At 37.5% G+C, this 72,089-nt stretch overlaps 1 pseudogene across 1 annotated transcript; it reads left to right on the top strand.

Annotated features, from left to right (window-relative positions):
• Positions 1-29,560: 29,560 nt before the first annotated feature.
• Positions 29,561-30,642, top strand: LOC103739348 (annotated as a pseudogene). Its single transcript, XR_001872585.2, has one exon. The product of XR_001872585.2 is annotated as a GMP reductase 2 pseudogene (transcript).
• The last annotated feature ends 41,447 nt before the right edge of the window (positions 30,643-72,089 follow it).

Below are 72,089 nucleotides of genomic sequence, written 5' to 3'. Positions count from 1 at the left end.
TCTCTAGATAGGCTGACTACATTCAGAGGATGGACAAGCACTGGGGAATGGCTGGGAGCACCAACAACACAGTGGACAGTAACAGGGATGACAGAGTATATGGGCTCCAGTAAGGGGGTTGGTATGGGAGGGTATCATTTAGGAAGTCGGTATATAGATGAATAAGATTGTTTCAGATGTTCTGTATGAGATACACACAATAAAAATCAACAAATTAAAAAAATGAGTTATATTTGCAGAGGAAACATAAAAATTTACTTTATGTTAATTAGTAGAGGTGATAAACATTACCACTGAAATCTACCTGATGACTTTATATCCATACACAGGTGCCAAGGATCTGAGTGTAACTGACTTTGACTAGTAATAATCAGATACATAGAGATTAGAGATGCATGTGCAAACACCTAAGTGTTAGTCACATTAAAAATTAGTCTTTCTGGGGGCGCTGGAGAGATGGCTCAGCAGTTAAGAACACTGGCTGTTCTTGCAGAAGACCCAGGTTTGAATCCAGCACCCACATGGCAGCTAACAACTGTCTGTAACTCCAGTTACAGGGGATCCGACAGCCTCTTCTGTCCTCTGTGGGCATTGCATGACAGGGTGCACTTACATGCAGTATAACACTCAAACACATAAAATAAAAATAATAAACAAAAAATTTTTTTAATTAGTCTTTCTGTAGGAAACAATATGTTTTAAAATGAAATGGAGATCTTTTTTAAAGGTTAAAATTCATTCAATTTTATGTCTTATAAGGTTTTTACTGAGGTCAATATTGTATAACTGTAGTAATTCAACTGTGAACCTAAAAATGTACAGCCACTTTTGAAAGAGATGTATCTTTGCTCTGGAAATTGTTATTGAATATGTGAAAGCTGTAATGAAATGATTCTTCTAATCATGTAGTTATTAAATAGATTTTAAAAATATGTGTTTTTAATTCTGTGGCTGTAAATCTAGAACTTCTATTTTATTTCAATTATCTATGTCTGTTTTGTGCTGGTACCATTCTGTATGCATCTGTTTCATCATTTAAGATAGAGCACGATAAAGATGCCAGCCTGGTTCTTTTGCCCTGGGTTGTTTTGGCTCTCAGGGGTCCATTGTGTTTCTATGTGCTTTTTTTTTTTTAAGTTTTATCTGCATTTATTTTATGCTCAATTTATTCCCATGCGATAAGTTTTTGTTTCTTCAGTTTCTTCTGAGATATCTTTTTCTTTTGTGCAACTTCCTCTTCAGGCTTAGGAACAATTTGTCCCTTTTCAGTGAAGATCATTTCGATATTGCAAGGGGTAGCTCACGTATGGGTTAATGTGACTATGAGTTCTGTAAGTTCTGCCAGGCATCTTGGGCGATTTGTTCACCTGGATATGCTCAATGACCAGAGAGTCTACATCTAAACCCTTAAGTTCAGCATTACGTTCTGCATTTTTAAACACGTGCAGCAAAAATTCAGCACTCTTTTTGGGCCACCGACCTTCTGTCTAATCCCACTGGCCTCAGCACACCTACAAACTCCACCGTTATAACACCAGAACGGTATACACTGCTTCTTTAAAGTGACGTCTTTCAGACAGTGGCTTTTCGGGATGCATACCCTTGATGGCCTGGGCAGTTTCACGTGTGTTCTTAAAGTGAACAGGGAGGTTGGAACCTCTTGATTTGCATGATTTTGTAGGGTTTTCTGGGTCAAGAGAGTGGCGAACCATTTTCACAGGTCGTCTCCGGAGCTTACAGGAAGAGAGCTTTTTTTTTTTTATTTTTGAAGAATGTGATTTGATGAGGTTGACTGGAATTGTATTAACTCTAAATCGGCTTTGTTAGGATGGTCATTTTGACAGTATTAATTCTACTAATCCATAAGTATAAGAGTTCTTTCCATATCCTAGTGCCTTCTTCAACGTCTTCCTCTGGAGCTTTAAAGTTTTTGTTTAGAGGTCCTTCACCACTTTAATAATTAGACTTACTCTGGGGTTGTGTCCTTTTGTTCGGGGTTTTGTTTTGTTTCATTTGGTATTGAATCTACTATGAATGGGATTGGTTCCCTGATTTCTTTCTCAGGTTTGACACTGCTGTATAGAAAGGCTAGAGATTTTCATGTGAATTTTGTACTCTGCCACTTTGTTGAGAGTGATAATTTGCCTTGGTAATTTTCTTTTGGGATCTTTAGGGTCTCTTAACAGAATATCTTTATGAAAATTATTGTTTTATATCCATGTGGCAATAATAAAATTACATGCCAAGACTATTTCTATTCAGTGTAGGAAATCAATTCCTCCAATAGATTTAAGACTTATAAGAGTGAAAATTTTTGTCTTTTTGAGACAGGGTCTTTCTGTAGCCCCAGATGGTCTGGAACTCACTGTATAGACCAGGCTGGCCATGAATTCACAGAGATTGTCCTGTCTCATAAGTACTGGGATCAACAGTGTGTGTCACCACGCCCAACCTAGAAGAGTGAATATTTGTAACAGATGCTGATAGAAGTTTTTTTTTTAAAGAAACAATAACAAATTTCTGGAATCTAACATGACCATGTAGAACTTCACATGTATACAGTGCAGTATCATTTTCTCATAAAGATGATTAAAAATAAAATTATAAGTGACAAAATTATCAAAACCCATATCTGGAAAACTAGATATGTAACTGGAGACTTTGGCCACATAGCTTTATTTTCAGAGCTGAAACTTGCTTACCGCTAAGAGGAATTTCACTTATTTGAATTGTTTTTAAACATCAGATTTTACATGCAATTTCTCAATTTTGTAGCAACACATATGACAAAAGATTTAGTAGCTACATTTACAGCTGTGGAAAAGAAGACAACTGAATGAGTTCTGTATTAAATTATTTATTTAATAACCACATAATTAGAAGAAGCATTTCATGACAACAGCATTGACATATTCAATAACAATTTCCAGAGCTAAGATGCATCTGTTTCAAGATTGGCTGTAAATTTTTAGATTTAAATTTGAATTAACACAGTTATACAATATTGTACTGAGCATAAACCCTTTAAGACATAAAATTAAATAAGGTTTTAACCTTTAAAAAAATCTCCATTTCATTATTCAAATACACATTTTAATACAGAAAACTTTGTTTTTAATACAATTGACACTAAGATGCACATGCATTTCTAATCTCCATATATCTGATTATTAGAGCTTTAACATATTCAGTAACACACTCCAGAGCAGGAGCGCATCTCTTTCACAAGTAGCTATAAATCTCTAGGTTCACAGGTGAATTAATACAGTTATGCAATATTGAACTCAGTATAAGCCCTGTAAGATATAAAATTGAATGAGTTTTTACCCTTTAAAGAAGATCTCCATTTCAAGATATGTTGTTTCCTACATTTTTTAATATTACTTTTAATTTTTTTAGAAGAAGCATATCATTAAAGCTTTAACATACCCAATAACAGTTTCCAGAGCAAAGACACAGCTCCTCAAAAGTGGCTATAAAATTTCTAGGTCTGCTGTTGAATCAATATACTTATACAATATCGAACTCAGTATAAGCCCTGTAAGATATAAAACTGAATGTTTTTAACTCTCAAAAAAGATCTCCATTTCATTTAAAAAATTACTGTTTATTACAGAAAGACTCACAGGTTTTGCTAGTAACACTGACATGTTGGCACATGCATCTCTAATCTGTATGTATCTGATTATTACTAGTTATAATCGTTTGCACTCTGATCCTTGGCGCCTGTGTATCTCTATAGTCATTGGGTAGATTTCAATGGTAATGTTCATCACCTCTACTAATTAACATGACATAAACTTTTATGCTTCCTCCTCAAATGTAATACATTTTTTAATTTGATTTTTCTTTCTCTGTGTGTATAGCACACAGAACATCCCAAACCATCTTATTCTACTATACACCCACTTCCCAGATGGCACCCTCCCATACCCTCCCTACCCCCATGAGAGCCCTTATACTCTGTTATCCCTGCTACTGTCCACTGTGTGGTCGACACCCCCAGTCATTCCCCACTACTTGTCCATCTGGTGAATCTAGTCAGCCTAGCTAGAGGTCTTTGTTTTAGGAAGGTCAGCTGTTCCTCATCTAGCAGCAATCACTTGCCACTATTTCTTTAGATAAGATTGGGGTCTGCTGTTTATTTTCCCAGTTCTATGCTGGGTTAATATCTGGGAGTCCCTTGGGCCACCCTGGCCAACAACTCAAAAGAAGGTATCTCCTATCTGGCATTGTTGCTTGTTATGTAGCCTTTAGCTATATATATGGACTCTTAAAAATTATATTAGCCCCTTTAATCTTTGGTTATACTTTTTGGGTGTTTATGGCCATACAGTGGCCCAGATAAACCAATTTATTTTTACTATTAAGGTCGTTTGAGGATTTGTTCCTCAAGGGACACATGGGCTTGGGAGGAGCCCCTGGCTCCTTTCTTTTACCAGTTCTGCCTATGTGAAGATAGGTCAAAGGTCAAAGCCATGTCTGGCTTCACCTGGAAGCATGGAGGAAATGTTTCATCTGTGTTGATGCTCCTCTTTGTAGACTGGGCCAAGACAAGGAATGGGACAGGACCCAGGCTAGGAGGAGAGATGGACGAGGGTGATGGGGAGAATGAGAGTGTGAATGAGGCTTGGGGAGTCAAGGCGCAGAGGGCACGATTGACTTACACCAGAGAGAGGCCGGTGGGTCGTTGAGAATAGTAACTAATATCGTTTAAAGAGATTCAAATGCCAATTACCCTGCTTTGATCTTTATATATTTTACATATTATCAAATTATCATATTACACTCTCTTTGTATATTACATACCAATTAAAACATTTAAAAAGATTACATGAATACTAACACTGTCAGATGTACAGTTGGTAAAGACTTTTTCCCATTCTGTAGGTTACTTCTTCTCTTGAATGATGGTGTGCTTTGATGCACAGAATTTTTTAATGTCGTGAGGTCCCATTTGTCAGTTGTTGGTTCCAATGGCTATGCTATCCAGCTTCCTGTTTAGAAAGTCCTTTCCTGTGCCTCTAAGTCCTTACTTTCTCCTTTATCAGATACATGGTATCAGGGTTTAGAATGAGGTCCTTGATCAACTTGGAATTGGGTTTTGTGCAGGATGAGGGATAGGGATCTAGTTTTACTGTTCTACATGTAGCTATCCAATTTGACCAGCACTATTTGTTGAATATGTTATATTTCTCACTGTGTGTTTTTGACCCCTTTATCAAACATCAGATGCCTATAAGTATATGGATTTAATTCTAATCACAGGGTTTCAAATCTATTCCACTGATCAACTTGTACGATTTCTATGCCAGTATTGTGGTTCTATTATTATTACTATTATTTTTTATATTATTATTTCTATTATTATTATTATTACTCCATAGCATAATTTGAAACAAGGGATGATGATGTCTCCAGCTCTTCTGTACTTCATGATGGTTTTGGCTATTGTGATGGATAACTTTAGTTGTCAACTTGACACACCTGGGTGGAGCAACCCTCAATTGAGTAATTTCTTTTTCTTGATTATTGAGTGATGTTGAAGGGCTCACTCAACTGTAGATGGTGCCACCTTTGGTTGGGCTGTCCTGCTGTCGAAAAGAGAGAAAGCAGGCTGAGCATGGGCCAGGGAAGCAAGCCAGTAAGCAGCATTTTTCCATGGCCTGTGTTTGGGCTCCCGCCTTCAGGTTCCTGCCTTAAGTTCCTACCTCAGGCTCCCTCAGTGACGAACTGTGACCTTGGAAATGTAAGGCAAATAATCCATTTCCTCCCCAAGTTGGTATTGGTCAGAGTGTTTCGTGACATCAATTGAGAGAAAATTAGAACAGCCATCTTTGGTTTTGGGTGTTTCCATGTGAAAATTGAGATCGTCAATTTCTGTGAAGGATTGTGTTGGAATTTTAATGGAATCTATAGGTTGCTTTCCATAGGATGGCTATTTTCACAATATTAATTCTAGAGATCCATGAACACTGAAGATTTTTCCACCTTCTGCTGCCTTCTTCAATTTCTTCAATGTCTTAAAGATTTTTTATTATACAAGGCTTTAATTTTCTTGATTAGATGTATTTCTAGATATTTTTGTCTATCAACTGAAGAGTGGATAATGAAAGTATGGCACATTTATATAGTGACATAATATCTAGCTGTTAAAACTTGTGATATTCATAGGTAAATGAATTGAACTGGAAACTATCATTCTCATTGAGGTAACCTAGACCCGTAAAAATAAATGTCACATGTCTCTTACAAGTAGATGTTATCTTTGTATCTTTAGATATGTATGTTTTCTTTGGAAAATCTATAAATGTCAGGAAGCTAATGAGGATATATTTGGGGTGGTTTAATGGAAGGGAAATAGAATACAGTGATATAAAGTGGGAAAGGGGAATAATGGAAGAGGAAGGTCTAAATTCAGGTCAGAGCAAAAGTAAGAGGAGGGATAACTAACAGTAAAGGCCTTTTAAAAACTTCATGTGGAAATCTACTATTATAGAATCTTCTTAAAATATATACATACACAATATTAAAATATTGTGAACTTAGTTACCATATAATGGGGGTTCAGTACCCCTATCAGATACTACAGGCTGGAAAGTAAAAATCCCAGTGTCAGGAATGGACTTCCTCTTTTTGAGTTGTTGACCAGGGGGATTCCATATACCCTCAAACAATACTGGCTATTGACATTGCTCTTGGTTTCCCACTAGAACTTGATGGTTAAGAGTTTTTGAAGACAGTACCTATATGAGATGCAGAACAAAAACTGAATAATCAACCTAGTATAACCTTGAATTTTTACCTCTACGGGCTAGTTTTCATAGTGGTAGAAAATGCTATGCAAGCTACTTGAAGATAGACGTTATCATCAACCTTTCCCAGCTGTTAACCCTGCTAACTACAATAATGACTTGCCTGGAAAAGTTTGCCTACTGGTACAAAAGTGGCGTGAGTGTTGTTGGAGTAACCAAATACCTCTGATTGGATTCCAGGATCTCGTCACAAAATGAAGCCTGTACCTAACTTTGTTATTAGGGTCAAGAACCTGTGGCTACATGGGTCTCAGACCATAGGAGAGAATCTACTAGCATTATTTTGCTAAACAGAAATAGTATTATACTGACTCCTAAGGATTTATTATTCTACCCACAGGTTTGTGCATCTCTCAGCTCTCGACAGAGATTTGTCTTGTAGCACATGTCAATTAACAGAGAGAACCTTTGAAAAAAGAAAAACAATAATAGATGACATTAATTTTGGGTAGAGATGGGGGAGATGTTCTAAATATGATCAAAATACATTGTATGAAATTCTCAAATAATCAACAAAATATTTTCAAATTTTAAGAATATCAAAAATGTTTTTATGGGCTATCTTGTGTGCCTTAATGGTAACCTCCATTAACATTCCTTACATCTTCCTATAGAAAGGGAGATGAGGAAGGTCCTGTATTTTAGGGAAGAAAATCAAAGTCTCATTTTTGGATCATAGAAGTGTAACATCTCTAACAGTAATATTGGTTTGACATTTTAAAGCACAAATAGGAGAGAAAAGTTAAAAACCTTTGAGACTAAGCAACTCCCCATTCTCTACAGGTTTCTTAAGCCATGCGGGGGTCCTCACAGACTGATTTCTCACTAGGCTGACTTGTACCTAACCCTACTCAAATATATGGCATGCTGATTTCTCTTTTCGTGTTGCTGGCAAAAACATCAAAGATTTTGGAGTCTTATCCCATCAGGAAGACATCTGTGATTCGCTTTGTGAGAGTGAATTCAAATGGGGTCAATTGAAATAGCATCTCGGAACATAGCATGCTAATCAGAATAGTTTGAGTGTAGGGTGTACATCATCCTGGTTTTCAATGAAGGGAAGAATAACCAAATCTGCTTCACTGGGTGACTGCATTCCTTCTTTCTTTTCTTCGGAGCTGAGCTGCTGCAGATCTCTTTGGAATGTGCTGTTCATTTCAGCATGGATGCACTCAATAGTTGGGCCCACTGGGCTGCTTTACTTCATCAGCCCAGTTGTGCTTGCCAGGTTTTGTTGAGAAATAACAGGAGGTCATACACGGTGTCAAGAAAATGTTGGCATAGTTAAAGAAAAAGGTATTGTATTAGTTGCAATGAATTCAGAAGTACTGATGGGGCATTAATGAAATACATGTCTGGCACTCTTCACAGCTCTGTGGAGCTTACAATGAGCAGAGCCCAGGCACTAGAGAGTTGCAATAACACTTTTGGCCCTTGGTCTGCTTGATCAGTGAAGACTTGATCAAGGTCTGGAAAGCAAGTGTTGGCCTCCTAAGAAACCTACCTAGAAATGACGGACGGAGAGAAGTGAAGGAGAGATGATGAAGACAAAGAGGATGAATGATAGAGGAAGTGCCCGAGGAAGAGGGAGAGGCAAAGAAAGACTGAAAGAGTCATGAGGAGGTGAAGTCAATAAAGAATCACACAAGCCCCTTTTTAGCCATTCCTAATTGAATTAAAATAAACGTTAACAGTAGCAAACTTACTGTAGGTGAGTCATAGGTTCAAAAGATGCATATATATATATATAATATAAAATCATTGGTCCCCACTAATATAAATGACCAATATTATATATATATATGAATGTAATATCATAGCCACCCAGTGTGCTACTTAGATCCTTTTACAGTTGAGAAAGTAAGTACACAGAAAAAAAAGTAAATGGCTCTTAGATTTATAATTAGAAGAGGATAAATCCTGGATTGAAACTCAGCAAATCTGACTGTAGTCCATATTCTTAAGTGAGGATGTAATAGTATTTCATTAGCTGGTTGCCAGAGAAAAGAACTGTTATGAATAAGCTCAGAAATACAGAACAGCAAAATTGTAGTAGACCTCAGAGAGCTGCTTCTTTTAGGGTGTTGGAGAAAAAGAATCTATATATTCTCTGCTTTGTTATGGGCAGTTGGCTTTTCTCTCTACTTCTCTCTATTGAAATATCATTTGGTCCATATACTTTGTATTTAATGGTTGTCTATTTTATCTTCTCCTATGCCTCTACTAATATGAAACATTTGTAGAATTAAGTAATCCTCGACCGGTTTGCCTTCAATACCTGTGGAATGGACATAGATCAAAAATATTTTCTTTCCAAAGTCGTGATGACAATCTGAGGTTCCTCTGGTAATTTATCACTACTGAAATTGTTTATCTGATTTACATTTCATTTTTCTGTTTGTCATGTGTGCAATCGAGTAGCATATAATGTCCTAAAAACAGTAGGAGTAGCATCCTACACATTGAGACACACCCAGGAATTGATCATAGCAAAGCCCTATCAGTAGTACTGAAATATCCTTATAAATTTAGATGAAGTTAAAGTTATAAAGTTTTGATGATTACTAAACATTGTGTATAAAACACCTTATTACTTATAACTGTTGGAGACTGAAAGACCCATTCTTCAAAATAGCTCAAAAGGTGATTTTCTTAACAACATAACTAAGCTGATTTTGTTCTCAAAATAAATCACCATGCAGTATCTTTAAAATTCACAAAATGAAGTGTGAAATACTAGCTCAAATATTTAAAAGGAATAATAGGGTAATTAGCATAGAATATTTAATAATATACTTGAGTAAAATTGCTTATAAAATTTAAATATAAAAAACAGAATAATTTGTTAATTTTGTGAAAATATTTATTGAAATTCAGGAGTTAGGTAGTGGGTTTTTCTGGCCTTTTAAATGTATATATTTCCATATTATTTATTCTATTACAGCCAATATTTTGTTTTATTTTTTATTAAACAATATTTTTTATTCTTTGAGAGGTCCATACATTTATACATGCATACTGATCATTGTCATCCATTATGGACAGGAAGGTGGAAAAATCAATCGGGGAAAAGCCTCTTTTTTGCTGTGCTAGGCAGCTTTTTAACTGGTATTCCAGCTTCTGCTTCTATCTGAGCATCATTTAGCCCCTGGACATGAGAATATATATTTTAAATTTTTTATTGAGCTTTTGTACATTTCATACAACAGTCTTAACTTTATTTTAAAAACATTTTTCAAGGGACTGGAGAGAGAGTTCAGGGGTTAAGAGCACTAGCATCTCTTGTAGAGGACCCAAATTCGGTTCCCAGTATCCAAATAGCGGGTAATAGCAGTCTGTAACTCCAGTTCCAGGGCATCCAACTCCCTTTTCTGACTTCCATTGGCATTGCATGACATGGGTGAACTTACATACATGCAGGCCATGCACTCACAGACACACAAAAAAATAAAAATAACAAATTAATAAACAAAAACAAAACCACATTTTTCAAGATAAAATTATTGGTAAGTTTAGTTAATTAATTAGTAACAATATCTATAACATTTTGCATTTTCCTCTAGGTCATAATGTAATAACTCATTTGATGTTGTCCAGGAAAATGTTTTTGTTTTTCACACTCTTTTTGAGGGGTGGGTCTTTTTGAGACAATGTCTTCCTGTAGGCCCAGCTGGCCTGGATCTTACTATGTAGATAAGGCTGGCCTTGAACTCAGAGAGCTCCACCTGCCTCTGACTCCTAAGTGCTGGGACTACAGGCATGCACCACCCTGATCTTCTAATGTTAATATCTTTTTATTATTTATTATTTATATTTTCTAAAATAAATCCAAAACAAAAATACAATAGACATTATTTCCTCAATGCTGTGTCAAAATACCTGGCAAATAATTTTAGAAAAGGAAGATTTATTCTGCCTCACAGTTTTGTCTTATTCAATTTTTAGTGAGAATGAATGCTATTGACCGGACTTTTTGATATCTTGTTATCTTTATTGATGTTAGTGTTTTTCCTTCATTCTTCAATTGTTTCCTACATTGAAGCCACACAAATAATGACAATTTTACTTCTATCCATTTATACTTTTAATTTATTTTAATTCATAACTGCTGTGCCTAGGAATTCCAGAAACATGTTAAACAGAAGTCATGAAGGGCTGTATCCTATACTTTAGTCTGAAATTTTTGCCATGCTAGACATAGTGGTAAATACTTATAATCCCCAGCACTCATGAGATTGCCAAGAAAATGGGAAATTCAAGCTCGACCTGGGATACATATAAAGTGAATATAAAGTCTCCTTATTCCCCACATATCACCATTATGCATGATAGGTGTATGACACTGGTTTTATTTAATTGAGAGTCTATCAATCAATTAAGACCATTCATTGCTTTTTGGACCTTCCTGTGATGGACTGATGTAGAATTTATCATTCTTCTCTTTTATTCTCTTATTTTTGTATGAATTATTTTGGTTGATATTTTTATGTTAGAACACACGTCACAAAAATTCAATAAAAATGTACAAAAAAGGCCACATTTCATTGCTGAGATCACGTATTATTCATATATTGTTGACTTTGATTTGAAAAATGTTGAAGATTTCTGTATCCATGTTAATGAAGAATATTGGTACTTTATTTTCATTTGGGTCAAATACATTTTTCTTTCTTTATAAAGCAAGTCTTCTCTTTCCTATTTTTAAAAGTTTGTGCAACATTGCTTTGAATTGTTCCTTACCTGTTAGTTCCAATGGCCAGTGAACCCACCTAAATAGGAATTTCCCTGACAGAGTTTTAAACTTATGATGTCCTTTTTAAATTTCTTTGAAAAATATTTTATTTTATGTGTATGTGTGTATGCCTTCATGTAGGTAAGTGCATCTGTGTCATGGAATGCTCACAGAAGTCAGAGGTCATTGGATCCCCTGGAACAGAAGTTATGGATGGTTGTTGGAGGCCATGTGTGTGCTGGAAATTGAACCCAGGTCCTCTACAAGAGCAGCCAGTGCTCTTGACTGCTGAACCATCTCTCCAGACCCACAAAAAATGTCTTTAATAACCCAGGAATATTTGAATTTCCTTAGTGTGTTGGGTAGGATTCTAAAGTAGTCTCCAGTGTTCTCTCCTCCAGTGCCCATGTCTGTAAAACCTCCTCTCAGCAGTATATATGCTAGATACATGAACAACTGGATTTCACTCTTGTGGTTAGGCTGCAAACAGCTGACTTTGAAGTAATCATAAAGCAGATGATTGCAAGAGGATTTGGTCTCTTCAGATTCACAGTTAAAAGAAGGATTCTACTCTTTCAGAAGAGCAAGATTCTCTTGACAGTTTTGAAAAAGCAAATTTCCATTTGGTATAGATACATTTGCACCAGAGACAATAGGACTTTTAAAAGATTTAAAGAGGTCTCTGAGCATCAAAGGAACACAGCCCATCTAGAACCTTTTTTTCTGGTGTCCTAAAATGCTTGTGCCTCCTTAAATTTTCAAAGCCAGAGACAGCTCAGCCTCACTTGGCCTTAGGCTGCCCTTCAGCACTGCTGTGTCTCCTTTTACTGAAACCAGCACTTCAGCTTCTCTGTACCATTTGTGAAGACCATTGTGACTGCACTGGACCCAACCAACAATATGGAGTTATCTCCCTATTGACTGGCAACTGTAATTCCCATTTATCGGGAAACAATGAACTATGATGCATACATGTTTGAATGCTATTAATCTGCCTACTGGAATCTACAAACATTGATTGTAAAAATCTAGATTAATTATAGTTTTATTGTGTGGTTTATGTGTTTGGTGGAGTGTTATAGACATTTTACTAGCACAAAGCTGAATAATGCTTTCTGTAGGCCTTTTCAATCAATTAATAAATGATTTGAAATCTTCAATTATGATTACTAATTTGCCTATTTTTCTCCTTAGTTCTTCTCATTCTTTCTACTTGATAAATTTATCCATTTATCATTATAAAATGTTTTTCTGTAATTCTGATAATAATTTGCTGTTGTTAGAAATTTTCCCTCTAAAACTCACGCTGCAATTTAATTGCAAGCATCTGTTTTAAGAAGATGGATCTTTTAGGAAGTGATTAGGCTCCAAAAACTACACAGGCTATTGCCACAGTCCTTGAACTTGAAGGTAAGTACCTGTTTCTGAAGACAGAACATACTTTGGACACGGGATTTGGAGCAATGGAGCTGGAACTGGCCTGGAAACCGCTCCCCTGAAGGCTAGCTCTCATAGCTTTGTAGAGAACTACACAAACTGCTAAGGGAGAACATCACTCAAGACCCATTCAAACTTAATCAGACAAAAGCCCAGCACAAAGCTGTGGAAATGAACAGCAAACCCCAATCTTAGTCAAAGAATTATTGGCAGCTGATTACTGCTGGGTGAGGAAGAGCTGATCATTTTCAAGCATGGGACTCTGGGTAAACTGACTAGATCCCAATGGATGAACTTGCACTGAGGGACATCTGGGGACACTAACTTTACATGATAGGCTTTAACACAAATGACTCAATATATGACCTTCAGTGGGGGGTATTGGGAGGGTGTCAAATGGGAAGGGGTATAAAGATGATTTTCTGTATGAAATACACAAAAATTCATAAATTTTTTTAAATAAAATAAAAAAAGAAATGATTATGTCCTGAGGCTGCTATTCATATAAATGGACTCATGTCCTTGATGCTGGTGTTGGTTAATAGGTCAGGGGCAAGTTACTGATGAAAAGCACACCTGCAGGCAATCTCTGCTGTGTGCTCACTGGGTCTTCCCTGTATCGTGGTCAGCACAAAGGCCTTTTGCAAATTCTCACACTTTGCTCTTACAATTTCTAGCCTCTAGAATTTTGTATGGAGTTGCCAAATCTATGCTACTTTGTTACAGCAACAGAAATGAATTATGATAGAAAATTGGTGGTGAAGATTAAGGCTGTTGCTCTAGCAAAGGTCTATAAATGTGTAATTGGCCTTGGAAATGGGTATCAAAAGCTGAAAGATCTTAGAGGAGCAGGCTAGGAAAAGTCTAGGCTTCCATAGATAGAACAGTAGGACAATTTTTATGAGGACACAGAAGAAGAGAATTAACTTTAGGAAAGTCCTGAGTTTCTAGAGATTACCTACATGGACATGGGCAGATTATTGATAAAAATAATGGACGGTAAAGTCAACTCTGACAAGAACTTTGAGAGAACTGAGGAGTGAATCATTGGAAACATAAAGTACATTCAAATAATACAGGAGCCAAGAACCTAGAGCAAGTGTGTCTGAAATAGGGAAAAGATAATGTAAAGACGACACTCATGATTTTAAAATAAACAGAATGGGAAGATTTGAATATTTCATAGTTTGCAAGAATAAAATAGGCATTGGAGACTAAGGGTAAGACCAAGCTGTGGCTTGGTAAAGACTTTAATAAGGAAGGAGGCAGCCGGTGCTGAGAAAAAGAATTCACAGGCATTTCAGAGGTAGCCAAGGCTTTTCCTGGCATCATTGGCCCCGAGCTCTAAGTGTGGTTACAGTGGGCATGCATGCTTTCAGCACCCCTCGTGGTCCACTGCACAGGGAAACCTTACAACTGCATATTCCTCACTGCTTCAGCCTGGGTTCAATGGGCTTAGGTGTGACTCAACTTTTTACTTTATAAGATACAAGTGCTAAACCTTGGTGGGTTTATATGGTACTAAATCTTCAGAGCTGCAGCATGTAATTGCTGGAATGTAGTTACATTTATCTAAATTTCCAATGATATTGTAGATACTGTGGGAACATGCCAGAGAGTTGGAGCCACCACGAAGAACTCTTTTTTTGGGCAATGCTTCATGGAGATGCAGGGACAGGCCATACCTGTGTCCCCACAATTATAGACCTGGAGATACACGTCTTCAAGAATGCCTGTCTTTTTTAAATGCAGCAAAGATAAGGATGAGATTATTTAAGGCACTGTGGCCTCAAAACCTCAGAATGTCTAATAAATGCCGTGAAGTAAAGGGTAATTCCAAAGTTTTAAAACTTAGTATGGTCTTCCCTGTTGATTTTTGGTCTTTCTCAGGACCAATTATCCTTATTTTCTAGCCTCTTCACCCTTTGGGAATGGAGATTTTTTTCTTCATTTTTCCCACCATTATATTTGGAAGTATGGTAGATATCTTTGATTTCACAGGTTCAAGCCAGAGAGAAATTTCCATGTGATTAATCATACCTTGAGACTAAGTCATTTCTAATTTAGGCGTTAATGGATTTGTTGGTAAGTTAAGACGTTGGGGCTATTTGAATTGGATTAATATATTCTATATGTCTGAAGGGCATGAACTGAGGAAGGTGACCAGGGGGAAAATGGTATTTTTTAAATGTCCCCTCCAAGAATCAAGTTAACATTTAACTGCCATTGTAACATCACTAAGAAGGGAGACCTTTAAGAGCCGAGTAGATCATTGGGACTGGAAAGATGGCTCAGCAGTTAAGAGCACTGGATATTCTTGAAAGGAACCTGGGTTCGAGTCCCAGAATCCACTTTGTGGCTAATAACCATCTTTAACTCTAGTTCAAGGGAATCCGATGCCCTCTTTTGACTTCCACAGGCATTGCATGGTTACACTTACATACATGTAGGCAACACACTCATACACATAAAATAAAAATGATAAAATATTTTCAAAAAGAAATGAGTGGACCACGAACAAATGCCTTTACTGCAGGCTTGGATTGGTTATTATAGGTGTAAGCTCCTAAAGGAAGGGATGACCTCCTCTTTGTGTCCTGTGCATGCTTACAATCTGCTGCCTTACATACAGTTCAGGAAAAGAGCCTGACCCAGTTGCCAGCACTTTCCTCCTAGACTTGTTAAGCTCCAGAAGTCATGAATCAGTCATCTTAAAATACATTCAAATTTTTGGTCCTCTCTATCAGCCCACATGACCTTCATTGACCTGAGAATGAAAGACTAAGACTGTAGCATGGGAAAGCCCTTCACATTCACTGAAATATAGGCAATTTCCAAGTAAACATGGGTAACGATAAAAGATTTTCTTAAAATTAAACGAAAACCTAGAGTTCCTAATATTAAAACGTAATGATATAGACAAAGAACATGACCACAAGAAAGAAAGTCAACCAATTAGGTCAAAGACTCCAACCTTCCAGAAAAGCTCTGCCTTCCTGAGGAAGGAGAGAGTGTCCAAACTTTGAGTCTCTCCTCTGATGTGCCATTTTTTTTTCTGAAAGAATCTCCAAATCAAAGGTAACCCTCTCTGTGAAGCCACTAGCTCACGTGAAGCAGCTGTTGAGTAAGCAGAGACTAGAATAGCAGCAGAGTAGAATGAGGTCATGAAACTATGTCTTGAGCCTGTCGATCCCTCAGCCCTGGAGTCTCGTGGTTTTGCACCATCACAGATTCTGGTCTCGTAGTCACGCAAGCTTGAGATTTCACCTCCTCAAATTTGTGAAGCCTCAAGGTCTAAATTTCTTGAAGTGCTTCAATTTTGAAACAGTAAAGTATTGAACTGTTTAGTTACAAGTCCTTTAGGGAAAAGAGTTCTGACCTCACCCCTAACAGGTTAATTTCTTTACAGAGAGAATTGGATTGCCCAAATGGCAAAGTATTGAGTGTGCCTGATCTAGCATTTGGCTGTGTATGTTCTGCTTTTAAGGAGGAAAAGTTGATATAATTCAGTGTCTAGAATCATACTTCTTTATGTCCTTATGCTTGTGTCCTTTATTATCTGTTATTCTACATGTTATCCTTATAATAACAATCTAATTCCATGTTTTAAATTATAATCATATATCTTCAACCCAAAATATCTTTATTGATCTTAGTCATTTTATTTACTTAATTTCTCCAATTCAGTGCCACACATATGTCAATTCTGGGTGCATGCATGTTCTTGTCTGTGTGGCATCCATGTGCACCTGTGTGGAGGTCAGAGGGCAAATTTAGGTGTCATTCCTCTGAGACTATCCACTTTTTTTGAGACAATGTTTCTTACTGGTCTGGAGTTTGTCTGACAGGTTAGGCTGGCTGAGCCCCAAGGATCTTCCTGTATCTACCTCCCCAGTGATGGGATTAAGACCAGGCGCAAATCACCAAGCCTTTTCTTCTCTTTTCCATTTATTTATTATTTACATAAATTTTTATTTTTTTGTGACAGGGTCTCCCTATGGCCCCAATAGACCTGGAAATTGATAGGTAGATCAGACTTGCTCTCACAAAGATCCACCTGCCTCTGCTTCCCTGCTACTAGGATTAAAGTTTTGCTATACCACTCTCTGCTCTTTTTTCCTTTTTGAACATGGGCTCTGGGGTTTGAACTCAGATCCTTATGCTTACAGAGCAAGCACTTTACTGATTGAACTATCTCACCAGCCCCATTCTTCAAATTCTACAAATGCAGAATTAAATCCTCCTCTACTTTCTATCATTTTGTTCCAAATCTGACCTTTCTTTTCTTTCCTAATCTGTCTTTTCTTTCCTTTCTGTCCTAGTCTAAATGGTGAGCATCTCTCCAGTTCTTGTTTCTCCATCATCATGACATATAAATAATGAAAAAGAAATATCACTTCTCCCTGTCTACTGATGCCATCTACTTCCTTGAGTTCGTTCCTCTCCCACAAACAGATCTCAATGGAGCAATTCTTCCTGGAAAGCTAATTATTTAGAGAACCTCTGAACACACATTTTTCATATATCTTTATCACATTTGCTATATTCATTTACTCTCCTAGCCTGGCATCTCCCCAAGGCTGACTTGCTGGCCCAGCTCAACCTTCAGGTCTCTACACTGTCCTGCCAGCAGCAGACATCATTTCACACTTGGAATTGGCTATAGCTTCCTGCCTGACCTCTGTGGCTTGCATCATGTTATCCCCCTCTTCACCCCAAACAAATGCAATTTTTTTTCCTCCCTTCTGCCAGAATGATCTTTGTTTTGAAATGGATCAGAGTATACAGATACTCACTATCATCATTAGGCTGTGACGGGACTCACTAATCAACTATTCAATAAACACAAAGCTGAGGGCTAAGAAGGTTGAGAAAAAGAAAATGGAGTATTATGTTTTGAAACTGGGCATCACTAAGTAGCACTGGCTGGTCTGGAACTTATGCTATAGAGCAGGCCTGCCTCCAGCTCACAGAGACCCACCTTCCTCTTGCCTCCAAAGAGCTGGGATTAAACACATGCACCACCACATCTGGTCCAATAAATTGTCTTTTTACTGTTCCAAAACTATCAACGGATTTCTTTTTAATGATAAGGCAAAGATGATTGTCAACACATAAACTTCATTGAAGTGTTGGTTTAGAGACCTTTTAAAGGATGAGCTGAAAGTGGGACGTGAGGATCATCAGGGACAGAAAGCAACACACAGAATGTGAAATAGATAGACAGTCTTGTGCATTTGTAAAGCTAGATCGATAGCAACAGGATTCGAATATTTTACTCTATGACTCACTGTCTGTCTGGTTGGTCATAATTTTTGTTGCATTTATTGCACCAGAATTATTCTGATGGAAACCAGTTTAATAAGAAGATTCTTTCACAAGACTTATGTAAAAACTAACACATTTGTGTGACATTTTAAAATTACACAGATGTGCTTTTTTTATTTTAACTATATCAGCTATCCAATATTTCTCCCTTGGATGATACTGTTTCAATTTCCTCACTGATAGGTTCCATGGAGTCCTGTTCTCTCCTAGGTATGATGTTTGCTGATGCACAGCGCCATCTACTGGTGATAATTTGCAACCAGCAGAGAAACTGCTGAAAGATTTATGGTTTGCTTCCTTTCCAGGTGGGTTGTTTCTCTTTGTTTGTTTCAAGTTTTATTGGAGAACGCATACAAAACAATACCACATAAACGAGTTTTGTCCTAATCTTCATCTTGTTCCTGGTCTCTGTTATGTGGAAGTAAGGGAATTAGGAACTTTACTTTTAGCAACTACATGCAGCCAGATTACTCTTTAAATATTTTTTAGTAAAGCATATCATTTTAGGGGAAGAGAAGATACGTTAGGAGTCACAGGATCGTTATTTTTCTTCTTTTGATGGTTCTAAGTCTTCCACCAAGATTTTTGCTTTTCCATTCACTTTGATTCTCTTGGAGAAATTGATCGAAATTGGCACAGGGTGGTCAATGAACTTCAGGACGTGCTCCTGCTTTTCTTTCCCCTCCAGCACAAACTTTTGTTCACTACAGAAACAGTGGAAGAAGAAAGAGAGGTTCATATATATGTATATTGCTGTCACAATGGTGTTAGGAAATACTAGAAAAAGTGTAAGAAACCGTCCTCTTTATCAGGGATGCACCTGAGTGACTTTCTGCTGAAAAAAAAAGCCAGAATGAGGACCTTGTGGTTCCATAGGAATCACATAATGGAATTACAATAGGTGACCAATAAACAGTGGATACCGATAGCATTGCCACATCAGGGGAACCCCAACATGTTTATATTTGAGACTGTGGAGATAAAACACTCATCAGGGACCAGAAAACTTTGGATTTTCCATTTGTGAACTTCCTGAAGTACTTTCACTTTTCTGCCTCAGATTCATTATCAGTTATGATAATATTTCTGCAGGCTTAGGTTGACTTTCGGAGAATATAATAAAACAGAGCTTGCAAAAATATCAGTGAAAGACTAAACACTTACAGAAGACACCCTTAGTCCTGGCTAGCTATGGGATTAGATACTATTTTCTTACATTCAACTACATTTTAGCTCTGACAGCATTTCATACAGGCAGCACAAGGTGATGTCTTGGGGAGACAAACAGAACATGAGGACAATACACAGACCTTGCGATCCTGGGGCAGGGGAGGGAACAGTCTGACTGCAATAGGGCTTGGGCAACAAGGCCTGGACAGTGACTCCTGCCTGGAACAAGGTGGGTTTAATGCAGGGTGGTCTGAAATCTATGTGAAGTGAAGAGCCACGGGCTATGTGGCTTGCCCTCTGTCCTTATCTGATGCTCCTATATATAGTACCAATAGGAGAAGTTGAAGGCAGTGCCTCATGCCTTCCCCCTGGCCACAAATGCACAAGTTGTTTTGATAACTGTCTTTTTAATGCAAGCTGTTAATGCAGTCTGTCTTCTGAAAGAAGAGTTTTAGAAGAACTTATGCTTATAAGGACTCCAGAGACCAGTGAGACAACTGCTCCCTTTCACAGTGAGAAAACACTGGCTGCAGGGAGACCCAGGCTTCACTCTGCTGTCACCCGACTGCAGCTACTCCAATGTATTGAACCTCCACATGTTTTCCTCTGTTTTTATTTTTCTTGACACTGCCCCTGGCTTTGTGTTTTTTCCTTAATCTACACCCAAAACACTTCTTCTTATTTTAGAACATCAGCATCATTAAACAGCTGCAGATAATGGGGAAAGAGGAGTCAGTCTGAATAATGTGCACTGTAGACAACCAGATCAAAGTGAGGATGTCCCAGGCAATGGTTAGCAGAGGCCACAGGCAGACAGTAGGACATTCCTAATTGTTAATCAGCAAAGCCAGAGCCATTGATCCGGGGGCTGCAGGGATCTCGTCCCTCCTTGGGACAGGACTGACATTTTTTTGAGTTGTGAAAGCTACTCAAGATCTCAAGGAACTACTTGGGGAGCAGGTGTGAAGGACTCCACGGATGGTCAGCAATTTTCCTGACTCAGGGTCTGACAGTGACAACTTGACAGAGCTCCAGGGACAAAATCCATTTTACTGAATCCAACTCTAGGAATGTGGTCAGAGTATAGTGTATAGAGAATGACACGTGTCTCTGGATAACTTTGTTTTCTTTATTTTTCAAAGATGAGAGCCATTTCTGTATCTAGGCCTTGGGGCCATGGGAGACAAGCAACAGGTCAAGAAACAAGTTGGCAACTTACCACATAAATCAGAATAAAGCACCCTGAAGACCAGAGCTACCAATTCTGGAAGAGCTCCAGAAAAATATACAAGGGGCTTCTAGAGTTTATCTGTGGGGAAGCAAATAAGGCACAACCGTAGCTGTCATCAAAGACTCTGTTCCAAAGGCTGAGTTAGACAGGGATCCCACTATGGGAAGCCTGTCACTTCCTGTCTCGGGCAAATTCAGGCAGTTGTCTGTACAGGTCTGTGTGAACCACAGTCTCTCTACACAGTAACACTGGCTGCACCCTTTGGGCCCTCCAAGCACAGCAGATTTTTATTGGTGTTTAAAGTGCAGTTTGGGCCCTGTGTCAGCCAGCAGGCCAAAGTAGGTGGGTGCATCTTACTGAGTAAAAGGAAGTCTGAATTATACAACATTCCTCTAATTCACCTAATTCATTTGGAATCTTTCATGTGTAATTTTTAGTGGGCACAGCTATAATTGTTCATTTTCTGATGAGTTTTATTTGTACAGATTGTCAAAGAAGCCAGTGTGCTTCCACTTTGTGGACCCTGTGGGGTAAATGTCCCTGGTCAGTGAACTGGAAGCAGTCTAGACTGGCTCAAAATAGGAATCTTCTGCTTTAGGTTGCCACATGCTTCTTAGCAAAACACTAATATTGGAGTCATATCTGGGATCTACCACTGATACTAAGATAGCATTATACTTATATCCAGCAGCTATCTTAGGCATCTCAAAAATTCTAGACATTAAGAGAACACCTTTTAGCCTAATCCCTGAGTTTGTTGCCTCTATTATATTCAGTAACATCAATATCCTACTGTGAGAGTCCCCATTAATGTTTCTAGTGATTTTCCACTAATGTGATTATCATCATAATCACATCTATATAAACAGTATTCTTTAAGTATTTTGTATATAAACAAGACAGCCATCTCTGAGAGATCTGGCATATAATACCGAAACGGTAGGAGACTGAGGTTTTAGTCAACTTTGCACTGAGCTAGTTTTCCGAATAGAGTGGTATTTTATGCTACTCTTCATTTTCCTCTTTGTATATATACATATTTTGAAAATAAAAATTAGAGTTCTGCTGTTCTCCTTAATCTTTATGTTGATATTTTCACATAGAAGGGATATAGTCAAGTTCAAATTTCTAATGTGTTTGAATTATGATTTCTTATATGATCATGAGGTAGAATTCTTACACGTATTTAAATTGATAATTATGGCAGATAGCTGTAAATATATGGACACAACTGTGACCATGTAAATATACTTGCACAAATATACTTGGAAGTTCTAGTCACCAGTGGGTCAAAAAGAATGTATAAAGTCTGGCAGGTGCAAGGACTAAGAAAACCAAATCTATTTGATCTTTTAAGTTGTCAGTGAAAAATTGATGAGCTGCCTGCCCAAGCTCTGCACTAAGGTCAGTGTACCCTTGAAGAGACAAGAAAAAAGAGAAGTGATTTGTAAATAAGGCTGGCAGCCTTGGCACCTGGAGCTTTTGTTTTCTTAGCTGTAGTCCCTGGGAGAGGAGTGTGCCTCAGCAGGCACAAAGTGTTCCCCAGACAATGTCAGACACACGCCAAATGGGAGCCTCTCCAGGATCCAGCAACCACGCAAATTCCTGCCTGCTGCCCAGGGACATACAAAAGGCAGACCCAGGTTACCACAGTCTCCCAGGTAAGGACCAAAACTGCCATTTGTCATCATTAAGTGAATGGGCCATTTATCCTCTCCTGACTTCCAATCCCTGGCAGGAGAACTTGCCCAGAAAAAAAAAAAAACAAAAACCTAGGACAAAGAACAGCTAGAAATTCTGAGCATAGGTAAGGATGAACTCCTTTGCTTCAACTTCTCCTGTGTTAAGAAGTATTCCCCAAGTCTGCCCCTGAGTCTTCATTTCTTCTTGAATACTTCTCATAATTAACTCTACAAATCTTAGCATTGTACTTGTTCTCAAAATATGAAACTAACATCCATCTGTTAGATAATTTAGAATATCAGACTGGTCCAAGTAAAATTGAAAGTGTCATCAAAATAAATAAGTCAGACGTAGCCACCACATTCATTTTGTCTTTTGTGATGATGATGAGTGTGGGTGTGAATGTGTGTGGCTTACATGTATCTGTACACAGTATGCACATGCAGGTGAGTAGCTGTGGAGAATCACTGTTTTCCACAATGGCAGCACACTACACATAATACTTTGTATTATTTTCTTCAACATTATTGTCATGCTCATTTTTGCAGCTATTCATTAACTATTGGGTCATGAATATATGAAAACCATACATTTCATTGTTGTTGTAGATATTTTATAAATGAATGTGAAATCTTATGCAATGGTGCCAGGTAGGTAGTGATCAATAAGAACAGTGATAATTTGTAAAGATTTCATCTGTTCAAATTGACTTTTGTGTTTAAAATATTCAAAACTTGGGCTGGAGAGATGGCTCAGTAGTGAAAAGCACTTTCTTCTTTTCTGGAGGGCCTGGGTTCAGATCCCAGCACCTGCATAGCAACCACCATCTGTTACTCCAGTTCCAGGGGCTGCAATGCTCTCTTCTGGCTCCATGGGTGCTTCATGGAACAGATGCACGTATAGTCAAGCAGGCAAAACACCATACACATGAAATATAAATAAATAAATAATGTTTAAAAAGAAATAAAATATTCAAACCTCTGCAGCAAAACTACCCAGGAAGCACAGGAAATGGGGCCCTGCTTATGAACACTGGCTGGATGAGCAGTGGCCCAGAAGTTGGTATTTCTTTCTGTGCCCTCCTAAAGAAAAGGGCAGATCAGATCAGAGTAGAGACCACTGGACACCTGCTACTTACTGACAAAGCTCGTTGGTTTGTCTTGCAGCTTCTGTCATAAAAAAATTCTATGCAATATCAGTATCTGTGTCACTATCTTGTATCTATCCAGTCACTACTCCTAGTTCAAGCCATTTAAACCCAATCCTAGCCACAAACTTTTATCTTTGCTTAAGACTACTATATAAATAAGATACCACAGTACTGCTCAGCAATGGACCAGTCCCCTGTTTTTAAGCAGAGCAGGATGAATTTATCTTACACTCTAGATACTTGCCTCCATTTATGAAGTTTGACATCTGCAATATATTGTCTCAAATTGGGTTTATTGTTAACTAAAAAGTTACAATTGATCTTTTTAATGTGAATACTCTCTTATTAACAATGTTGTATAAAATGTATGTGACATAATAAACTCTATGGTGCTAGAAAAATGAAGAAAATATTCTAAAGCCCATAATTAAAATAAGATAAATGGCTACCAGAAGTATAAGCATAGGTCATGTAAAACTCATGATTAAAAGCACCCAGTCTGTCTCAGAGTTAGGAGGGCAAGCTACCACTGCCAGCAATAAAAAGCTCTTAGAGGAAAAGTAAGGATGTCACTTCGAGTCTCTTGTTCAATAATAATAATAATAAATAATAATTATCTATTATCGAGCAATAATTATTGGATGATTGTCAACATGTGCTCGAGTTTGGCAACAAGAATGTGCTTCCTGCCTCCTTCCTGCCTTTCCCCTTTTCTTCTGTTTGTCCTTTTTTCCTTCCCTCCCACCTTCATTATTTTTCTTTCTCAGCCTCTCTCTCTTTCTCTCTCTCTTCATTCCTTTATTGTCTTTGAGATAGAATTTCAGAACGTAATGCAGGATGACTGCAAATTTTCTACACAGCCCAAACTTGTAACCCTCCTACCTCTGTCTCCTGAGCTAAGATTATAGCTGTGGGCCACCATTTCCTACTCTAGAGCTTTAATGGATGTGCATTTAGTTAATGACTGACTTTATTTTGTCCTCATTGTAATCACTCATTTTAAAGTAGATCCGAAAATATGGAAAAGCTGCTATCTAGGTATTTGATCTTTTTGGTTTTTTGGAGGGGTTTTTTGGCCTTTTTTAAAAAATATTTTATTTCATGTGTATGTATGTATTGCCTATGTGTACATACAAGCACCTGTGTCATGCAATGCCATGGAGGACAAAAGAGGCTGTCGGATCCCCTGGAACTGGAGTTATGGACAGTTGATAGTTGCCATGTGGGTGATGGGATTTGAACCTGGGTCTTCTGTAAGAACAACTAGTGTTCTTAACCGCTGAGCCATCTCTCCAACCCCTTTTTTTGTCCTTTTGTTGGTTGTTTTTTAACAGGTTCTCTCTAGTCACAGCCCACCTGGAAGTCACAATGTGAACCAGGTTAGCCTCAGTCTCACAGAGATCCATCTGCCTCTGTCTCCTGAGGGCTGGGATTAAAGGCACATACCACCACACCCGGCCTAGGTATTTAACCTTTGAAAGGACTTTCTGTGCTTCTTGATTTTAGTGGCTTTGTTTTTGTTTTTGTTTTGCTTGCTTGTTTGGTTTTGGATTTCTGTCTCTGACAAAGTACAGCCTCAGAGAATAAAGACTTATTTGTGGTAATAGTTAGGATTTAAAGCTCAGTGTGGTCAGAGTGTATCTGCAGAATCTATCCATTAAGCAAGGTTAAGTGTCACTGCCGAAGGTTCCAGGCAAGAGTTTTCAAGGGGACAGAAATCTTATGCAATGGTGCCAGGTGGGTAGTGATCAATAAGAATAGTGATGATTCATTCCAACCCATCTTCAGCTTTTGTAGAAATTTTCTTTCTTGAATAAGAAGCTACTGATCTCTGCATCAGCCACTTGGGAACCAGAAAATCCACACTGAAACATCAAATGGGATTTATTGTTCTCTACTGGTCACATAAGTCTATCCTTGCTGTGTAGTGAATCCTAACAGAGAATCCTCTGGAAGTTTCCCAAACCCCGTATCACTTTTATTTAATTAATGAAACAGTGCTAACCTACTGGTACAAATTATGCTCAAAGTCCTAGGAAACATGGTTAAAATACTATTAAAAGGTGTGCCTTGCCCAAAGGACAGTGTTATGCAAATACTTTAGCAGTCCAGGTTAGGACGCCTTTAAAGATGAGGACAAGATATGGTGTGCTCTCGTGGGGTTTTGTGATTAGACTGACCCCACCTATATACCAAAATAATCTGTTTTAAACTTGATTTCCCTGCAGTGATGGACCCTAACCTGGAATTGAGCTACGATAAACCCTTTCTTCCCTTTTGTCAGGGTATTCTATCACAGCAACAGAAATGAAGCCAGGAAAATCATGTTTTTTAATAAAGAATATTTTAGTTTAGTTATCAAGATTGCACACAGTAGTGACGTCATGTCAGATCACCTTACTGGAGAAACGAGTCCAGACAGTGATGGATCAGTGGGTAAGACCACACCTTGGCCAGGACTGCTTAGATGGACATATCCCTGGCCCTCTAATTAAGCTTTACTCTTACTTCAGGACCTTGAAGACATACTTAAATGGGTCACTGCTCTCTTTATCTCTCTTTACAATGTGGCTGCATTGAATAAATCTTCTGATGCTTTTTACTACTACTTTGGCTTTTCTGATTGATATAGTGAGGATGGGTGACAGAACCTGGCTTCTTGGGATACAGACTATAATCCCAAGTCTAATAACAATATAGCAACCACGCAGGGATAAAAGACACATTCTGAGGTGTCTGTCACCTTTAGGAAGCTGGCCTTGGATGGAGAGGAAAGATGGAAGGTCCCAGCAGCAGCTGGAGTTATTTACTCAAGGGACATTTTTCTACCTCTCCAATTAAGTCAGCACCAGTTGCTTTTTACGACTTCTTGCTGAAACAGAAAAGCAAGTACTTTTGGACTTTGATTTGGATTTTCAAAAGTCTGGCCTTTGGTAAGTCTATGCCTAATTGGTTCACCTCTGGCTTGGCTTTGCTCTTTGTTTGGACTCATTTGTGCCGTTTGGTGACTGTCTCTGTCTTCTGCTGTTCTTTCTTGAACCATTTAGGCTTTACACCACTTGTGGGATAAACTTTGACAATTCGAAAGCTCTTTCAACCTGTTGAGATACCCACCATATGTCAGGAAAAGTCAAGGCTCTATTGATCCATTTGTTCTAAAGAATAGTTGATGATAGAGAAACAGGGGTGTTGTTGATCTCCAGTTTATGTATGTAACCATGAGACTTTTACCTTAATGCACACACACTGGAGAGAGTTGCTGCTGACTATTCCTTAAAGAACTCAAGACACATTGAGGCAAAACCAATCACTCCAGCTGGAGCTCCTAAAGATAACCAAATATGAAATCTCAAACCATTTTATTTTTGCAGTATTTCTTCATTTTGAACTAATCATGTATTAAAATTTAAGATTATTGGCATGCCTTTTGAAATAAGTATGAGTGTATGTGTGAATGAACATTAATGTTTGGGGGAAATTGTTTTAAGCACCATTACTACTACATCAGTTATTTTTCTACCTTTAAAAATAAAGTTAATTAAAATCCAAAAAAGGAGAATTTGAGACTAAAAGAAAAGCTGGATTTTAGATACTAGTTCCTGTTAGAAAATTAATGTCTCTATTTTCTTGAATCAAGTGGCTGGAGAGATGGCTCAGTGGTTAAGAGCACTGGCTGCTCTTGAGGATTGGGGTTTGATTAATAACACCCAGATGGTGGCTAATAACCATCTGTAATGCCAGTTCCAGAGGAACTGATGCCTACTTCTGACCTCCATGGGCATTGCACAACATGGGTGTGCCTGCTTACATGCAGGCAATACACTCATACACATAAAATTAAAATAATAAAAAAATATTCAAAATAGACTAAATCGGATGAAATACCATTATAAACAGAGAGAGGGAGAGAGAGAGAGAGAGGAAAATAATCATGTGAAGGAAAAGGCAGACTGAAATATATGTATGTTTGAGACCCAAAACACCGAGGATTGTTGAAGCTATGGAGTAGATTCTCTTTCAAAGTTTTCATACAGAACTAAGCATGCAACTTAATATTTTTGAATTTGTGGGCTCCAAGCTGTAGTTGAATTGCTGTTAATAAGTTTTGTTGTTTTAAGTATCAGCTTGTGATAACTTGTAAGAATAGCATGGCATGGCACACCTATTAAGCATGTTTAATGGTGCTATTTGCACTGATCTATGAAAGCCATTTTAGGTATTTTGTCAAGGTATAAGAAGCATAAAAAAGAGAAAATAGTCACTTTTTCTAAGACAGTATAATGGAAAATTTCAAAGTCCAATCTCGTGTCCTTTCCTAGATATTATCAGAATTTCTTCAGCAAGCATCACTGATTCTGTCTTATACTCCAGTATCTTGATTTGTTGTGTGAAGGTATGGAGACAATGAAGATGTGTATTGATCAAGCTGCTGATACATATGTCACCACATAGGAAGATATTCTACAGCTACATTGGATGAAGGGGAATTTATATGAATATCTTCATAAACTGTGGCTCCAAGATACAAGAAGCCAAAATATGTAAAAAAAAAAATTGTGCAAATCGAAAATTAACAACTCACGTTTTAAAACCTACTTGGAGTTTTGAAAACTTGTTGCCATAATTATCATACAGTGAGAGTCATTGAAATTAAGTGAGATGCTAACATTTGATAAGGCTAAGAGTTAAACTTGTGTCCTCCTTCTTTAAAACTAGTATTTACAGGGTTGGGAAAGATGGGCTAGTGGATTAGAATGCTTTGAACAGCAGACCCCAATTTTAGCTGAAGAAACATTGGCAACTGCTTACTGCTGGGTGAGGAAGAGCAGATCCTCCTAAAACAAGAAACTTTAGATAGGGTGACTAGACCTCAGTGGATGGACTTGCACTGGGGAACATCTGGGGACACTGAAATGACACATTGGGCCTTAACATGGATGACAGTATATGGGTTCCAGTGGGGGGAGGCTATGAAAGGGTGTCAGTGAAGATGGGAATATAAAGATGATTAAGATTGTTTGAAATAATCTGTATAAAATACACAAACATTAAATAAAAACAAACATTTTTAAAAAGAATGCTTGCTATGAAAGTGTGAGATTCTATGTTCAAATCTGAATGACTCACATGAGAAGCTGGGCATGACTACAAATGTGCCATAACCCAGCCTCAGGGGAAAAAGGCAAGTAAATCCCAAGAGCTCACCACAGGCCAGTTTAGCCAAAATGTGAACTTTCAATTCAGTGAGAGACCCTGTAAGGCAGAGAGCCATAGAGAAGAACTGATGCCCTGCTCTGTCTTCTGCATGCACACACAGGTAAATATACACATTCACAAGTATCCCCCCCACACACCTACCATACACAAACAATACACATAAACACACAAAAGACAAAACTCTGATATTTACTCGATCATGCCAGATTGCCAGAAGAAATTTCCATGCCTTCAACCTTCTTTTCCATCTCATCACTAGAAAACTTTATCGTCCTATTTTACATGGTATCATTAATCGCAATTGCGTTTAAAATAACAGCAAACTATTGTTTTTCTGTGTCAGGATAACTCATGATCCTGTCACATTTATTTAGTGTCTCTACACTTCCTCAAGTTTTCCTTTCTTCTAATGACCTTGGCAGTCAGCAAGAATGTAAACTATCTTGCGGAATAGTCCTCAACTTAGGCTTGCCTGCTATTCACTCGGATTAGATTCATGCAACACATGGACACGTTCTTCAGTGGGGTGATATTGGATCTTCCTAAAGATATTTGATGAGTGCACTTGTCATCACCCAGATTTTGGATCCTGCTCTTTTATCCAGCAAAAAAGTCAGGAATCTCCAGAGAAGGTCTAATTCTACAGTTGAGTCTGTAAATATTCAGAATAAGTCTGGAAAAACTTATTATGTCTGAAGATAACCAAGTCCATAAACAAGATGATCAAAGATGGCACAAAATAGAAAGTTGTTTACTACACATTGCTTTTTGCCTGGGCAGGAGAAGCAAGATAGCAGGCCCTCAAACTTTTGGCTAACTCCAGCCCTTCACCATGCCTCATATTGACAACGATGTGAAACTGGACTTCAAGGATGTCCTGTTAAGGCCCAAACGCAGCATCTTTAAGTCTCAAAGTGAGGTGGATCTCACAAGATCCTTTTCATTTCGGAACTCAAAGCAGACGTACAATGGTGTCCCTATCATTGCCGCCAATATGGGTACCATGGGTACCTTTGAGACGGCTAAGTTTCTCTGTAAGTTCTCCCTTTTCACTGCTGTCCACAAGCACTACAGCCTCCATCAGTGGAAAAAGTTTGCCGGCCAGAATCCTGACTGTCTTGAGTACTTGGCTGCCAGCTCAGGCACAGGCTCTTCTGACTTTGAGAAGCTGGAACAGATCCTGGAAGCTGTTCTCCAAGTGAAATATATATGCCTGGATGTGGCAAATGGCTACTCTGAACATTTTGTTGAATTTGTAAAGGATGTAAGGAAGCACTTCGCCCAACACACCATCATGGCAGGGAATGTGGTAACAGGAGAGATGGTGGAAGAACTAATCCTCTCAGGGGCTGACATCATCAAAGTGGGAACTGGTCCAGGCTCTGTTTGTACAACCTGGAAGAAAACTGGAGTAGGGTATCCACAGCTCAGTGCAGTGATGGAGTATGCAGATGCTGTTCATGGCTTCAAAGGTCTTATCATTTCAGATGGAGGCTGCAGCGGTCCTGGGGATGTGGCAAAGGCTTTTGGAGCAGGAGCAGACTTTGTGATGCTGGGTGGCATGCTGTCTGGACATAGTGAATCAGGTGGTGAACTCATCGAGAGGGATGGCAAAAAGTACAAGCTTTTCTATGGAATGAGTTCTGAAATGGCCATGAAGAAGTATTCAGGAGGTGTGGCTGAATACAAGGCCTCAGAAGGAAAGACAGTAGAAGCTCCCCTTAAAGGGGATGTGGAACATACTATTTGTGACATCTTAGGAGGGATCCAATCTATATGTACCTACGTGGGAGCAGCTAAACTGAAGGAGTTAAGTCGGAGAACTACCTTCATCCAAGTCACCCAGCAAGTGACTCCAATCTTGAGCTATTCCCACTAGACCTGAGCAGCTTTCCCAAGGCAGCAGAACTCGGACCACAGGGCCTCCTAAGGTTTCTCACCCATCTCAGCTACTATGACTGTGTATTACTTCATTCACTTCCTAGCATCTCACTCCTGAGGGCTCCTGCAGCAACTCTGATTGTCTGTCTGTACACACAAAATGCCAAGGACACTCAACTGGGTAACAAGGAAGAAAACGGTCTGAGAAAACAAAGTAAGATCAACCGATGGGAATCTAGGGACAGCATCCCGAAGATTAAAAGATGCTGACTGACACAGAAATGATAGGCTTTGTCTGAAAGAGGAAGACTTTTTGGACTCATGTTAATCAGCTTCATTAAACAAGATCAAATACCTAAAAAGCTTAGAAGTACTTAAATATTTGAACTACCTCAATAAAGATAAAACTATTGATGGTTAAAAAAAAATAGAAAGGTAATGGGTTCCCCTTAGATACATTTATAAATATCTGAGCATTAAAATAAGTAATAATAGCAATGATTAAACAATGAATTGATAAATCAATTAAGCATAAATACATAAATAGGGATATTATGTTTAAATATTTTATTTATTATTTTATGTGTATATGTGTATTGTTTGCATGTACATAAGTGCACCCATGTCCTGTTGATGCATGCCCACAGAAGACAGAAGATGACATCAGATCCACTGGAACTGGAGTTATAGATGGTTGTTATCTGTCATGTGCTTGCTGGGATTTGAACCTGAGTCTTCTGCAAGAACAGCCAGTGCTTAACCACTTAACTATCTCTCCAGCCCCTTTAAAAATATGTGTATATATAATTTATTAATTTTAAGGACATTATATTAAAACAAGGTATGTAGAAGAAATGTATATTTTTACTAATTGATTATTTTTATTTTTTGTGATGAGTGTATTGCTTGCATGTAGGTAGGTGCATCCATGTCATGCAGTGACAGTGGAGGTAGGAAGAGGGCATCAGATCCCCTGGAACTGTCATTACTGAGGGTTGTTAGCCACCATGTGGGTGCTGTGAACCAAACTTGGGTCCTCTGAAAGAGCAGCCAGTGCTCTTAACTGCTGAGCCATCTCTCCAGGCCCCTAGAAGAAATTTTTTTAAAATAAAAGTTATGATGACTAAGCACTTGCATGAGAAACTGGAGTTTAAATCCCAAGAAACCTGAATAAATGCAGGATGTGCTCAGTAATCTACCTGTAATTCCAATCTCAATAGGTCAAGACAAGGGATACCTAGAGCAAGCTGGCTAACAAGACCAGCCAGATAGGTGAGCTCTGTGTTCGAGTGACAGAGCCCATCTCAATACATAAGGTGGAAGAGAGACAAAGGATGATACCCAACATCAACCTAGGGCCTCCACCTGCAGGGGTACACACTTGCCCAGGTACACATGCACCTATATACATGCAAAAGCATGCATACATGCAGATACTTACCAGACAGACATGAAAAATGGAAAAAATAACAATAAACTAAAAGTTATGAGGACCAAAATCATGTATTTCCCATGAAATATGTCTGTATTATATGTAACATTTTAAGAATATTTATTATTCCTTTCTGATTGAATTTCATGAATTTCATACAAAATACTTTTGATGAATCTTTAGCTTTATTTAGTTTAAAAATTTGACTAAATTAGTGAATTCAACCTCTACTTGAAAATGCCTCAGCCAGGTAACTATCAACACATTTTTAGTGAATTATCTATGCTGCATTCTGTCACTAAAGTATCAGTGTTGCCTAAACCTTTGGATGTGGATCAACTGTGCTACGAGAGCTCATACTATATATCTCTATCATATTTTAGGTGCCCTCCCATATCTGTCCACCGTGGATATAATATTTTAAAAATATTTAATGTTTCCTTTTTATTGAACTTTGCATATTTCATACAATATATTTTTATCCTTCATACACCCTTCCATATCTTGAACCCTCATATGGCCGCCCTCTTGTCAAATTGCTTGTAATTTGTCATATACATCAAGTCAGGTTAGTGACCACAAGTATGGATCCATCCACTGGAGCGTGGTTAACCTATTTAGCATCAAAACCTTTAAAGAATACCAACTCTCTGTCTCGAGTTGTTAGCAGTTGCCCATAGTTCCTAAGCTAATGATCTGCTGATCCTACGGGAGCTGGTCTCAGGGAGGAGATTCCAGATCAATTCCAGCTCAATTGTGCCAAGTTCTGTGTCCAAAGTATGTCCTGTCTTCAGCAATAGGGTCTTCAAGTTCTGGGAGGGGGAGGTAATCAAGTGACTTCTTCCCCACTTCCCCACTTCTTTGCTAGAATTTTGTCTGGTTTGAGCTTGTATGACTCTATTGCATGTTGTCACTATTGCAGTAAGCTCATGTGAGTTAACTTTTCAGCTGTCTAGAAAACTCAGTTTCCTTCTGGTCATTAACTTCCTCTGGCTCTTAAAATTGTCCTTCCTATCTTCCACAATGGCCCCTAGGTGCCATAGTCAGGAATAAGCAGTCTGCAATCTCTTATTTTCTGTACTTTGGCTAGTTGTGGCTTTCTGTGTTAATCTTTATCTGTTTCATGAAGAAGCTTCACTGGTGAGAGTTGAGAGATGTATTAATATTTATTCTGCCCACTGTTCTGCTATGTTCCCTGAGCCTTAGGTGTGAAGGTTGCATAGCAAATGTGCCACTTAGGGCTGGGTACCTCACAGACACATAACTTTTGTGTTCTTGACCAACTGTGGAACTTTGTAATAGTCTCCATCTGTTGAAAAAAAACTTCTTTGATGAGTGATAAGAGGTATAGTTGTCTGCAAATATGAGGATGAATATTAAGAAAGCAGTAAGAAATTACATTGGTCTATGAATGTAACAACACTGTTTTTTCTCTAGGATCTATGGCCTCTCCAACCATGTGCTTTTGGCTATTTTTTACAGTACCACTTATGAGTTACCTACCAGTAAGCAGGACTTAAGTTCAATTAGATAGCTGTTGATTACCCACAAGATAAAAGTCCCACTACCTCACAAGAAGAGCTTATTTACTGGATCAGTCATTGTGGTTCATAGACTTATAGCTGTATGAGACCTTGGATTAGTATTCTCCATTGGTAGTTTGCATAGTATTTTCTGATCCTTTAGATAAGTTCCAGCTCTATTGTGCCTAGTTCTGTGTTCAAAGTATGTCCTGTCTGCAGCAATAGGGTCTTATTTTCAAGTTCTGGGAAGGGGAGGCAATCAAGCACTGTGGTGATATCCTGTTTTATTTCGGGAGTGTCTTGGACTTCCATGACCAACAATTTGAAGGAAGGATCTCCCTACCTGGCCGTTTAGCCATGTTTTTTGTTATATAGCCTTCAACTCTGCAACTGTGTGTGTGAGTGTGTGTGTGTGTGTGTGTGTGTGTGTGTGTAGTGCAGTGTAGTATATTTTCAGTAGATTTTGGAATTAGTATATTTCCCTCTGGTTTTTCATACAACCTAAGCATTATTTCATTATTTCTCTTTCCTTTTTCTTTTCTTCTATACCCCTTCTCATTCACTCATCAGTTAAAGTATCCCCCATTTTACTCATGACACCCATGATAACACTGTCTCCTACTATTCCTCTATCTCAAGTTCCTTCTTTCCTATTATCCCCATGATTTCTTTCCATTTTCCCAGCTCCTGTGGCTACATAAGAATGTATAGTCATATCTAAGAAGTTGGGGCTAAGATCCACTATTGAAAGAATATATACTGCTTGCATTTATAAGTTTGTGTTTCCTCATTTAGTAGGACAGTTTCTAGTTCCATCCATTTACCTGAAATTTTCATGATTTCATATTTCTTTACCGCAGAGTAGAACTCCATTGAGTAAATGGGCCATGTTTTCATCATTCATTCATTGGTTGGAGGACATTTAGGTTGTTTCCATTTCTTAGTTATTGTGAAAAAAAAAAAAAACAGCAACAGTCATGGCTGCACAAGTATCCCTGTAGCAGAATATTAAATACTTTGTGTATATGCCAAAGGAGTGGTATAACGGGTTCATATGGTGGATTTACTTCTAGTTTTAAGAGATTTCTTCACACTGATTTTCACAGTGATTGCACCAGTTTGCAAGCCCACTAGCAGTGACTGAAGGCTCCCTTTTCCCCATAGATCACTTGGTCTCTTGATCTTAACTGTTATGAATGGAGTAAGATGAAGTCTTAAGATAGTTTTGATTTGAATTTCCTAATTACTAAGGCTGTAATTATAATATTTAATATTTTTAATATTTAAATTTAAAATGAGCCCTTTTTATTTCTTCTTTTGAGAGCTTTCTGTTTAGATCTATAGCACTTTTTAAAATTGGGTCATTTGTTTACTTAATTCTTTATATTTTGAGTTCTTCATATATTCTGGAAATTAAACTTCTATCAGACATTTAGTTCACAAAAATTCTTTCCCACTTTGTGGGCTTCCTCTTCAATTGGTTGTATCTTTTGTTGTACAGAAGCTTTTAGGTTTACTGAGGTCCCATTTGTCAATTGTTGACCTTAATTTCTGAGCAACTGATGTCTGATTTAGAAAACCATTCCCTGCACCTGTATCACTTGTATTTGCTTCTAACATTTTCAGTATTTCAGGTTTTACATTGAGGTCTTTATTTGAACTTGACTTTTGTGCAGGGTTTATGCAATGTTTGATCCATACCAAACAGCACATTCATATATACACAGCAAATATTCATGATATAATTATTTCCTATACAGATAATTGAATAGATGGATAATACGGTCTGTGATTTCAATTTTGAAAGTAGTGAGACTTTAAATAAATCATTTTTTTACATTTTTGATTATAGTTACTCATATGCAAAATAAAGGTAGATTATACCTACTTGAAATCAAGATCCTGAACTAAATACCTTCAATGTATTGCTTATGTATTTCTGGTCTAGATAATGCAGTTTTCAGTCCTTCTTGTAGGTAGCTCAATGTGTGTGAAAACTGTTCTCGGGTTTTTCTACCATTCAATGAGTTATGCAAAACATAATTCTTCTTGAGAAGTATGTTATGCAATGTTTATTTAGGTTTAATTGAGGTGTACCTGTTTCTGTGGTTTACTGTTACATTTTTTGTTGCATTGGAAACCTGTTTACTATTTGCATATTCCACACCAGTTGTTAAGTTCTGAATTCGTATAAGTTTAGTCAACAACAAGATTCATATTTCATTATGTTCCCCATTTTAAAAAGTGACCTGTAATTAAAGTCATTTGAAACTGACTAAAGACAGGATTTCAGGAAGCAGTCCAAGTGAAAATATTAAAAGAGTTATGACGTTTACTGGGGTTTTGATGATCACTTTCTAAGTATGCTGACATCTGTACTGCAAGCCTTTAGAAACTTCAATTTGTTCAGAGAAAATGTCCCTTTAAATGTTGTACAATATTAGAGAGTGGAAGGATGAATTATTACATGGATTATTACAAGAGGGAAATAAATGAATTAAAATTTTCAAGGTAGAAATGAAAATCAAGATTGAAGGAAAGATAAAAAGTATTAATGAGAAATTTGGAGACTTTAAAGGCCAAAATCATTTAGTGTCATTAAATGAAATAAAATTGTAAAGATACATATTTCATGGAAATCAGAGATGGAGTATACCTGGTCTGTGGGTAAATCAGAGAAGTATGACATGATAAGAAAAATATGTTGGGCATGTTGATACACAACTTCAATTCCAGTACCTTGTAGGCAGAGGCAAGTGTACCTCTGTGAGATCCAAGCCAACCTGATCTTCACAGAGAGTTTCAGGCAAGCATGGGCTACACAGTGAGACCCTGTCAAAAACCAAACAACAATCTAGAAAATTATTTTGTATTTTGCAAATTTTTTCTTCATTGATTGTAGTACTCATGGTTGTAAACATGGCAATACCTGAGATTTAATTCAAGTTTCAAGTGGAAAATCCACAGGGGTCAGGAAACCAGTAGGTGTCTATGGGCTATGATTTAAGGGGTCAGAGAGAGCACAGCAATATAAATGGGAAAGGAGTAAAATGGATAGGATGGGTTAAATGGGGGTGCAGATTGGGAGGGCAGGGAAGAAGAGAAACCACATACAGGGATAATTAATACTGAAGGCCCTTTGAAAGAATCACCTCGAAACCCACTGTAGGAGCTTCTCTCAATAGATACATATAAAATATTTGAAAAGTTTTACCTAGTTTCTCTATAGCAATGGTTTAATAGCCCTAATAGAAATCACATCCTAGCAAACAAAATATCCACTGTCATTAATGAACACTGTCTTTTGGAGCTGTTGAACAGAGAGAACCCATAGTTCCTCAAACAATACTGTGTATTGCCATTCCATTTGGTTACCCACCAGAACTTGATGGTAAGACCCTATTGCTGAGGACATACCTGAGTCACAGAACCAACTGGGGTAACCAAGCTGGTACTGACCTTGAAGATCTACGTCTTCTGGCTAGTTTCACACTAATAGAAGGTGTTATATAATGTTACTGGCAGAGAAATGTAATCATCAGCCTTTCCCAGGTATAAACACTGAAAGCTACAATAAAAACTGGCATGGCAAAATATGCCCACTAGTGCAATAGTGGCATGAATGTTATGGGAGTAACCAATCACCTTCTGATTGGATTTAAGGTCTGCTTCACAACACGGAGTCTATACTTGACACGATTATCAGGGCCAAGAACTTGTGCCTAGGAAAGAATGTACTACTATCAATCTACTCAACAGAAATAGCATTAAACTAATTCATGATGACTTACTGTTGTATCCATAGACTAGTGCATCTTTCAACTCTCATCAGAGAAGCTTCTTCTTATACTAGATGACAATTAACACAGACACCACAACTAGTGAACACACAGAGAACAATAAACTGTGGAGTGACACATCCCTAAATGGAATACATATACTGTACTGTGTACTCACAAGTTTAGGGATCAGCAATGAAGAGGGAACAGAAATATTGTAAGAGTCAGAGGTGGTGGATGAATACAAGGAAACTGTTCTCTGGATGCCACAAGATACTTGGACATATCAACACACAGTGTCTATGATAGCATGCATAAGAATTGTGCAAACCCATGCCAGACAAGGATCCAGCATAAATAAAGGTGGTGAGCAACCCTAGCTAAGATCTACTGGCAATTGATGGATTCAGGGAGAGGGAGAGTCAGCTTTCCTTAATGATGTGAAGTATGGTAGATGGACCTGACACCAGTGGATGGACCCACACATAGGAAGACTTGGGTGACATGGATTGAAATCAATAGCCCTTTAAAAAACAAAATAAATCGAATAATGAAGGACAGATAATAACAGAAGATATGAAGTCAAGGGAGTTAGAGTGGGGATGGGAGAGGGGATCTGAATGTGACCCAATGCATTGTATAAAATCCGAAATCAATAAAGATCTACTTCAAAAAACCAGAAAAGTACTTTGCAGTTTTCATTGTGTATGTTCCCCTTTGTTTCTTCTACTCATGGTGGGAAACATAGCAATACTTGATCTTTAAGTCCAATAACCACCAGGTTTCTACCCTGAGATTGCACATGGCTTGAAGAACATGGACTTAGTGTATAAAAATGGTTTATGGCCTTGACTTCCATTAGCACGGAGAAGAGAGGGAACCTTCTAGAAAATTGTACTCAGTACACTAGTAATTACTGAGTATCATACTGTGCCAGATGCTTTATGTTCCCATGTCTGTGAGGCAGCTGTTATCCATGGTGTTCAAATGAGGAAACAATAGCTCCAAGAAGGCATATAGGATGCTCAAGGCATTTAGTAGGTAATGGGCTCAGTATTTCAGTTCATTCTATTTTGTTCTAATAGATATTTATGCATTTATTTAAGTAAAATAAAAAATAATCTCCATTTCAACTTTTAGATAAATTAGTAAAAGAACTTACCACTATTTGGAGAACATACAAAAAAGAGATTATAAAGGATATTAAAATTATACAATGCCCTATTTGTATATTTACATTTTTATACAAGTTCAACATAAAATGAGGTAATAGACACTGGATTTAGCCTTACACCATAAAAATAACTAGGAAGTATAAGAAATACATTTTAGATAATTGGACTACAAACAGTAGTACAAAAATGTTTTGTTTCTGCAAGAAAGTAAGGAGGTAAAAGCGTGCACCATGCCACAATAACATTTTCTTGAGACCCATTTGAGAGCACAGAGTTGAGACGGTGTATTAGCCCAGGTTCTCCAGATAAGTGTAAACAGTAGGATGTGCACACACAAATATAGGAAGAGGTTTGTTTCAAGGAATGGGCTCACTACAGGGACAGTGTCCGAAATCAGCAGGAATGGTCAGCGGGATTGAGGCATGGGGTGAGCCAATGCAGTTCAAACTTGAAGGCCTCAAGATGGGGAGGCAAGAAGAAGCTGATGCTGAAGCTCAGGTGTGAATATCACTTCTTCAGGACTCCCTCTTGCTGCGGGAAGTCATTCCGTTGTTCAGTCTAGGTACTTAACTGATTACAAGAGTTCTATCAGTATTGGAGAGAGACATCTGCTTTGCTCAAAATCCAGGAATTTCCAAATTACTCTTGTCCAGAAATATGCAGAATCATATTGGTCATACACTGAGCACTACAGCTTATCCCAGCTAATACATAAGATGAGTCATGAAAGAGAGAAATAACAAAAAATAGTAGCCTAAGTTATCTGATCCTTTCAACACAAAATTATGAAAAAAAAGAAATTGAATAAGAACCCCAAGAATCTTATTGTGGTCACCTTGAGTCTTTCTAAGATTGATGTATAGAGTGACTCTTCAAAAAGTAGAATGCATGATGGCATACCTTAAACAAATCATTCCAAGAGCATTTAAAAGATTAGAAGTGATTCACATTTCCATTATCCTACATGAAGAGGATACACTCAACACTTGAGGTCTTCAAATAGGATATAGGTAGGTTCCCAGGGTTACATTGCATTAGTTTTCTATTACTGTGGGAGAATACTTGGGGTAATCAATTTAAAGGAAGAAAGATTTATTATGACTTGGTCCCAGAGGCTTCAGTCTATGGCTGTGTGGCCCTGTTGCATTGGGCCTCTAGCCACACAGAACCAATACAAGCCAGGAATCAAAGAAAGATGAGAAGGGGTGCCTGGGGTCCCAATATACTCTTCAAAGACGCACCCCTAATCTAACTATCCTCCATGATGTCTCACCTCTTTTAGACTTTTGTGCCTTGCAATAGTGTCACAGCCATAGAGCCAAGTCTTTAACAGGCCTTTGGGGACTACTTCTGATTCAAAATATACTAGATACTAATTTATTACTATGACAAAGACTTATTAGGAAAAAATATTTTTTTAAAAAACAGGAAAAGTATTAAATTTAACATCCAGTGGCTTGATTCACCATCAGAACAGATCTTCCTCTTTTAAACAAGTGAGTCAAAAATTTGAAAATTACAATGCCTACTATCTATGAAAATAGCTAAATATTAGAAGATGCAAGAAAATGTGACTTGCTGTCATGAAAGAACTGTCAGTTGGAACATATTAGAAATGATGAAAATAGGAGACAAAAAATTTCCTGTGATCACATTTAAGTATTGAAAAAAATCATGAAGATAATAGAGAAAGCATGCAGTAAGATAAGTAACTGATTTTCTAGCTTTAAAAATACAGTAACCAGACGATAATTTACTGGATATTTTCTGTATAGAATGCACCATAGAATAAACTTAATGAAACTGAAGGAAGAATAATTGAAATAAGAAGGAACAGAAATAATAAAATAATGAAAAATAGTTTTGTGAAACAGTGAAAAGTCTAGAAAGCTAATAAATATAAAAGGCATAAGCATTTGCTTTTTAAATCAGTACATCTAAACTAGCTTTAAAGAGCAAGACTGAACTATATGCTGCCTAATAAAAGTTAAACCCCAAGTGTAGTATTACAATATTGAATAAAATATATGTTATGCATGAAATAAGAAGGGAGCCACTATGAACCTTTACATGGTAATAGACCTACAATTAAAAATAGGATTATCAGGCTGGAGAGATGACTCAGCGGTAAAGAGCACTGACTGCTCTTGCAGAGGACCCAGGTTCAATTCAAAGCACCCACATGGTGGCTGCGAACTGTCCTTAACTCCAGTGCCAGGGTAATCCGAAACCCTCTTCTGACTTCCACAGCATTGCATGACATGGGTGCACTCACTTACATGCAGGAAATACACTCATACATATAAAATAAAAATAATAAATAAAATTAAAAAATAGGATAATTATACAATTCAGCAATTTTACTCCTACTGTATAGCCAAAGAAGTGGAAAGAGGTTTCACTTATGCTTCAGAACATTCATGATCACAGCAGTACTAGTAACAGTAGCTAGAGAGTGGAACCTATCAACACCCATCAGTCAACGAGTACAAAAGCACAAAGTGTTACTAACATACACTAGAGCTGAGAGAAGCTGAGGACAGAGCAAGTGCAGGGCGTGGGTAGTTCTTCAGATACTGTTAACGCCTACAGGTGGGGAATACAAAGTAGAACATACAACTCTGACTTGGCAAAGAAATTTGGTGGTCATCATAAGTTTGCAGGTCACTTCTAGATTAGATAAGACTACTGAGGGAATTAAGAGAGATAGAGGCCTGAGCTATCTTCTGTCTTAACAAACCCAAGAGGAGGAGACCTCAGCAGTCACAAACAGACACAGCAGCTTGTGTGAGGAGGAAACCCAGGATGTTTAGATAGGAGCAGTGCTAGGACACACATGGCTACACTTTGGGGCAGCCTTCTTTTATATTTTGCCATTTCATTAGCATTTCCATCATGAGAAAAGGAAGGAGGACATGTTTTATAAGGAAGTGACTCAGCTACAGAGGCCAAGGGTATACATTAAGATTTTAAAATTTTACCTCTAATTTGTCAAAACAGTTATATGATTGGAGTGTTCCATTTTGACAGGCAGAGTTGGAATAATCATCATGTAAAATCCATGAAAATAATGCAATATTTTTATTATTTCATCTAAAATACACACCTCTTCTAATTGTATTAGCTGCCATGAATAATTCTAATACTTCCTCATAGTTCACCTTGTTTACTTGTTAGGAGAAATTATATGGTATGGTGATTTTCAATAACTCTCCATATGAGTTTAACTTCCAGAAGAATTATGCTTTGTTTCTCTTGTTTTTCAGAAGGACATGTTTTAATTTTTTAACCTTAATGTTTATATTTTTAGCTCCTACCTGTTCTGGAAAGGTATGGTTTTTATACTTTGTAGGAAACTCCTCTCTGATATTTCAAGTGGAAATAGATTTATCTAGGATCTTAAATATCCCTAATGCTTAATCTTACATTTATATTACATAAACAATTAACTTTTGCTAGCCTCAGTACAGTGCTTCTCTGAAAGGGAAATAAATTAACAGTAATCTTCCTTTTATATAAATAAGCAGTGTTTTTATGTAGTCCTAGTTAATACATTAGCTCAAATATTGGGTGGGTTAAGCACACAGATTTCCTTTTCTCACTTTTGGAGCTGTGAAGACTCTGAATTCCAGTATCAAAGTGTCATATGATAAACTCTGACTTTTATACAGTTGCCTTCTTGGAGCACACCTGGTGGAAAGGAAGAGAGGACAGAGGGGAGAAGGGGTAGAGACTTGTCTCTTAGTGTCTTTTTCTTCTTATAAAGACATCAAGCCTTTAGTGGGGTATCCACTCTCCATTCTCATGGCCTCATATTTAATTATCTTCCAAAGGTCTTCTCTCCTACTACCATCATATTTGGAGTTGCAGTTTCAAACTACATATTAAGGGGTGAAGGAAATAAACATTCATTCCATAACAATATGTCATTAGCAGAAATCCGTTTGCTAAACAAATAGAGTGACAAAAGTGTCTGCTTAAAAGAATGATGTATGTATCTCACCTGGGTTTATTGTAAAAATATTGTGTTTTTGTCCAAGCTTTATCTAAATACTACACAGTAGTTAAAAGTGCCACATTGATGTAACAGACTTTCTGGATGTCCAATAACCACATTTGAAAGCCTCTACTCACGTGGGACTTTAAGAAAGAATTTAAAGAGGGATTTAAAGAAAGAGGAAGGAAACCCAAAGTCAGAAAAAAAGCACACTTAAGTTCTGGCCAGCATCCAAAAGGAAGAGAAAGAGAAAGTGTCTCAAAAAAAGAAAAAAAAAAAAAAAAAAAAAAAAAAAAGGAGTTGCACTTTTCTGAGTTAGAAAAGGGGACAGACTCAAAGAACCTTAGGGCAGCTTGTAGGGACTAGGCTAGGGGTAGGAATTCTGGGAAGGAAAAATATAGCATCTCAGTAAAGGAATAATTATCCTATCTCTTTTGCATGGTTTTTAGTTACTTTTCTGTTTGTGCTGATATCTTCAGTTGTCAACTTAACACCGGGGTAGAGGGAGCCTCAAGGGCTCCACTGGCCTGGCCTGTGGCCATGTCTGTAGAGTATTTTCTTGATTTTTATGTGATATGGATGGGCCCAGCCACTGTGGGTAGTGCCACCACTGGGCAGGTGGTTCTGTTTTGTAGAAGAAAACAGGCTGAGCATGGGCCAGAGGAGCAAGCCAGTAAGCATCATTCTTCCATCAACTGTGCTTCAGGTCCTACCTCCAGGTTCCTGCCCTGAGTCCCTATCACAGCCTTCCTCAGTGATGAACTGTAACCCCAGGGATGTAAGATAAAATAAATCCTTTCCTCCCCAAGTTGATATTGGTCAGAGTGTTTCATCACAGCAACTGAAGGCAAACTAGAACACTGTTGCTGTGATAAAACATCACTACCAAAGGAACTTAGAGAAGGAAGAGTTTATTTGAGCTTATGGTTCCAGAGGGATTAGAGTCCATCATGGTGGGAGGCATGGTGGTGGCAGGAGGTGGCCAGAATAGAAAGCAGTACACACACACCTGGAAACAGGTACAAGTAGACAGTCACTGGCAATTCGGCAAAGCTAAAGAATTCTCAAAGCCTGCCTCCTTGACCTGCTTCCTATGGCGTGGCCACACCTCTTAAAGCCTCCCAAAGCAACACCACCAACTGTGGACAAAATATTCAAATACTTGGAGCATATGGGGGACATTCTCAGTCAAACCACTATATTCACTCCCTGGGCCCCATAGGCTCATGACCGTATAAAATGCAAAACGCATTTAGTCCATCTTCAAAAATCCCCATAGTCTTTTCCAGTCTCAATACTATTCAAAAGTCCAAAGTCTCCTCTGATATTCAAAGCAATCTCTAAACTGTAAGCTCCCATAAAATCAAAAGGCAAATTACATACCTCCAACACACAACGGAGCCAGAAATACACATTCCCATTTCAAAAGGGAGGAATGGGGGCATAGGGAGGAAATACCAGACCAAAACAAGACTGAAAACCAGCAGGCTAATCTTGAAATCCTGCAGCTCCATGTCTGACATTTGGGACTTTGCTTTCGAAGGCCTTAGATGACTCAACTCCCCTCAGCTTTGCTGCATGTAGCATACACCCTTCTCTTGTACCATTCCCTGTATGTAGCTCCCCTTGGCTGATGATTCATAGCATTATCATTTCCAACGTTTTCTTCTTAGGGTCTCCATTGCCAACCAGGCTTCACCTTCACAGCTTTATACAATGACTTGTCAGGGCCTCTTGGCCTGTCAGGGCCTTCTTTACACAGAGACACCCTGCTGCAATGCCTGACCTTGGTGGCTTTTTGAAATCATGAAGGAAGAACCAATGACACCTTCACTCTAGCATCCTTCGTCTGGGTGTAGTCTTGCCCTGAAGGTACTCTTTCCATAGTTCAAATGTGATCTCTAAGTCTCTCCTTAATCACTCTAATCACTTTATCAAGGGGAGACTCTCCTGCACTTGTGTTGGCTCCAACATTAAGCTTCCTAGTATTCTTTTTCAATCCTAACTGTAAATACTGCATTTCTTTCTGCATCTTTTGCTATTTTTCACTGCAGAACTTCATAATATTCGGTATTAACAGCCATATCACCATTTCTATATGAGGCTGTCTTGAAATTTCCTCCCACAAAGTAAGTAGTACATTACTTTTCAACTTAGCCTCAGGCAAGCTCTTAGGCTGTGGGCAAACAGCAGGCAGACTCTGCCAAAACATCCTAGATGCTGCTTAAGTCCTTATTTCCCTCTGGAGTATCCTTGCTCTCAGCACTGCATTCTTCCAGGCTCCTACTAGAATGACCTGTTAAACTCTCCTACAGCATTCAACCACTTTTCTACTTCAATCTTCCAAAATCTTTCACATTCCTCCCCAAACCCACAAGGTCAGTTCTGTCACAGCAATACCCCATGATCCTGGTATCAAATTTTGTTAAATTTCTGTTGCTGTGATAAAATACCATGACCAAGGGAACATAAAGAAAGAATGTTTTATTTGAGCTTACAGTTCCAGGTTTCAGAGGGATTAGAGCCAATCCTGGTGGAGGAGGGGGCCATTGTGGGAAGAGGCAGGCAGAGTAGAAAATAGAGCATCTGCATCAGGAAGCAGACAATGGAAACAGAGAGCCCTTGGAAACCTGGCAAGACTTAAGAACTCCCAAAACCGCCCCTAGTTGCATGCTCCCTCCAGCATGACCACACCTCCTAAAGCCTCCCAAAGCGCCATCAACAATGGACAAAATATCCAAATACTTGGAGCTTGTGAGGGACATTCTCATTCAAACCACTACACACGGCTTAAGGTGAACCCAACTTCCTGTAGCTGGTCCCAGCCCAATTGCGATGTTAAATTTCCACTCAGGTCAGAGATCCCTCTTGATCAGGAGTTTTCCCTTAATGAATCTTTACTGCTATTTTAACATTCCTCCCTCTGAATAGATAACCCTTAGAAACAAAATCATGGATTAGAGCCCCCAAATAGTTCTTGCATCTCTGGCCTCGGGTGAGGAAAAGACTGCCAAGAGGATGAAGGAAATTTCTTTAGCTGAGAAAGAAGCTGGGTACTTTTCTTGGGGTCCTGTTAGGGCTTAAGTAAGGGTAAGCTGTTAGGGAATGGTCTGAAGGAGGAAAGGAACTAACATTCCCACTTAACTGCTGAAATGATTCAATACAAAGGTCATTCACCCAAAAATAAGACTGCTGAGCTGGCATGACCATCTCCTAGACAAGGTCACTTGTCTTAGTTCTCTCTATCCTGGTCTGGGCCATCTGAGTCTAAAGACAAAGTGGGAGAAGAGGGGATCAAAGGGGATAAAGACCTGGGGACCTGACAAAAGAACCAGCCCAGAAATCACTTAGAGGTCTCCCAGTTTCAGAGACGTTCCCCTAAAGAGCACAATTGCAACACCTTTTCTAAGGATCATGGAACATTGTAGGAAAGGGAAGAGAAAGAATCTAAGAACCAGAAAACAAGGAGAAGGACTGAGAAATAAGTTAGAATTAACATAACAGCTCCGCAAACCTGTTACATTTTACTCTAGACAGTAATATTAAATACAGTTTTATGCTGTCACAGTTTAAAACTGAATTATATAAATATATTCCACATCCTTTGAAGTGATCATGTAATTTTTGCCTTTAAGTCCATTTATATGATTATTATATTTGTTCACTTACTTATTCCTGAATCTCTGGAATAAGCTTAACTTGATCATAGTTGATGATCTTTTTTATATGTTTGTATGTGTTTTACAAGTATTGTGTTGAGACTATTAGCATCTATGTTCATCAGGGATATTGGCCTGTAGTTTCCTGTTTTTGTTGTGCCTTTATCTGGTTTTGGAATTATGGTGATTCTGGCTTTGTAGAAGGAGTTTGGAAGTTCTACCTCTGTTTTGATCTTTTTGGATAATTTAAGTATTGGTTGTAGTTCTTTGAAGTTCTGTTGGAATTCTGCTGTGAATCCATCTGGACCAGTCTTTGTATTACTATTTCATTCTCCTTATTTGTCTTGGGTCTGTTTAACTTGTTGATCTCTTCTTGGTTTGACTTTTGTGGTAGAGTTGAATCTAGAAATTCATTCATTTCTTTGAGGTTTTCTAACTTAATGTAGTATAGATTTTTAAAATATTCCTTTATAATGTTCTTGATTTCTTTTGCATCTGTTGTAGTGTTTTCTTGTTCATCTCTATTTTGTTGATTTAGGTCTGCTCTTTCTTTATTTTGGTAACTGGGCTAAAGGTCTGTCAATCTTGTTTAACTTTTCAAAGAAGCAGCTTTATTATTGTATTGTTTTCTTTGCTTCTATTTCATTGACTTCTGCTTTTATTTGTGTGTGTGAGAGAGAGAGGAAGAGAGAGGGAGATAGAGACAGAAAAAGAAAGAGAGAGAGAAAGAGAGGGGAAGAGAGAGGGAGAGAGAGAAAGAAAGAGAGGGGAAGAGAGGGGGACAGAGAGAGAAACAGAGGGGAAGAGAGAGAGAGGGAGAGAGAGAGAGAGAGTTGGGTTTGGGTATGTTTTTTTTCCAGATTCTTGAGTTATAACATTAAGTACTTTTTTCGTACTTTTCCTGATTTTCTAATGTAGACATTTGGAGCTATAAATTTTCTTCTCAGGATTACTTTCCATGTGTCCCAGAGGCAGTGTTGTGTTGTGTTTTCTTTTCATTTAATTCTAGGATTTTTAAAAATTTCATTCTTGATTTCTTCTTTGACCCCTTCATCAGTCAAGAGTGTGTTGTTTAACCTTCATGAGGTTACGTAGTTACTAGGTCTTTTTTTCCTCTTGATTTTAAGCTTTATTGCATTCTGATCAGATAGGATATATGGAGTTATTTCAGTTTTTCTGTGTTTGTCAAAATTTACATTGTATCACACTATGTGGTTAATTTTAGAGCAACTGCATGGGCTACTGTGTATTCTTTGGTGTATCAGTGGCCTTTGTCAAATTTTGAAATGCCTTCATGATAAAAGTCCTAGAGAGAATAGAAGTGGATGGAACATACCTCAACATAATAAGGGCTATATGGGGGAAAACCCACAAAGAACATCATTACAAATGGAGCAAACCTCAAGGTGTTCCCATTAAAATCAGGAAGGAGGGATGTCTACCATGGCCACTCCTTTTCAGTCTAGTGCTTGCAATCCAAGCTAGAGCAATGAACAAGAGAAGGAAATTACTAATAGGAAATGAAATCAAAGTATCTCTATTTGAAGATAACATATTATCCATACGAGAGCCAAAATCTTCCACCAGAAAACTTCTAGAAATTATTTTCACTTTTAGCAAAATGGAAGGATTACAACTCCACTTTGAAAGTGAAAGTGAACATCCTATCAAAAGCAATTTACAGAATCATCATTCTCTCAATCAAATCCCCATGAGATTCTTCACTGAAATAGAAACTTTCTAAAATTCATATGGAAGCACAAAAGACCCAGATGGCCAAGGCAATTCTGAGCAAAGAGAACAATGCTAGAGGGGTAACCATATCAGATTTCAAACTCTATTACAGAGATATAGTAACGTCATGGTATGGTCACAAAAAAACTCAATTAGATCATTGAAACAAAATAGAAGATCCAAACATTTTGCATGTAATTACAACCACCTCATATTTGACAAAGATGCCAATAATACACACTGAAGGAAAGACAGCATATTAAATAAATCATGCTAAGAAAACAGGTTGCTCACATATAGAAGGATGGGATTAGATTGGTATCTGTCACCTGGCCCAAAAGTCAACACAAAATGGGTCAAAGACCTTAATATGAAACCCGAAACGTGGAAATTGTTAGAAGAAAATATAGGCAGCAGGCTACAAGGTAAGGACTTTTAAAACTGGACACTATTCATCCGGGAATTAAGGCCAACAATTGACAAATGGGGCCTCAATAAACTAAAATGCTTCTATAGCGCAAAAGTAAAGAAAAAAGTAAAAACAATCAATTGAGTAAAGAAGCTCATAAAGTGGGAAAAAATCTTTGCTAGCTATATATCTGGTAGAGGATCAATTTTCAGAATATACAAAGAACTAAAAAAGAAGAAAAAGAATCAAGAAAATGAATGACCCAATTCAAAAATGGTCTGCATATCTGAATAGAAAGTTCTCAAAAGAAGAAATAAAAATGGCTGTGAAATATTTTTTAAGTGCTTAACACCCAAATTAAACTATTTTAGGATTTCGTGAGAGGTTCCATTACCTACACCCTTTCCCCACATCCATACTATCATTTTTTTTTGCTGTTTTTTTTTTATTGATCTTAGCCATTCTGACTAGTGGAACTAGGTAGGCATGGTGCAGAGCCTTACACAGTGGGGAGAATAGTGGCCTTATCGAATTTTGAGGGCAATGCAAGGACTCAGCTTCACCAGAGTGTCAAGAAGGGGTTCCTATCAGTGTTTTTTCAGTTTGCTGGGCACTGAGTTGTGCCACTTAAAGCTGTTTCTGGAGCTCTAGGTGCAGGATCTGAGCAATACGGAAACTTGGTTCTTCCATGGAACAATATACTCTCTCTCACTGATTGCTATAGAGATCTACCTGACTGCTTCTTAGAACTTCAGGTCATCAGGTCCTCAAAGTGTTTCCATGGAGCAGGAGTTTGGGGAGGGAATAATAAGCATGGGCCAGGCTCTTTTCTCTGAAGTAATGAAGTGATAAAGGATCTCTGGCAGCTTGATGAGCTAGTGTTAGAGGTCCATGAGGGACACAAGCTTCTCAGCCAGCAAATACTTCAGTTGTCCACCATGTTGGCAGTTGCTACTGGGGCCAGATGAATCCCACATGAAGTCTCTCATTTCATAGTTGATCTCAAAAAGGACAGTGGAACAGGAAGTAGATGTTGTATGTATTGGTTATGTCCTTAAAATGCCAACATGAACCTCTGTGATCCACAGTTCTCTGCTGCATCCCTCACATTCTTCTTTAAACAGTCCAGTTGATTAGCTTTTGTGTGTGTTTAGGTCATCTTATCTCTGTGGAAGGACATGCATTAGGCACCTCTAATCAGCCACCTTTCTAATTCTGTCTTTCTATAAGGCTATGAGTCATCCAGTTTCCAAGAAGAGCACACCCAGTTTCCAGGACAACCATCTTTTGTAGAGTCTGAAGTCCTCATGAGTTATTTGAGTAAATTTCCTCAAATCCTAAGCCTTCAAAAACACTATCTGTGAATGTCCTGGATGTCTTTAGAGTGGTTCTATCTTCAATTTGAAGATATGAGCTGTAAAATAGCTACTAATTATTAACAGTATTAATACTAATTATAGGAAAAACAGCCTATAATACTCCAACAGACTAATAGAAAACTCCAGTTCTTAATTAGTCTCTATTTCTGAAAGGAAAAAATGAGAGATGTTACAATCTTCCTTCACTTAGGCATAAGACAAATAATAATAAAGCTTAAAGTTCTCATGAAGTGACATAATGTATTATGTTGGCCAGCTAAAACTGTATGACTCATATAGAAACTATATGTCAAACTAAATATTAAAAGAATGTCCTCAGGCAATAATTATAACATGTTCAAGCAAGGAAAATAGTTTGTCTGATATAACTGCAGATGCATTTTTAAAATTAAAAACCAACGGAAAGCAGTGTTAAGTGTGGTTTGGCAAAGGAAGAATGGATAAATGATAATGGATAGAGTAGGATGAAGGACAGTCGGGAATTCTCTGAGAGAGTAAAGAATATTTGTATCATTAACTTAGTGAACAATGCTGTGAAAAAGCTGGGCATAATCAGAAGGAGAAATTGAGCCCTTTAAACTGTCAATGCACATGTTTCTACCACTCTAAATTTGGCACGCAGATGGCTCCCATCATTATACTTGTTGTTTAACATTTATCGAGTGTTGACAGAATGCTCATCCTGGTGGGGAACACTGGAAAGGCATGCCAGTCTGAACATGCCCTGTCCTGCTTCCATCTGCTTCTTTCACTTTGTTATTACTACATTTTCTTCTCACTTGTGAGTGGGTCACAGGTTTGTTGTTCACTCAACAATTACCAACTACATGCCAAATATAAATGAATTTAAGGCATTTTAATAATGCAGTAATCCACCAGTCTATAATTCATGGGAGATGTGTCTATGGTATTGCCAAAAATATTTTTCAAATATTAGCATATCTGAAATCAATGCTTTATAATTTTACAAAGTTTACACTACTGAATAGGGAATATGGAACTATTCTCTCTAAGATCTGAAACAAGACAAAGATGTCTACTTTATTACTCTTATTCAAATAAAACTAGATGCTTCAGCCAAAATAATTAGGCACTAGGACAAAAAGGGGGGCATTCAAGTAGGAAAGAAGGAAGTCAAACTATTCTTCTTTACAAATGACATTTCATTTGCTAAAAACCTAAAGACTTTATGAAATATTATTAGAACTTATAAATGAATTTAATATTATATCAGAATCCAAAGTCAACATACAAAATCATAGGAGCTTTTTACACACCAGAGGTTGAATAAGTGTCCCCCATAGGTTTCCAGTATTTTAATACTTAACCCCAGCTGATGGTACTGTTTTCAGAGCTTTAGGAAGTGCAGCCTTGCTGGAGGAAGCAAGTCCCTGAGGGTGTGCTTTGAGAGTTCATAGCCACATCCTGTTTCCAGGTTGTCTCTCTGCTGCTTATAACTGCTCGAAAATGTGAGCTCTCAGCTCTCTGCTGCCTCCTGCCATGGCTTCCCCACCGTGACGAACTTTCATCCATTTGGAACCATAGTCCCAAATACACTCTCCTATAAATTATCTTGAATCTGGTGTTTTATCACAACAGAATAAGTAACAAATACACACTAACAACATACTTACTCAAAAAGAAATCAAGAAAGTAAATTATTCCACAATAGCTACAAAAAAATAATATATTTAGTGGGGAATTTAATCAAAGAAGTGAATGATTTCTGTAAAATGAAAATTGTAAAATATTGCTGAACAAATTTGAAGAAAATACCCATGACTGGAAAGAAATATCTATATTTATAAGCCAGAATTAATATTTTTTAAATGTCTGTACTATTCAAAGTGACCTATAGATACAATACAAATAGTGTTATTTATCACAAATTAAAATAATCCTAAAATTAAAATGGGATTATAAAAAGGTACAGAGATAAAAAATAATACATCTAGAAGCATCACCATCTCTGGCTTCCAAATGTGATTCAAACCTACATTAACCCAAATGCATGGTTTTGACATTAAAAGAGACACATAGGCCAATGCCGTGGAATTGAGGTAATAGATAGGCTTACACCTATAAAATGAACTGATTATTGACAAAAACCCCCCAAGCATGCATTAGAACTAGAGTGGTATATCGGTTACTCAAGTGGCTCTATAAAATACCATGACTAAAGGCAGCTTAAAGAAGCTTTTCTTTGGGATTATAATTCTAGTGGGAGAATATATAATGGCAGGGGAGGTGGGAGCATAGTACAAGCACCTGGGGCTGGAATCTGAAGGATCACATTTCTTCCGCACAAAGAAAACAGAAAGTGAACTTGAAGCAGGGTGAGGCTTTATCCTAGCTTGCTTTCCTGTTGCCGTGATAAATTCTCAAAGTCCTCCCACCCCAAGTGGTGTACTTCCAGACCCTAAAAGTTCTATAACCTTTCCAAACAGTGCCACAAACTGAGAATCAAGTCTACAAATACATGAACATATTTGAGATAATTCTCATTTAAACAACTATATTTTATCCCTGTCCCCAATAAGTGCATTGCCATATCATAATGAAAAGTATATTTTGTAAAACTTTTAAAGTCCCCATAGTCTTGAAGTTTCAGCACTGTTCAAAAGTCCAAAGACTCAAGGCAATCCCCTTTCTGTGACCATTCTCCCTTAAAAACAAGTGCAAATTATATGCTTCCAACACACAATCACATAGAATATACATTCCCATTTCAAGAGGGAAGAATGTGGGCACAGAAAAGATATCCTGGACCAATACAAGACCAAAACTCATCAAGGAAAACACCTAACTCTGTAGCTCCACATATGATGTCTGGGTCTTTAGTTACAATGGGTTTAGATGGTTCCAGCCCTCCAATCTTACTGTCTGTAGCATATATTTCTCATGGGCTGATTCCAATCCCTGTATGCAGCTCTCCTTGGCAGATATCCCACAACTTTGGCATCAAGAACATAATGATGTCTCTACTATAATCCAGGTTTCAGTTTCACAGATCCACACAATGAGCTCTGGGGGGACTCCTGGACTCTCAGGAAGTTCTCACAGGGATCCAGTCCTGATACATGTTGCCTGATCTCAGTGTATCTCTGAAATTGCAGAGGAAGAATCTACAATGCCCTCAGTCTTGCAAATTTTATGCCTCCAAAGCCAGCAACATGAGGACAATAATGCCATGTTCAGGTGCCAGCTTGGGAAAAGACCTGGCCTCCTTCATCCACATTATAGCAGTTTTTATACGTACTTACTTTCCAGAAGAAAAAAGCCCATAGGAGCTCTTTCACAAGTTTGAAGCTTAGCTGTATAGTGTCTTACACTGAGGCACCATTTACAGTCTTCAAGTGCTGGACAGATGTCCCCTTTTTAATGGCACTATTCTCTTTAATAGTTATAGCCTCTTTTCTATCACAAGCCTTGGGCAATATTAATCTTCCTGGTGCCAATTATCACTCCAAACTGTACATTTTCTATTTCTTCTTGCCCCTTTGCTATTTTTTTCACTGTGGGCCTGCATAAGAATAAGCATTAATAATCATTTTACAAAATCAATACTATGCTTCTTGACATGTGTTCTGTCAAATAAGTTAGCCCATTACTTTTTTAATTTAGCCACATGTAAATTCTCAGGAAATTGGCAAAATGCATCCAGATTCTTTATCAAAATATTGCATGAATGATTTCTGGCCCAGTTGCTAATACAGTCACTGTTCCCTTCTGAAACTTCATGAGCCAGGTCTCCACCACCCATCTTACACTCAGCACTACTGTCTTTGACTTCCCTACTTTAATGCATTAGTGTAAGTTCTTCCACGGTGTCTTGCTTCAGTTCTTGCCTCCAAGTTCCCACCTTGAACATTTGCCCTGGCTTCCCTCAATGATGAACTGTAACCTTTTCCTACTCAAGTTTCTTTTGGTTATGGTGCTCATCACAGAAAACTAGGACAGGTGGCTCTTTCAATAGATAATCCTGGAAAGAGCTGGATATACTCATGCAAAAGAATGAAAGTGTACATTTATCTTTTCAACACATGAAAACAATTCAGAATGGATCTAAGCCTTTATGTAATATTATGAAATGGTAATAGAAAAGCTAGAGAAAGCACATTAGGACATTGGTGCAAGCATTGGTTGGGATTATATCAAGCTAAGATTTTCTGCACAACAAAGGAAAAAGAGTAAAAACATCACCTGCAGGCATTAAGGAAGGAGAAGAATTTCAGGATAATGGTATTGACCAGATCTTTAACAGGATTGTAGAAGAGGATTTCCCAAAATTAAGGAAAAACATCCCCATACAAATACAAGAAGCATATAGAACATCAAATAGACAGGATCAGAAAAGAAATTCCCAAGGGCATATCATAGTAAAAACACTAAATATACAGAACAAAGAGAGAATACTGAAAGAAGCAAAAGAAAAACAAGTCACATATAAAGAAAAACCCATTAGAATTATAGCTGACTTCTCATTGCAAACTAAGAAAACCTGAAGAACCTTGGACCAAGTTCTTTCCACTTCTAAATGATCACAGATGCCATCCCAGAATACTGTACCCAGCAAAAATATCTATGACACTTGAGGGGGAAGTAAAAATCTTCCATGACATGAATAGCCTGAAAGAATATGTGTCTGTGAAACCAGCCCTTCAAAGAATACTTGAAGCAATACAAAGAATGGAGAAAGAAACAACTATAACCCAGGGGCAACAAAAGAAAGTAAATAAAACTATAATTGAGGAAAGAAAATTAAACAAAGAATGAAAATAACAATCAAAATGATGGCAGCCCATACACATTTTTAAATAATACTTTAAATATCAATGGACTGAACTCCCCAGTCAAAAGACAGGCTAAGTTAATGGGTTAAGAAATAAAATCCATCTTTTTGATGTCTGCAAGAAACCCATCTCACCTTCAAGGACAGGTACTATCTTAAGGTGAAAGGATGGAAAAGAATATTATAAGCAAATGGCACTAAGAAACAAGCAGGGGTTGCAATTCTAATATCTAATAAAATAGACTTCAATGTAAAACTAATCCAAAGAGATAAGGAGGGTCACTTCATTCTGATCAAAGGAATAATTAACCAGTACTCCACTGTCTCCATTAGGTCAACTAGACAAAAAACAGAGAGATGTCTGAATTAAATGATACCATACATCAAATGGACCTAATAGACATCTTTCAAATATTCCACCCAAGCACCAAAGAACACACTTTCTACTCATCACCCCATGGAACTTCTTGTAGTCAAAAATGACTACATACTGGGGCACAAAACAAACCTCAACAAATACAAAAAATTTGAAATAATTCCATGCATTCTATCACACCACAATGCAATAAAGCTTAAAATCAACAGTGGAAGAAGCTCTAGTCCCTACAGGAACTCATGGTGATTAAACCACATACTCCTAAATGAAGAGTGGGTCAAAGGAGAAATTAAGATAGAAATAAAAGAATTCCTGGAATTCGATGAAAAGGACAATACAACACAAGTCCTCTGGGACACTTTAAAAGCAATCCTAAAAAGGAAGTTTATAGTTCTAAGTGCCTACATTAAAAAATTGGAAAGAGCCCAAATAAATGACCTAACAACTCAACTCAAGACTCTGGGAATGCAAGAACAAATGAAACCCAAACCCAACAGAAGAGAAGAAATAACCTAAATCAAAGCAGATATTAATGAAATAGAAACAAAGAAAACAACACAAAGAATTAATGAAGCTAAGAGCTGCTTCTCTGAAAAGTTAAACAAGACAGACAGACCATTAACCCAGTTAACAAAAAGAAAGAAAGAGCAAATCCAAATCACAAAAGTCAGAGATGAAAGGGGGAAACATCACAACAGACACCCAAAAGATCCAGAGCATTATAAGGGAATATTTTAAGAACCTATACTCTACTAAATTTGAAATCTAAAATAAATGGATGTATATCTAAAATCTTGGGTACCACCAAAGTTAAACCAAGAAGAGATCAAGAATTTAAACAGACCTATACTATATAAGGAAATAGAAAACAGTAAAAGAAAGCCTCCCAACTAAAAAAAGCCCAGGCCCAGATGGATTTACAGCAGAATTCTACCACACATTTAAAGAAGAATTCCAACCAATACTAAAGGAGTACTAATTGGAAAAGAAGAGGTCAAACTCTCCCTTTTTGTAGACAATATGATACTATACCTAGGACAGAGGGAGAACTCCCAAATTCCTTCTATGAAGCCAGCATGACTCTAATATCCAAACCAGGTAAAGACACAATCAAGAAAGAAAACTATAGGTCCATATCCTTAATGAACATAGATGCAAAATTTTTCAACAAAATACTTGCAAAATGCATATAGATGTACATCAAAAAGATCATTCACCATGAGATCAAGTAGGCTTTATTCCAGAGATGCAGGGATGGTTCAATATACACAATTCAATAAACTTCATCAATCATATAAATGGACTCAAAGACAAGAACCACATGGTCATCTCAATAGATGCAGAGAAGACATTTGACAAATTTCAACAGGCACTTATGTTCGAAGTCCTAGAGGGAATTGGACTGGCGGTAATATACTTCAACATACTTAAAGCTATATACAACAAACCCACAGCTAACATCATTCTAAATGGAGAAAAACTAGAAGCATTCCCATTGAGATCAGGAACCAGAGAAGGCTGTCCACTATTAACATAGTACTTAAAACTCTTGATAGAGTGATAAGAAAAGAGAAGGAAATTAAAGGAGTACTAATTGGAAAAGAAGAGGTCAAACTCTCCCTTTTTGTAGACAATATGATACTATACCTAGGAGATCCCAAAAGTTCCACAAGAAAACTCCTAGAACTGATCAACACTTTCAGTACAGTGGCAGGTTACAAGAATCAATCTATAAAAATTAGTAGACTTTCTATAAACCAATAACAAGGAATTGGAGAAAGAGTGGATGGAAACACCCCAATTCACAATGGCTGCAAATAAAAAAATAATAGTAATAAAAAATCTTGGAACAAACCTGACCAAAGACACCAAAGATCTCTAAAATGAAAATTTTAATTCATTAAAGAAAGAGATCAAGGAAGACACCAAGAGATGGAAGGACCTCCCATGCTCATGGATTGGAAGAATTAATATTGTAAAAATGACCATCCTAACAAAAGCAGTATATAGATTCAATGCAATCCTAATCAAAAGCCCCAAGATCAATCCCGATCGATATACTTCACAGAATTAGAAAAATCATCCTTAAATTCATATGGAAGCACAAAAGACCCTGGATAGCCAAAGCAACCCTGAGCACAAAGAGCAATGCTGGGGGATTACTATACCAGATCTCAATACCAGATACAGTCTGTATACTACAGAGCTGTAGTCATAAAAACAGTGTTGTACTGGCATAAAAATAGACACATAGATCAACAGAACATCTATGAAGACCCAAACCCAAATACTTGCAATTTCAGCTAACTGATATTTGACAAAGATGCCAAGAAGATAAAATGGAAGAAAGACAGCATCTTCAACAAATGGGGCTGAAAAAACTAGATCTCCACCTGTAGAAGAATGAAACTAGATCCTTATCTTTCACCTTGCACAAAAGTCAATTTATAATGGATCAGAGATCTCAATGTGAAACTGGAAACCTTTAGACTATTAGATGAAAATATTGGCAGTAACCTACAAGATATAGGTGTAAGAAAGGACTTTCTAAATAGGACAGAAGTTGCTCAGGAATTAAGTTCAACAATCAACAGGTGGGACTTCATTAAACTAAAAAGCTTCTATACAGCAAAAGAAAAAAATCAAAAATGTGAAGAGGAAAACCCACAGAGTTGGAAAAAAAAATCTTCACCACTACACATCTGACAGAGGTTTAACATCTGGAATATATAAAGAACTCAAAAAACAATCAAGAAGCCAAATGACCCAATGTAAAGATAGGCTAAAGATATAAACAGAGAGTTCTGAAAGGAAGAAATAAAGATATCTAAAAAACAGCTTTAAAAAGCATTCAACATTAGTAATTAGAGAAATGCAAGTTAAAACCACCCCAAGGTTTCACCTTACCCCAATCAGACTGGCTAGGGTCAAGAGAACAAATGATACCAAATGCTGGCAAAGATGCAGAGAAAGGGGAATGCTCATTCAATGCAAGTGGGATTGCTAACTCTTGCAATTCCCATGGAAAATAATGTGGAGAACTCTTGAAAAACTGAAAATGAGCCTACTATATGACCCAGCTATTCTACTTTTTGGCATTTACCCAAAGGACTCATCCTACTGTAGGGACACTTGTACAACCATGTTTATTGCTGCTCTTTTCACAACACCTAAGAGATGGTAGCAACCTCAGTGCCCCTCAAATAATGAGTGGTTAACAAAAATGTGGTATATTTATACAATAGATTTCTATTCAGCAGTAAAGTAAGATGAAATAATGAAATTTGCAGATAAATGCATGGATCTAGAAACTTATACTAAGTGAAGTAACACATCTCAGGAAAACAACAAATGATGTATGTTTCCCTCATATGTGGATCCTAGCACCAAATCCTTTTAAATTCCATGTTCTTTTAATAAGCTGATGCTGTACAGCAGTCTCTTCTGTGTGAAATATCTACCATCATCACAACTTCAGCTGTGCCTGCTTGCTAAACATTGTCACAATTGGGCTTGTTGATGGGTGTGCTCCTTCATTAAAGGAGGGGAAAGCAGGGCCATTGGACCCTCACCAGAGTATCAGTCCACTCTTGCCAGCCAACTGTATGTAATTTGGCCCTAATCACACATGGTCTTCTGGATTTTGGGATGACTAAAGCATATAATCTGGGGAAGGCTAGGAAGAAAACTCTTGATCCATGCTGAGTAAAGGCTTTCCAATGTGCATACCCGTAGGTCACTCATACACCTCAGCAACCCCTTAGTCATCTCTGTAAGTAAGTTCAGTAAATTCATTTATTCTCCAGGAAAACTTTAATCGAATATTGGTTTGCTAGAGCCTTAGAAGGGGATAAATATTACTTAGTATCCCCTGGAAAAGAATTCTTACAACAGATGGAAAATTTGTTAATGTTATTATGTCTAATAATTACTGAAAAAGAAAATAAGAATGTAAAAGATGTTAAAAGGAAATGGATATGGAGATATTTTCCAAAATAGAAAAAATGAAGAAGCCTAAGCAAGTGATGAAGGTCTGTGTAGGTTTGTTATGATATATAAAGGATGAGACAAAAATTATATATATAAAACCTTAAAATTTCTAAGGTCATAGTTTAGTTAACTAGTTTAAGGAAAAAAATAAATGTCTAGTCAAGGTTTATCTGAGAACATTTGGTTTTTGCCCAAGATTTAGCTACATAGCACATGGTAATTATAAGTACCAGACTGATGGAACTAAGCATGGATGTTTAACAGCCATACTTTGAGGCCTATACTAATCTGGTCAGAGGAACTTAAAGGACAGTTTTTGCCTCTTGCCCTCCAAAGTAGATTAATTTCCGGGGGGACTATGGACCATCTCTCAAAATGTTCTGTAACTGGTGAGTCATCTGTCCTCTTGTTCCTAGAGGCCTTGGAGACCCCACCAGATGGATTTGAACAAGTCTCCAGCCTACAAAGAGAAGTGTCAACAGAGGAAATATTTCCTCCATGATTCCAAGAGAAGCCAGCCATGGTCAAGCAGGACCTTTGACTGATCTTTACATAGGCAGAACTGATGAAAGAAAGGAGCCAGGGACTCCTCCCAAGCCCATGTGATGGCTGAGAAACAGATCCTCAAATGGCCATAAGATTAAAACTAAATTGGTTTATTTGGGCTAACTTTATGGTCTTAAACACCCAAAAGGAAACTATGAAAAAGATGAAAGTGATCCATATATTTCTTTAAGAGTTCAAAGGATTATGTTTCCCAGACCATAGACTTGAGTCCATATAAAATGTTATCTACACAACTATTTTTCATTGATGATTTTGTTTCTAATCACAAAGTGCTGTTCAGATGTAAGACTTCAAATGTTGGTCTGCAATACTGTAGTTCTTACCTTTAGCTACGGGAAACAATGCACTACTGTTCTAAAATGATGGCTAAATTTGTTTTCTCCCCCTATATAGAAGCCTTTGTGAGAGAACTGACAAGGATTCTAGCCACTCCAACAGCTATTAATGTGCCTGAAAACAAATCCTGAGATTATCACTCTTGAGTACAGCCTTGGCAAACAAAAGAAAAATGAGGAGGAACCAGAGGGATGCCTTTGGAAGCTCTCCTCAAGAAATTTCAATGGACTCTCATAGGAATATTTGAAATTTGCCGTTCTGACTTTTTTCTGGTTCCCTGTCTAGAACTTGTAATGCTAACTACTCTTGCCTTTACTTCTCCTTCACATCTCCTAGGTACTAGTCAAGGACCTCCTTTTGTCCCTACAGCTAAGAGTTATGGAATTTGGGAGTCTTTTAGATAGGCCCCCTGAAGGGGTACCCCAATTGCCTCATCCTGCATCCCTGTTCAGCATGGAAGAAGCTATAGCAGCCTATGTCCTGATTTCCTATTGGCAATTGGGTAACCAGATGGTGTGATAAGAATAGGAATTAGGAATTGGCTAGGTAGTTAGGATAAAAATACCCCAAAGAAAGTAGCCAGTTTCTTAGCTAAAAATCAAAATGTTCTGTGCCTCTTAGCAACATAATCTGTTCCAGAGGCCAAAATGTCAAAAGTATTTTGGAGCTCTTATCTAATCCCTAAAAGATTTTAGGGTTACCTCTTCAGAGGGGGGAATGTTAGAATAGCAAAAAAACCCATAAAAAAGAAGAAAGATTACACGAAATTGTTTAGGAAAAAATAATGGGGAGGAGTTGAAGAGGAGGAAGTGGCGTGGATTTGATCAAAACACCTATATGCGTATATGAAATTCTCAATAAATTTAAAAATAAAATAAAATAAAAATGGGAAAAATATTTTCTTCATCAGGCATGTGACTAATTTTCATAAGAACTTAAATTTAAGAGGAAAAACATTTAGTCAAAAGATAGAAATGTTAAATTCCAAAGAGAAATATTTTTTTCAAAGGAATTTTTAGAAGTGACCAACAAATACACAGAAAAGTTATCAACATCACTAATCAGCACAAAATTAAAAACTATAACCATAGAGAAATATGGTCTCACTCTAGTTAAGATAGCCACAATCAGTAAAAACAAAAAGTAATAATGTTGCTTGCAAGATTGTGGTGAAAGTGGAACTCCTTGGACACTGATAGTAGAAATGAAAAGTAACACAGGCTTTACTGAAAATGGTGTTGAGTTTTCTCAAACACCACAAATATACTTTTTAATTGCTCCACGTGTCGTAATATTGGGGTTTCATGCAAAAGAAATAAAAACAATACATTGAAGAGACACCTACACTCCCATGTTGTTTGCAGTATTCTTTTCAATAGCTAATATGTAGAATCAATTCAAGTGTTCACTGACATACGAATGCATGAAGAAAAATGTAATGCACATACAATGGAAACTCAGAAATGAAAGAAGAGATATGATAGTGGACATTATAGAAAAAAATAAGGATCAAGAGAAAATACCATAAACAAAGTATTCCCCAAATTAGATAGCCTAGAAGAAATAAATTCCTTTAAAAAAAAAATTCCCAGTATGAACTCATGAAGAGACATGAAGAGTTCAACACAACGTGATGAAATTATAATAAAATTGCTCAACACCAACAACACAATGAGATAACTGCACTGGCAGTGAGTGTACCAACGAAGCCAGGCAAAATAAGAATTAGGAAGAACGCCTCAAACACTTCAAAACAAAACAGAGCAAAACTCATTTTCTGTGGTTAGCCAAGCCCTGTTACCAAAACTAGTAAAATGTTCTTCAAGGAAAGAAAACTTCAGAGCTCCAGGCCATCTGTGATGCACACAAATATAAAACTGAAAAAGAAGGAGACAATGTAATCCAACAGTATACTAAGGAGTAGTACAATAAATCCAATGGAATTTATCCTTACAACCAAGTATAACTTAATATACACAAAGCAACTTATGTTAAATAGCACATTAACAAACAAAATATGGTTAAAATTATGTGATCCTCTCAATTGGACAGAAATGGATTTGACAACATTTGAAACCTTCTATAATAATCAAACAAAAAAATCTAAAAGAAATTTATCTCACCATAACAGATATAAAAACTCATAGCTAGCATAATTTTCATTTGAAACATTTAATCTTATCAAGAAAATTTCAAGGAATTCCATTTAAACTCCACACAATAGTGGAAGCCATAGCCAGAGTACTTAAGAAAAATTATAATTAAAGTCATATGAATTAAAAATAAGTAAAATATTCTCTGCTTCTACATTACAGGATTGTATTTAAATCAAACTCTAACAACTTCATACACATAAAAAAAAATCTGCTGTTCTACCAAATTCAACAAAGTTGTAGGTTACAGAATCAACATGAAAATATTTTTTTTCTGTATACAATGAGTTGTTTGAGATGGAAATTAGCAAAACAATTCTATGTATAAACAAGAAGAAAATAAGTAGTTATTATTAGTAGTAGTAGTTATAGTAGTTAAAATTAAGGCATAAACAAGAAGAAAATAAGTAGTAACAAACAAGTGAAGTGAAAAACTTGTTCATTTAACACTACAAAACAGGGGCTGTTGAGATGGCTCAGTGGTTAAGAGCACTTACACAGGACCAGGGTTCAATTCCCAGCACCCACACAGTGGCTAACAACCATCCGTAACTCCAGTTCCAGGGGAATCTGATGACTTCCTCTGACCTCCAAGGACATTGCATGACACAGGTGCACTTACACACATGTAGTCAATACATTCATATACATAAAATAAAATAAATAAATATTTTTTAAAAAGTTTTTAGAAGACTATAAAACAGCGGTTAAAGAATACTAAAAAGAAACAAATTAGAAAACATCCAATACTGCTCATTAGGACAGTTAACATTACTAAAATATCTTTATTACTTATATCATCCTATGGATTCAATAAAAGATACATTAAAATTCCAATGACATTTTATAGAAATCATAAAAAATAATTTAAAAATTCATACAGAACCAGAAAATACACTGAATAGCTAAGCAGTCTGGAAAAAAAATTACAGAGCTAAAATCATCAAACTTTCTGAATTCAAAACATATAAGAAACAGTAATTGCAACAATTTCAGGTATGTGGACAGATTTTTTTCAGTGGTTAATAGTGCATACTGTTCTTGCAGAAGACCCAAGTTCCTTGCACCCACATTGGGTAGCTTATAACTGCCTATGACTCCAGCTTCAAGGGATCCAATACTTTCTTCTGGCGTCTGAGGGCACTCACACACAAGTGCAGGTATACCCACCCACCCACACACACACACAGGCACACACACATGATTAAAAATTCTATACAAATAAATATAAAATGGTTCTTTTAGAGAGCAATTTGTCAGGGATATAAAAACAAAAAACAGACCACTAGAACAAAACAGAACATTTAGAAATAAGACCACATATACATGGTCAATTAATTCTCAACAAAAGAATGAAGAATATACAACAAAATTAGTTTGCTTAGCTTTTTGTGTATCAGTTTTATATTTTCATGCTGGATATGAAACCAAGCCAAAGGATAAGCAGTTAAGTACAGGACAGCTTCTTCAACGGGTACTGAGAAATCTAGATGTGTATATGCAAATCGGTGGAACTGAACTCTCATCCTCTGACTCAAGTATATTAGAAATTGTAAAATTTGTGGAAGAAAATACATTTTAAAAAGCTTCTGAAAATCAGAGAAATCGTTAAACCTGGCGAAAATGCAGATTTCAGAATATGAGAAAATATGCCAAAACTATATCTGACAGCAGGATAATGTTCAAAATGGCCAAGAAACTCCCACAATTCAATAAAAAAAGTGAGTGAAGGAATAAAGAATGTGATTGGAAAAGGGGCAAATCACTTGAACAGGGTTCTCCATAGTATAGCAATGGCCAATAGACACAGGACAAATTTCTCAATAATAGTAGCTGATTGGGAAATTCAAATAAAGTCCACAATGAGGTTATTTTCTCACTTCTCTCAGGGAGACAATTCTCAACAGAAACCAGCTAGCCCAGTGCTGATCCTCATATACATGTCTTTGGTTGTGTTGGTGGACTTTTAAGAGGTGTAGTTACTGTGAAAATTAGTATAGTCCTTCCTCTAAAAATAAAGTGTAGATTTACCATGTGCTCCAGAAAAATTTATGGTATTTTGCCCCAAATCTGGGACCAATATCAATATTCTAATTTTCATTCATGATGCTCAGGATATAGAACCAGTCAAATAAATGGCTCTGGAGAGAAAGTTAAAATCCATATAGTATTCAATTCAATGTATATTGCTTACTGTGCATACAGTAATGAACAAAATGGATACTAACCCTGCCTTTAAATGAGCTGAAATTTAAGGTGTGTGATTTTACCCTTGTAAACATTATGGCATATATAGATACCTGAGTGTCTGACCTTTAAGGTGATAAGTTTTGGGTGACCATCATTTCACTTTCTACTTAACATTTTTACAATATTGTAATGCGGTTTTACAACCAATAAGCAATGAATAATTGAATTATTCATTATGTCAGTGGTGCAAAGACAGAGACACAGCTCCATTTTGCCAGCCTCAGTAGTCTAAAGACTCGCTCTCATCTCCTAGGGACCTAAACTCAAGCAAAACCAGGATTTTTATGACTTCCATCATGAAAACAATTTGAAGACTAGTCAGGATAATGATGAAGCAGAGTAGGAGATTTTATTTAAGATGTTTTAATATAGGCTTAAACATGAGAATTAAGAGAAGGAGAGGTACTCAGAAGAAAGCCAGACACAAGGGAAAGCATGGGTGTGGGCTTCCCTTAGGACAAGTCCAGTTGTTGGTGCAGGCTCCTCAGGAGAGTCAAAGCTATTCGTCTCCGCAATAGCCACATATCTCATTTGGATAGCTCTTAATTTACAACTAAAAAGATTGCTAAGAAGCTTTACTCCCCTTTCTGTCTTTTTATAGAGTTGCCTGATGTTGCTCTAGAGGTGCTTTGGGTGGAATTATAACCTGATAAGGTAAAAGCAGAAGCTAGTAGAGCTGTGCCAGGGTTCAGTACATGTCTTTTCTCTGTTAATGGAGTTTCTAGAAAATGCAGGTTTTGGGCAGAGAAGGAAGATTGGCCTTGAGGTAATTGTGCTGGACTTCTTATTTTTGGACGGGTAAGAGACTTCAACTAGATTACAAGGTAAGGGACTTCATTCTCCTTTTTAAAAATATGCTTTATTATTACTTTTTTTTTGCTTTTTTTTGGTCTTTTTGAAGCAGGGTCTCCCTGTCACCCCAGCTGTCCTGGAACTCAACTATGTAGACCAGGCTGGCCTTGAACTCACAGAGATCCACCTGCCTCTGCCTCCCCAGTGCTGGGACTACAGGCATGCACCACCACACTCTTTAAAAAAAAAATGTTTTATTTATTATTTTTATTTTTATGTGTATGAGTATATTGCCTTCATGTATGTGAGTGCACTCATATAGTGCAATGCCTTGGAGGTCAGAAGAGGGCTTCTGATTCCCCTGGAACTGGAGTCAAGGAAGGTTTGTAGCCACCGTGTGGGTGCTGGGAATCGAACCCAGGTCCTCTGCAAAAGCAGTCAGTGCTCTTAACTGCTGAGCCATCTCTCCAGCCCCTATTGTAATTTTTTATGTGTCTGAGTGTATAGCATGCATGTATGTATGTGCACTCATGTTCTGTAATGCCCTAGGAGGTCAGAAGAGAGTGTCGGATACCCTGGAACTGGAGTTATTCATGGTTGCTTGCTGCCTTGTGAGTGCTGGGAATGATATGTGGGATCTCTGTAAAGCATAGCCCTCTTAACTGCTGAGCCATCTCACAAGTCCCCATTCTTCTTATATCCCCTAAAGAAAGGATGCCTTTCTATCCTGCCTCAAATCCATTGACATTAAAAGTAGATGTATCTATAAACCTATCATTTATTAAGCCATTGTAAATTAATAAATGCTTTACTTATATTTCCTCCTTTTATCTTTACAATAATTATATATGTTAAACTGTTAAAGAATTAAGTAATTTGCTTAAGACCAGAAAGTTAAAAAGTGATTAAACCTAAACAACAAACACTGAATTCCAAATATTGCTCTTAGGAACTATTATTGATCTACTGATGAAACCCTATCTTCTCTATAGCTAATCTTCACTTAAGTTCATGTTGTTTTCATGATGACATTAAATATTCAAAACAACAAGCCTAAATCTGGATGTGCCCCAATGTAAGGTCCCCCAGGAGATTGCTGGCTGCTCTCAGAGGTCCGGATGGGAAACCTGTAGAATCTGGCAGCACATATTCCCAGGTGGAAACTGCAAGTGAGCAAAACCAAACTGAACAGCTTAAACTTGATTGAATTCAAGTTCAGATATCCTAAATTAAAATTTTTAAATTTAAAATTCCAAGTATAGGAATGTATAACATTTAATTAGCACCTTTTTTATCCTGCCCTAGTATTATAAAATATATTCCTCAAATTTCTAATGGTTAATTATAAAAATAGTAGCACTTTATGCATAAATTGTAACCCTTTTCAAGCTGCTTTCATAGTTTTCCCTCTTGGTATTTGTGTTTCTTTGGGTTTATCCTCATTTTGCCCAACCCATGTTTGATAGCACAGGTACCCATCATCTGATAAGAAAGTAAAATATGTTTTCTTTTCTCATTGATACAGTAAACACAGATCCCAACAGAAATATGATGAGCTATTTGTAGTTAAACTTTTCCTGTAAAAGTTAGATTCTCTTCTAACCTTTTCTCAGACTACAATTTTATAAGAATTCTGCATTGCAATGGGCACAAGAAAACACATGTTTTCTTACATATGTATGTCACAAATACAGAGACATTTGTTCATTCTGTACATATTCTAAACTAAGTCCTTGTTCTATTAATCCACATCATTACCATGCCAGTTTGAATGAGAAATGTCACCTGTAGGTTCACATATTTGATGCTTGGTTCCCAGTGGTGGCACTGTTTGCTGAGGTTGAGGAGGTAAAGCCTTACTGAAGGAAGTATGTAGGTGGGGGAAGGTTTTGAGAGTACAAAGCTTTATCCTACTTCTAGTTTTGCTCCCCCTGCTTTATTTTTTGCCATTGGAGATATGAACGTTCAGCTTCTTGCTCTGGCCACCATCTTGGGGCTTGCTATCATGCCTCCCCTCCATGATGGACACGTAACCCTCTGGAACTTGGGCCTAAGTAAACTCTTCTTTCTATAACTTGTCTTGGTCATGGTATTCTACCTATCTCAGCAACTACAGAAGTTGGTAGCATGGAGTGGGTAGTATGTTGTGAAGAACCTGACCATGTTGTTTTTTTCAGAAGAATGTGGGAGTTTGGGGAACTTTGGACTAGAAATACCACTGCATTCTGTAAGTAGATTGTAATGGGCCATTCTAGTACAAGCCTAGAAGAAAATAGTGTTGAAATCAGTGTGAATCAATTGCCTCAGGGGGAGAGGATGGCAAGGACATTAACAGTAACTGGGTGATGTTAGGGAAAGAGGATGGGAATCGAACCCAGGTCCTCTTGCTTGTCTGAATTTACTGCTTGAATTTACTTGTTTGAATTTACTGCTTGTAACCAATTAACTCAACTGGAGACACAGGCATCCGGAGATAGGAGCAAGTGCTACAGCCCCCAGAGCCTGACCTGTCTGGTCTGTGTCCTGTCACATAGGCGTGTCTGCTTACACAAGATAACAGGGAAGGGTTGTGCCAGGCACATACCACCCATCCCTCCCCGATTGAGACACCTGAAGGGAGTTGTAACATTTTTCTTGTTTTGAAGTTATTGGTTTGTGAAATGCTTGCTTTGAAACTATTGGTTGTATAAATGTGGGCTTTTGTGTAACGGTTGTGGGAGCCTATATAATCTTTACCTGAAATTTCCTCAGGGTCGATCGCTCTAACCAGACCTGCATTTCTTGGAAGGATGGTCGGCCCCAGCTAGCTGGTTTAATAAAACTCTGCTTGATTTTTGCATCTCCATACTCGTGCATTTGTTCTCCTGAAGAGACCCACCGAGTCACGGACCCTAACAGGTGACAGCCTATTCTTTTTATATTTTGTTCAAGAATCTGCTTTCCACCCTTGTTTTAAGGACTTTCTTGAGGTTAAATTAAAAAAAAGACAAAAAAAGGAATGAACTAATTTCTTTGGCAGAGGAAATTTTAAGACAGCATTGTACTGAATCTGTGCTATGGTTATTAATGATGATGCTTATGCAATGAAAAAGAGCAAGCATGGCAATAAGAAAAAAAAAACGTCCAGTTTGGTGAGGAAAAAGAACACTAGAAAGCTTAATGTTGCAGGTAAGGCGTGTACTAAAAGAGAGGATGTAATTGTTAAAGATTAGCATCTTTAAGGAGAGGCCTTCTGCTCCACACCAGAACAGGAAAAGAGTGTCCTCAGGGCACTAATCCACCCAGCTAAGTTTCCAACTTGTTTTCAGAAGAGAACCTAAGGGGATTTTTGCACCTAGGAAGCAATTGCTTCAACATGTAAAAGCTATTGCTAATGCAGATGATGGGAGCCAAGGTCAACAAAAATTGGCAGTGTTATCCTTGTGGTTCTGGTTTTAAGGAATTAAAGATGCAAAAGTGAGGGGCTTGTACAATCTCCCCACTGCTAAGGCCAGGCAACATGCAGTAGGAGCGTCCCTGAGTAAAGAAGGCCTTCAGAGGCCATTGCCTGAAGCTGTTAAAGTGAAACCTTCATTAGGGTAAAGGCCCCAAGGTGTTGGAGACTACAGAACCAAGAAACCTCTGTAAAGGGAAGCTGAAGACAGGGAACTGAACCAGCTCAAGAGACGTTTTGCATTACAGTTTGACTAAGAACCTATAGTAGCCAGGGGTGGGATGAGGAGGTTTTAATGAGAAATGTCTGCTTAGGCTCACATATTTGAATTTCACCTTGGTCCCTATGTGGTGACACTGTTTGAAGATGCTTTGGAGGTATGGTCTTGTTGAAAATATGTTACTGGGGTGGACTTTGAAAGTTCATAGCCTAGTCCCACTTGCTTCATTTTTGCCATTGGAGATGTGAGCCCTCAGCTTTCAGCTGTTGTCTCCATGCCTGCTGTTTGCTGCCATGCCTCTCCACCACAATGGACTTTTATCCTTCTGGAGTAATAAGCCAAATAATTTTTTTCATCCATAAGTTGCCTTGATCATGGTGTTTCATTGCAACAATAAAAAATATCTAGTATAATTATCAAGTAAATAAGCATTGGCAACTTATATTATCTCTCTGACTTTCAGTAGCAGTGAACAAGAAATATAAAGTTTAGGTGAATGGCTAGGTACATGAAGATCCAAGATCAACAGAAAAGTAGTCTACTAAACCAAAATCTCAGATTTTGTTCTGTAAAATAAATACAATTTCAATGGGAAGCATTCGTTTTGCCCCATGCAATGGTGTTACTGGCTCTATTACTATGGAAGCCTCTGTTTTACTACCATGTATGTTTTTGTCCAAGTCTTCAGTCCATGTTCTCTTTGATAATTGCTTACTTCTTTGGTACTGATTCTGAAATGTCTCATTTTATATTTTGAATTTTATTAAAGGAAAAATGTACCTTGGTTGGCCAAAATAAATTGACTATATACTTATATCTGTCTGTTGAGATATCAGTTGATCAGCATAGATATAGGGGCCTATACCTATGAAGGCAAACACATACACAAACACACACACACACACACACACATATTCCCACAATTATTGTGAATGTACACTGAGTATAGGAATGAAAAATTAGCAAGTAGAAAATAAAAGAAATGGTTATTTATTTTTCAAGACATGTACCAAAGACCATCTTTAAAAGAAATTTCTTATAATATGCAAAAGTTGCATTGTTTTTTCTAAAATATATTTAAGTAATCCTTCCCTATACCTCATACTGCCACAGAAAAATCAGAACCTTTTAGTGAAAGACAAATTGCATAGTAAAAGTAAGAGAAATTATTGAGGAAAGAAATGGAGCTAGAGAAAAAAATAAAACTATGGGAATCTCAAATCAGTGATAGTTACTGTAGCAGAGCATTACATTTACATTGCACACATTTACAGGGAAGGAAGATACAGAATTCTTTCTGCATTAAGACTTCTAATGAAATTATTCCTACTGATTTATTTATACTGTTATTGAAAATTGACTTATTTGTATTTTAACTGAAGAAGAGTCCTGTCTAAATTTTGGAAGAAGAAATCAAGAAGTATTGCCAAATGTTGAAGGAGGAAAGAGACAAGATCACTCTTGGGGAACAGGAGCAATCTGGTCACAAGTAGAGGAACTAGATGCTCTTCTGGGTTTCAGAGGTGTTATGGTAACAGAAACTTGCACACTTCCCACAGACTATGTGACTGGAGAGAGAGAAGCTTGAGCACGTGGAAGCTACCTCTAACACTTTGCAAGGCCCAATATTCTCAGCACTTAACCTTTGAGTATTAAGGAACAAAAGATTAACATCCAAAAAAGGGCATCTTAGCAGAAGAAGGAGCAAGGTCAACCATGATATCATGATAGCAAGAGGACCACGTGTTTCCTGATTACCCTAAGTAACACAGAGTGAGCTGGAGGATTGCCTAATGAGCAATTATGGTTATCCTGCTATCTTGGGTAATGGAGTCTCAGGCCCCTATTTAATATACTCTAAGGAAAAGAAAGTACTGTGGTGTTTTTCACACCTAGCTTATGCAGAGTAAGTTCATACATGTTCAGTGCCGAATGGATTATATCATATAATTTTCCTATTAAAATTCTCACATGTGCTATCTAGTAAATGTAATATTTCTTTCATATGAATATCTATTTACGTATATTTGAAAAGAAGCTGCTTCAAAAGATTTAGGAAGTAAAAAAGAATAAATAGAAATCTTGGTTCCAAAGATGAAGTGTATTTTTAGTGTGGAATATTCAGCAGAAATATGTAACGGCTCATATGGGAAAGATTGGATAAGGAGAATATGGATGTCAATTTAAATGCCAGCAGTTGTGTGTGTGTGTGTGTGTGTGTGTGTGTGTGTGTGTGTGAATATCTTTGCTGCATTGCAAATTCCTTGCATAACCACCCACCAGCTGCTTGCTGATGAACTACTTGGATTAAATTCTATCATACATTCCATTCAACAAATTCACAGACCATTTTTCCTCAAATCTTTACATAGATGTTAAAACAGTTTGGTGCTTGGACCTAAATGGAAAAAAAATAGGAATTCCAGAAACATGTTCACTAGCATAATTCATTACAAATACTAAATATCTTTGTTCAGTAGCAAAATGGCAGTAAAAAGAATGATGACTTTCTTTTGGAAAAATCAAAATCTCTTACATTTTTTCCCAAACGTTAAGAGATATAAATATTTAACTAGATATATTTTCAATGTGCTACAGTTAAAAGATCACCAGACAAAATTTCTGGGATTGATTTTACAGTTAAGTACCAACCCAAAGCCAGTATTTGCACATCTGAAACCTGTGAAAAATATCTACCTGCTAAGTGCCATTTCATGACTACTTGGCCACTGGCTTGTCTCTAGCTTATTGTTCTGGAAAGGAACTAGCTTTGCTTGGTGTTTGTAAGGTTTGAAGAATGATCTATGGTAGTCATACTTTCAGTTTTGAATGTGTGAGTTTATTAAGTGTACAGCAAACAAAAGTAAAATAATAGGGAGCAGATCAAGAAAGGAAAAGACAGCAAAACATGATCAGATTTGGCACTTACACCGCCCAGCAGTACAACTGAAAGAGCAAATAAAAGGAACATCATCAAATCAGAGACTCATAGTCATCCAGAGAAATTGACTAGGGAAGCCTGATGGTTGAGGCCGTCAGCTGAAGTTCCTAAGAGAGTCTTGGGTGCAGCAGTGTTCCCTTAAGTGAGGCTGCCAAGTAAAATACCAAATAGCAGTAGATAAATAACATCTTCCAACAGGGGGAAGTCAAACGGGGCTGTTGAGGCAGTCAGCTGAGTTCCCAGCTGAACTATTTCAACTGATGAGCTTCCCATGGCTGGACTTCTGGCTTCCTATTCCCACAGCATACATTTTTATATTGTGAGATGAACAGTAGCAATGTCTGTTGGAAATGGTTTACCTCCTAGCTCTTCTCAAGGCCATATTGTTAACAACTTTTCTGCTTACTGTTTTTCTTCTTCCTGGCACAGAGTTAAGGGACCAGCCTGTCACAGGGAAAGATCTTTTATAGAACATTAGAAACAAACATGCCAGAGTGTGGGACAGACC

This window comes from Nannospalax galili, unplaced genomic scaffold, assembly GCF_000622305.1.
Source record: "Nannospalax galili isolate Female #2095 unplaced genomic scaffold, S.galili_v1.0 scaffold559, whole genome shotgun sequence".
NCBI classification, from domain to species: Eukaryota; Metazoa; Chordata; class Mammalia; order Rodentia; family Spalacidae; genus Nannospalax; species Nannospalax galili.
This window is presented reverse-complemented; position numbering and strand designations above follow the sequence as displayed.